The following is a 72089-nucleotide window of genomic DNA, read 5'->3' on the forward strand; positions in this document are numbered from 1 at the left end:
AGTATGTGTATATAAAAAATTAAATATTAAATTATCTATTAATCATTATATATATATATATATATATATATATATATATATATATGTATTATTTAACTTATTTTTAATGTGTATTTTATATTTTAATATATATTTTATACAAATAATTATTTTTTATGTACATATAACATGATTATTGTTATGATTATATTTTATTATTGTAAAAGATAATTAGCCTTTAAAATATCTAATATATAAATTACAATACTAAAATAGTAATTTAAATAATAATATATAATTTAAAATTCTATTGTTTTAGGTTTTCTATTTTAAAAAATTAAATAAGTTTTCTTTTAACACTACCATAAAAATTTCTCTCTTTTTATATATATCACTAAATAATTATATAAAAATTCACTTCCCAACGCAATTAGAAGTCGACTCTTATTGATATTTATAGTTAAAAAAGTTCTTTTAATTAATACAGTTACTATGCAAAAATTAAAGCTAATTTAAAAATAAGATAAATAATTTTTTTGAGTTGATTTTTAAAAAGGAACACTAATTTCGTTTAAATTTGAGAATTAATCATTCTAACGAATTTCTAATATAAAATTTTTAAATCGACGATTAAGTACCAAAAATTGAGTAAAAAATTATTGTGGAGTCAAATTTAATAATGTAATGAGGGCAAATAAATATTATTATCATATACTACTCAAAAAAATTTCAAATCGTAGTGGGGGCGCTTGCCCCCACACCATTGTACATAGAACCGTCCCTGCCCTTAGGTTCTTCAAATTTTACAAAGATAGATAAATAAAGCGAAAGAAAAAACTACGTTAGATAACACACATAATATTAAACTAAATAATTAAAAAAAATATACACCCATAAATTGGATGACATTTGCTTCTTCAAGATTGAAGAATATTTTTGTGCCATACATGAAATTCTGTAAAACAATTTTTTTTTAAAAATTTAATTTAATACAAAATGAGTAAAAACTCACATAAAAAATGAGTAAAAACTCATAAAAATTCACATAATTATTGATAAATATTACTGTTATATAACTTCACTCTAACAAATTGTAAAACGACAACAGCTCTATCTTTATTGTCGATCCCAAAAAAGCATTTAATTCATGTGCATAGTTACCAAAAAGTGTACACTCTATTATTTTTTTTATGTCAAATAGAATGTTTAATGTTAAATATATTTTTTATAGTAAAATAAACAAAAAATAATTACAACTAAAAAAGTAACTACTAATAAAATAATATCAAATTATATATATTTTATATTTTAAAATTAAAAAATTAACAATAAAATTAAAACGTCAAACACAATTTAAAAAAAGTAATAATTAGTTAATTAATTATTTTAAACTCATAAAAAATTAATTACAGAAAGAATGTTTTCTATCAAAATTCTTTTTTTTAAAAAATTAAATACTTTTTTCAAAATCAATCCGAACTGATTTTTCAAAAAATTTAAATACTATTAATAAAAAAACATTGTATTTGAATAAAAACGTTTGTTACCTATTAATAATACTAATAAAAATATTCATAATAAAATAAGTTAAAATAACAATTAAAAAGATGAGAATATCAAAATTTTTAAATTTATAAAAATAAATATATGATTACTTATCATCAATTTCTAATTCAATAATAGTGTACTTAATAGATTTGTTATTTTTTTCAAGAGTCCTCTCACTCTCAATTCGAGCAAGATATCCAACATCTGAAATGATTTAAAATAAAAAAATTATTGTCAATAAGTTTGTTAAAAAGAAAAACACAACAAAATTATCAATAAAATAAATAAATTTATAAATAAATTATACTTTTTCTAAAACAATAAATTTACCAACTAAGTAGGTGTAATAGTACCCAAGAGCATTAAGAGTGTCAAAACTCACAATACTCATGATGTGTAGTCTTGAAATTACCCTCATTGAGTCCAACACCAAAATATCTTATTTGGTAAGATATTTCTTCTTTTAGCAAATTCACGAATCGAGACACAAAAACCCTCTTAACCGAGGCGTATATTTTTCCTCCTTAGAATTGATAAACAAAAATCAAAGAACAATTAGATGGGAATAAACAAACAAATTTAAAATATAAATAATATAAATTTGAAATAAAATAAAAAAATTAGTAGAAAACTCACGTCTTCATCGAGTCAAACCTTTTCAATTGAGTATGGCAATGAAGAATTTTCATAACTTGGTAGTGTTCATAACCGTATCATTCGTATACATACACACAAATTGTTGATTATAAGATTGATTTCTCCAATCTTGTGTATAGCAGCCATTAGAATAAGTAGAGAAATTTTATATTTTTGATGTATGTAAAGAAAAGATTTGATGTACTTTGAATTGTGGTGCTATATATATCTCATAACTTATACTTTTATAGTTGACTCATAGCTAAAATTTTTTAAATTTGATTGACTTTAATTTAAATTTAAATTAAATTTGCAGATACAGTAAATAAATATATTAACAATTTTTAAAATTCTAAATTAACGTAAATATATTTAAATTTACGTATGTAGCTGTAATTTTTTTTAAAAAATCTACAAAAATTTAAAAAATAGTGCTAAAAAGAATCAACAAAATTTTAAAAAATAGTGTTAAAATTTTAAAAATAACAACCTAACTACAACAATTTAAGATTTAAAAAATAACAACCTAAATAAAATAATTTAAAATTTAAAAAATAACAACCTAAGTATAACAACCCAAACAAATAATTTAAGGGATAAGTACTTTTTTAGTCCACAAGGGGTCGAAATCAAAATCGTCCCCAACCTTTCTTTTTATTAAAATCATCCTCAACGTTACAAAACGTTATAAAATCGTCATTTTCTAAATTTTTGGACCAAAATATCATCATTATCATCATTCTCCTCTTACCACCAACATTACCACCACAACCACCACCAACACCAACACCTCACCGTCCGGTAACCCCCCACCCCTCACCCCACTTCCTCACCGTAACCCCCTCACTCCCTCAACCCCTCACCCTCTCACCGTAACCCTCCCACCCCTTATCCCACTCTCTCAGCCCCTCACCCCCTCACCCCCTCACCGAAACCCCCCACCCCTCACCCCTCACCCCTCACCGTAACCCCCTCACCCCCTCAACGTAACCCCCACCCCCTTCCTCATGCCTCTCTCTTCATGGTCATCATCATCATCAACAGAAAATTCAAACAACATGCATAACAAATTTTACAAAAAATTCAATCCACAGATTTTACCAAAATTTCAGCAACAACAATATTCCACAACAAATTTTTACCAAAAATCCAGAAATTTCACAAAAAAATCAGTTCACAGAAGAAGAAGAAGAAGAAGCAGTGGTGGGGTGGTGCGGTGCGGTGCGGTAGGACAGCAGGGCGGCAGGGCGGTGGTGCCGTGGTGCGGTGCGACAGGACGGCAAAGCGGCTGTGAAGCAGCGGCGACTGGCGCAGCTCGTGGCTCCATGGGTGACGGCGTGAGGCGCAGCTGGCGGCAAGGCGTGACGGGTTCGGTGGGTCAGTGGGGGCGGCAGTGACAGGAGGCGTGGCAAGATGTACGGCGGCGCCAAGCTTCTCTCCCTCTCTACCTCTCTGCTCTCTCGGACCTTTGTCCTTCGCGCGGATCTAGCGGCGAGGCGCGGCGGGGCACGCATCGGGCTGAGCACGGCGCGACGGCGGTGCGACTGGACGGCGTGGAGCGCGGCTCCTTCCCCTCCGGTTTCCTTCTCTCCCCTCTCCTCCCCCCTTCCCTTTTTCTCGCGGCCTCCCCCCTTTCTTTCTCTCCCCAGTCCCCACCCCCTTTTCTTCTTTTTTATTTATTTATTTATTTATTTTATATTTATTTTATTTTATAATTTTTTAATAATAAAGGGTAATTTGGTAAAAAACTAAAATCGAAATAGAAAATGACGATTTTATAACGTTTTGTAACGTTGAGGATGATTTTAATAAGAAAAAAAGGTTGGGGACGATTTTGATTTCGACCCCAGACCTTGGGGACGAAAAAAGTACTTATCCCATAATTTAAAATTTGAAAATAACAACCTAAGCAAATAAACTCTCAGACTCAACGTATGAGCGCCACGTCTTTATTGAGTCAAACCTTCTCAATTGAGTATGGCAATGAAGAATTTCCGTAATTTGGTAGTGTCCATAACCGTATCACTTGTATACGTACACACATATTATTGAAGGATTTGATGTACTTTGAATTGTGGTGCTATACATATCTCATAACTTATACTTTTATGGTTGACTCATAGCTAAAATTTTTTAAATTTGATTGACTTTAATTTAAATTTGAATTAAATTTGCAGATAAAATAAATAAATATATTAACAATTTTTAAAATTCAAAATTAACGTAAATATATTTAAATTTACGTATGTAGCTGCAATTTTTTGAAATAAATCTACAAAAATTTAAAAAATAGTGCTAAAAAGAATCAACAAAATTTAAAAAAATAGTGTTAAAATTTAAAAAATAATCACCTAAGTAAAACAATTTAAAATTAAAAAATAACAACCTAAGTATAACAACCCAAACAAATAATTTAAAATTTGAAAATAACAAACTAAGCAAATAATAATTTATAATTTATAAATATAAATCTAAAAATTTCTAGTGACGACACCTAAGCAAACATAAATCTAAAAATTTCTAGTGACGACATCTAAGTAAATAAACTCCCAGACTCCATGTATGAGCACCACGTTAACATATGAGCTCCCCATTTGTATTACTATAAAGATTAGCATCATATAAATACATCGAATTAAATTCTTTTAGAATGAAAATTTTGATATAAAATAAAAAATAATATATAATTATTTTTTAATTATGATAATAATATTTAAAGGTAAAATTATAAAATTAATTATGATTAATTATTATTTTTTTATTTTAAAAGTTTTTTTAACTTATTATGTATAAGAATAAAATCTTTTTGACTTATTTATTTGATTTTTATGTATTCATACTTAAAATGTTATTTAAAACAATAATCTCAAGCTATTTAAATTAATTATATAGAAATTAGAATCAACTTCTTCACGTCACATTACATAAAATACAGTTAAAATAAAATTAATATATTTGTAACGTCTTCTTCTCATGGTTTCAACTTTCAAATGTTTATACATAAATATTAAAACGAATACAAAGAATGTTAGCAACATCGTTTGAATTTCTGGTGTTCGATCTTAATAGATATAAGATTAAAAAAATTCCTTCGAGTCTCCGCTCCTTAAAAAAAATAGACACATTTTCAAAAGTGTAAAATGATATTGAAATGAAATGACACAATTTTAAATCATCTATTGTCAGTTGGATATTTACTCCCACCATTTATACATAGCATATCCATAAACTAGGCTGCATTATCTTTAATATATGAATATGTTACTAAGTGATGATTTTTGGGACGTAATCACTGAATGATTTGTACAATGTTTAGGATAAAAAAAAGTGTAACCAAATGTACGATGAAAACTAAAGAAATACAAGTGGTGAATTACAACCAAACATAATGAGATTGAGCGGGTACAAAAGACAACACAAGTCTAATAATCAAAGAAAAGGCAGGCTGGTAATCAAACCTCATAGTAGCATGTTAGGGATCCGGATACCCTGTAATCTGCGGTTGGGGCAGATGAGGGCGCCTTCTTTGAGGTGGAGCTCGAAAAGTGCGTGGAACCTATTCAGGAACTCGTCCACCTCAAGCATGCCGGAATCCACCTCCTCCGGGAGTTGGGCTTACTCCATTTTCCACTCTACCTTCTCGAACATCTTTCGCAGGAAATCCGCGTTCCTCTCAACGGGCTTCTCAACCACCTTCTCTGCCTCGATCCGCAGCCGAAACCCTTCTCCATTCCCTTTATATTCGACAGTAACATGTTGTGCGTTAGCAGCCTCATCTTTTTCTACCTAAAATGCTCTGTTTCCCCCCTAACAAAGAAGAACTCTTGATGCCTGCTTGTTTTTGGGTTTACATATAGAACCCTTATATAATAAAGTGGACTTTTTGTATATCCTAATTTTACAAAGCCCAATTCAAAAACAAAATTGTCCTAACAAGAGTTTAACATGTTAGAGATGGTAATTTACGTACCTCTGTATTCGGATTCAAATTTTGGTGAATGCACCGAGTATTTAAAAAGGAACCCTCTATTCTTGTGTTGTATCAGTGAGTATGCAGTGAGGAGATATTTAGAATTGGAAGTTGTTCAATCCATCTGACAAAAAAAATAATATTAATAATTATTGTTTTCCAAAAATAAAAACAATATAATTTATATTTAACAAAAGCTTGTCTATTTAATCCAAAATTATGTAAAAATATTTAGATAACTACTTAAAATGTATATAAAAAAATATGAATAAAATTTTTTATAGATTTTCCTTTTCATTTCTTATAAAAAATTTTGACAATTCACAAAAAATAATTGCAAAAAATCTACTTATTAATAAAATTAAAATCACTAGATTCTAGAAATAATTTTTTTAATCATGATTAAAAATTGTATCAAAATTTAATTTTTAAATTTTTTTATAATAAATATACAATATTTAATTTTGTATTAGTTTTTAAATCCTTTAAAATTATTTTTATTGTTTTAATCATTAGAGATATCTTTATTTTCATTTAAATATTTCAATAAAATTTCAGTGGTTTACCCATCTTATTAAAATTAAAATCTTTAATATTCAATAATTAGGCAATTATAATTGTTTAATCACCATAAAAAAAATATTTAGTTGAGAATTTAGTTTATTACTTATGTTTAAAATGAAAATGTTATGAATTTTCAATGTTGAATGTAATAAAATGATCCAACGTAACTTTATCGTTTTTGGGATAAATTTAAAAAAATAATTAAAATCAACCAATAATTAATTAAAAATAATTTTCAATAATAGATGTATAAAATTTCTTATAGTTAATTTTTGTTGTCATCGTAACAAGATTATTGTTTTCGATATTCACATTTTCAGAAAAAAAAAAAAATCTTCAATAAATTATCAAATTTCGATGACTTTAATTGGAATTCAATTTATAATATGAGTAGTATCAAATAAATATATTGATTAAATTTTTTTAGAATGAAAAAATTGATATAAAACAAATAATAAATATATAATTATTTTTTAATTATGATAATAAAATTTAAAAATAATAAAATTATAAAATTAATTATGGTTAATTATTATTTTATTATTTTTTATTTTAAAAATTTTTTCCAAACTTATTATATATAAGAATAAAGTCTTTTTGACTTATTTATTTGATTTTTATGTACTCATACTTAAGATGTTATTTAAAAAAATAATCTCAAGCTATTTAAATTAATTATATAAAAATTAGAATCAACTACTTCACATCACATTAAATAAAATAGTTAACATATAATTAGTCTAACATATTTGTACCATCTTCTTCTCTTAGTTTCAAATGTTTATACATAAATATTAAAAAAAAATACAAAGAATATTGGCAACATCATTGGAATTTCTAGTGTTCAATCTTAATAATTACAAGATTAAAAATCCCTTAAAATCTCCGCTTCTTACAAAAAATAGACACATTTTCAAAAGTGTAAAATTGTAAACAAATTAAATCAACAAAATTTGGACTAAAATTGAGATGAAATGGCACAACTTCAAATCATCTATTGTCAGTTGGATATGTACTCCCACCATTTATACATGGCATATCCATAAACTAGGCTGTAAGCAATCACCCTCATAGGAGAATATGCAAATCTGCATCATATGTATCAAAAAAATCGTTCAAATATGGTCCTATCCTAAACAGTAATAATATGTAAATTTGTCCAAAATAAGAACTCTTAAATATATATACAATTATGCAGGTTTAACTAACAGAGTAATATAGATCTGATTTACTATAAATTTCATAGAAATAAAATTTATTTTTTAGTTAAATTACATTCATAACCTATCAACTTAGTTTGAAGTCAAATTGATTGAAATTACATAAATCGTAAAGATATATAATTGAACAAAAAAAAAAAAAAGAAAACAAGTTACTACCTTTGAAATCCAGATGGTTGGGCAAGGGAAGTTCTTTCTTCAGAAGTCACAGGATAAGGCCAACGAGAAAAGTCGCGATTGAAATAATCCCAATCAGGTAAGAGCAACCCCGCAATACCCAAAATTCCCACAACATAGGTAACTAACATCTTGTTGAAGGAATGAGTAGAGAGAGCAACTATCAACATAAGGGTGGCAAGGAAGAGGAGCGAAGTTTTGAGAGGGCCGTCGTTGGCCATTGCCACAGGGTTAGTAGTTGAAAGAAGGAAAAGTTGATGATATGGATGCTAAAAAAAGAATAAATCACGGTGAAAGAGAGAAGGGCCATACCGACATCTAATACTATCACTTATGAAGAGAAGATTGTTCTTGAGTGAGAGTAACGCGCCACAAAGTTAGGAGTAGTTGCATTGGCTATAAATGCAATCTAACGATCCCTTATCCGCTCATTTAATGTACTCTGCTCTCTTGAACTAAGTGATACAGAGTAGTTGGCAGATTTTTTTTTGGATTACAGTGTTTGATTAGATAAAATAATAATTTTAAAAATTAGAATTTCTATTTAATATATAGTTATATTTTGAAAATATTATATTATTTTTTAAAAATATTTTTATAACAATTTAAGAATTAACCATTTTTACTATAATTTTAATAAAATTACTATTATAATTGAATCCAACAAATGCAAAATCATTCTAAGATGATCAAATATTATAAATAATTACTCCATCAAAATAGGATTGTGTTCTAAATTCTAATATTATAAATAGCACATGCCCATGTTAATATATATAAATCCAATTGCATAAAAATATATTAAAACAAGTTAAAATATAAGATATAAATATGTATGTAAATTGGCGAATGAGTTATAGTTTAAATGAGATCATCTCTTTGTACTCATCTAAGAGGTCGCGGGTAATATTTTTAAATTAGGCTTAAGTCTTATTTAGATTATATTGGTTATTGATACTCAAATTATACAAAATTTTAGAAATAAAATTATTATGTAAAATAATTTATAAAAAAATAGTGAATAACAAGTTTTTATTTTTTGAAAGCCATTTGAAAATAGTGAGGATCTTGATACTAGTTAGGAGATATAAATAGACCTAGTGATACTAACATAAAAAGTGGACATACTAAATTATAAAGGTAAAAACAATGACAAATTTTACTCATATCAAGATAATTATCTAAAAAAAATAAACATCATAACCACAATTGTAATTACTCAATAAAGATAAAATAAGACCTACAGAAAATCATAATTCTCTCACTTTGCATAACTATGACTAAAAACAATCACCTATCTTTCATTCTTAATATGAATTTGAAAAAGTGCTTAATATTATGTATCTATGTCGTTGATATCCCGCTTATAATCATTTTATAGTATAATAGTCTTTTTAAACTCAATCGAGTAGCGTATTACTTTGTACTGCATCGTTCTTGAAGATGGTACAAGAGAAGGGTAAGAAACAATGCAATGTTGTTCGATTATTATTTTCAAAAGTCTTTGATAGTCAACGTGGTGTGACTTTTAGATGCTTCTCATTTACTTATGTTATGACGTATGTGACTCATGACTGGATGCCTATGACATTAAACCAAACAGAATGCAAACACATGCATGAATTTTAACTTGGTTCACTACAAGAAAAATGTTAAGTACCGTCGGATTTAGTGTTGTAGAGTAACGACGGATTTACCGGCAGTAACCACGTCGAATTCGTAAGGTTAAGTAATTATTGGCGGATTCTATTGTCCGATGGTAAATTCGCCGGTAATATCTAGAGGAAAAATAAATTAAATTGGCATGTCCTTACCATTGGGCGTCTGAAAAATCCAACGATAACTCAATTTAGTGAAACGCAACAGTTTACCGTCGGAATTTTCCGATGGTAAGAGTGGCGTAAATTTAAAGCATGAACCTCTTCCCTCTCTCTCTCTCTCTCTCTCTCTCTCTCTCTCTCTCTCTCTCTCTCTCTCTCTCTCTCTCTCTCTCTCTCTCTCATTCCAGCCACCGTCACCATCATTTGTCGCCGCTGCCAAGACCATCGCCATCTCCACCCCCTCTCCGTCGCCGTCAACTCTTTATGCTGACACCTCCTTCTCCTCCTTCTTCCCCTCGCTCTCTCTCTCTCTCTCTCTCCTTCGCCGTCACCACCATCCTCTATCACCATCATTTGTCGCCACCAGAACTTTAGTAACCAAGCCTGCAACATCTACCTCTTCTCTTATTTCTTACTCTATTCTTCATTACAGGTTCTTGAGCAACTCTTTTCCAATTCCTTTAATTTTAATTTAATTTAGTTTAGATTTGAGTTGAATTTCAATTTTAATTTTGAATCAGTTTCAAAGTTAGTTCAGTTCAATTTTCTAAACTTAGTAGATTTAGGTTGATTAATTTAAGTTAGATTCAATACATTAGGTTTTGAATTGTTAAAGTGTTTGAAATTCTCTAATTTTGTTATTTCCTGTGTTGATGAATGTTTTGTTGAGAAATTATTGCTGAGATCATTTGTTGATTGTTTAATTTTAGTTTAATTTAGTTTAGGCTTGATTAAAATTTCAATTTTAATTTTGAATCAGTTTCAAAGTTAGTTCAGTTTGGTTTTCTAATCTTAGTGGATTTAGGTTGATTAAGTTAAGTTAGATTCAATACATTAGGTTTTGAATTGTTAAAGTGTTTGAAATTGTCTAATTGTGTTAATTGCAGCGTTGATGACTGTTTTGCTGAGAAATTATTGCTGAGATTTTTTATAATTGTTTAATTTTAATTTAATTTAGTTTATATTTGATTAGAAATTTTCAATTTTAATTTTGAATCAGTTTCAAAGTTAGTTCAGTTTAATTTTCTAATCTTAGTGGATTTAGATTGATTAAGTTAGGTTAGATTCAATACATTAGATTTTGAATTATTGAGGTGTTTGAAATTGTCTATTTATGTTAATTGTTGCGTTGATGACTATTTTGCTGAGAAATTGTTGCTAAAATTGTTTGATAATTTGATATTTGCAGACATGTCGACAGGTAGAATACTGCAGATTAGGTTGCTAGTTGTGGTCGTAGTCATGGTCGGGGTAGAGGGAGGTTTTCTTCCGGTACCCTCGGGATTTTTGGATCTTCTCCCTCTGCTCCGACCACCCAGGTGACGCTACAAGTTGCGGGTTTAACAGACCAACCGTTCATTATGGTCTTTAACCCCAACTACGTGCCTCTGTCTACGGAAACGATGCCGCCTCCTACCGCTCAGCAACCTGCATTCACGTCGACGCCACCTCATGACGGATGCTGTGGCCTCGGAGTCCAACCACGGAAGTGAGGCAGTAGCTGATGCCCTTCCACCACCTCCCATCGTATGGTTGAAGATTTGGCCTGATGACAGCACGGGGTAAGTATCACGTTGAGTCTCATGTATTTTCTGTTTTGATTCTAATTCAGTGGATTTAGGTTTGAATGCTAGTTAGTATTTTTAAGTTTCAATGATTACGATTAACTTTGTTACTAAAAGTTCCTAAAAATTGATTCCTGTCTAATGGATTTAGGTTGACTCTAATTGCTTGGTTAGTGTTTCATGTTTTAATGATTATGGTTATTGCTGAAAGTTCCTAAAAATTGATTTCTCTTTAGTGAATTTAGGTTGATTTGGTTGGCTGATTAGTATTTTTAACTTTCAACGATTATGATTAACTTTATTGCTGAAAGTTCCTGATAATTAATGTCTGTCTAGTGAATTTAGGTTGATTTAGTTGCCTGGTTATTGTTTCATGTTTCAATGATTATGGTTGTTGCTAAAAGTTCCTGAAAATTGATTCCTCTTTAGTGGATTTAGGTTGATTTGGTTGGCTGTTTAGTATTTTTTAAGTTTCAATGACTATGATTAACTTTATTGCTGAAAGTTCCTGATAATTAATGCCTGTCTAGTGGATTTAGGTTGATTTGGTTGTCTGGTTAGTGTTTCATATTTCAATGATTATGGTTGTTGCTAAAAGTTCCTGAAAATTGATTCTTGTTTAGTGGATTTAGGTTGATTTGGTTAGCTAGCTTGTGTTTTTAAGTTTCAATGATTATGATTAATTTTATTGCTGAAAGTTCTTAAAAATTTATTGCTGTTTAGTGGATTTAGGTTGATTTGGTTAGTTGGTTAGTGTTTTTCAGTTCCAATGATTATGATTAACTTTATTGATGAAAGTTCTTGATAATTGATTCCTGGCTAATGGATTTAGGTTGATTTGGTTATCTGGTTAGTGTTTCTTGTTTTAATTGATTATGGTTGTTGCTGAAAGTTCTTGAAAATTAATTCCTGTTAGTGAATTTAGATTGATTTGGTTGCCTGGTTAGTGTTTTCCTGTTTCAATGATTATAATTAACTTTATTGCTGAAAGTTCTTGAAAATTGTTTCTTGTTTAGTGGATTTAGGTTGATTCTTGTTTGTGGGTTGTTAGGTTTATGTCGAAAAACAACGTGTGTACTCAAGAGATGACCAATGTCATCAAGTTGATGTACGACCATCCCTGATCTAGCTAAACGAAGATCCCCGCTAAGACCAGGGAGTGATGATTTCAGAAATGGGCGGTAATTACTATTTTTTTTAGGTTGAAACCTTTTTAGCTAGTTTATATATTCTATTTTACTTAACTAATTTTAAAGTTTCTTTGTTGCAGTTGCACTTTAGGTGGGACGCTGAGCACGACCTTAACATCAGGAAGATATTCAACAATAGAATGGGTCCATGGCTCCAGCAGATGCTGGATGATGTTCATTAGGGGAGGGACCACCGAACGCAGTGGCTTCGACCGGATATAAAGAAGGCTCTATTTGTTTATTGGGAGACCGATGAGGGGTTCCGGCATCGGCGTCTCACCAACAGAGTTAACAGGGACTTGGCCAGGTTGTCCAAGTATATTGGCGGCTCAGCGACTTTCATGAAGACTAAGGCCAGGTTAGTATGTAAAGTGCCTTTAATTTTGTTAATAACTTAGTTATATTCTTCTGCATATCATTACTAGGCATCCTAATCATATTATTTCAATGCAACATATATGTAGTCAAAGTCGTTGAATCGCGAGGCGACGTTGGCAGAGACGTTCAAGTACACCTACACGTTGAAGGAGAACAAAGAGACATTTGCTGATCAGTGGTCTGAGGACCATTATGTGAGTAAACATACATCTGATTATCTTCTGCTATAAAATTATTAGAGAATAACTATATATCTGTCATACTAATCATAATAACTTGTGTTAATTATACAGGAGTCCTATACACAGATACTAGAGGCTGCGACTCAGCAGTCTCAGCAAGGTAGAGAGGATGCCATTGATGGCTCTGTAGCTTCAATCGTTGATCCCGATGCGGTTTAACGCGAGATCGCCTTAGCACCGTACAAGAACCGCGTATACGGGTTGGGGTCATTTTTCGCCAGTAGCCTCCGTACCTCCAAGTTGAGGCCGTCATCATGCTCCACCACCAGTCGAGCCGTCGAACCCGATAAAGGCATGGATTTGAGGCTGCAGATGCAGGAGCTCCAACACAGCCTTTAACAGCAGGCTCGGAGCTTAACGATTATTGGGAGAGGTATCAGGAAATTCTCACCCGCGTGATGTTTATAAATGAGCTCAGGCTGGAGTGGAGGGAGTCGCTGGAGTAGATGCAGCATATGGAGGCTTAGATGGAGGTATATCATACCCAAATGTGCACTGCTGGCATTGACTTTGCTGATGGTAGCACCGTTGCTGGTGGCAGTGGTCCTGCTGGTGGCGTACGGACATCACCGCCTTCTACGCCGCTGACTCAGGGCCACAGGACTGACGACGACAACTACCTGGATCTGTAGTAATTAGTCTTTTATTTTATTCTTTCATTGTATTTTTTTGATGTACTTGACTTTTAATTTATTTGAATATTGTATTATTTGTTTTAAATAAAAATTTTTCATTATTTATGAATAGACCGCTAATTATGTGAAAAATTTTAAATTTAAAATTAAAATTGATTATTTATTTCAAATTAAAAAAATTGACATTACTGTCGTTATTACCGTAGGAATAATCTGACGGTAATAGTGCACGAAACAATATTTTTTGGCACTAACAATATCGTCGGAAGACTCCGCCGGTAACCAATTAGTTTTTCGAGCTGATAAGCCGTCACAAAATCCGACGGTAATTACTGCCGAACAAAAAATTTCCGACGATAAACATTTACCGACGAAGTTTATACCGTTTGATTGTTTCTGACGATAAATTCGACAGTAATTAAATTACCGTGACTTTATTCATTTTTTCGACGGTAAATCTGATAGTTCTCAATATTTTTCTTATAGTGATTTCTCTTGACATTCTCCTAACTTTATGAAAAGAGAACGATCCCTTGTTGACATAAACTCTTATACAATGCATGAAATTGACTTTAACTTTTCTTACTCATTCTTTTAACATTACTTTGACTTTGGAGGGTATTGAGCTCAAACCATGTATAAAATTGATGAGAGTCATTTCCTTTACCGAATGTTATTATCCTAAAAGTTTGTCGATCACATTTCCTTACCGAACCATCACTTTGATTATCTTGTCTTTGGAGGTCATCTTACCTTACCGAAGGATAATTCTTTTAGTTCTTTAATGCACATAAAATGGTCATTATAATGCTAAATGTGTATGTAATAAAGAGATATTATATCATGACATAAAAATGCTAACATCTGTATTAAAAAATATTTAAAAAATGACACATAACAAAGTAGTATAAAATTTCTACCTCCAGTTAAATTTGTAGAAAATCTATAAATATTCCAATATAAATAGGCATGATTTGTTAGTAAAAAGAGACTTATTTCATTATTAGACTTTGTGTGTATTTTTTATGTTGGTATGAATCTTTAGCTAACAGATAGATTTTATTCTTCTAAGTACATGCATAGGATTAAGATTTGGAGCGATTAGGATTTAATTAGAAACCGATAGATCATAGACTATTAATAAAAATAATATAAGGAACAAATAAACGATAAGTTATGATGACTTAAACGTACTCGATGAACTCAATGTAAATATTGACGTTGCGGAAGATATGAATCCTATGCAAATCTCTGAGTCCATGTTGGCTTTATTATAGATAGAAAATTTCTATATTCTTGGTCTCCGTAATTGGCATAGTTCAAAAAAGATTACTTCTCAAACAATATATGAATAAAATTTGTGAATAGTTTCGCAAAGGGTTTAAAATGAGAGTAAGAAAGTGAGAAAAGATAAATAATTTTTTATCTATAATAAAGTGGAGATAGTATATGAATCACAATAATAGAAGACGGAGAAAATAGGTCATTTAGCATTTTTGAATAAAAAAGAAGAATAAAATGAGAAAGAAAGGACTCAAATGACTCTTAGATTGTATAGATTGTGTTAAGAGAATTTAACTAGCATTTAGGTAAAATATTCAATTTGAATTCTCACTTTGTAAGTCCTATAAAATTTTTTACGTTTGAAATTTAGAAATATCTATTATAAACAAATTTATAGAGAATTGAGTTAACTTTAATATGAACTTTGAACGAATTTAATTGAATATTTGTAGATTGAGATATTTACGAAATACTATTAGTATGTCCGGCTGATTGGTTACAGTACAATTTTTTACTATAAACTTATAATATATTTATATACCTAATTGAATTTGAATTTGATTTTGTACTAAACTCAAAAAATGAAGCCAGTTTTTTATCTTTTCATGTAGTTAAAAATACCTAATAAATATGGAATTAGTTATGACCATATTTTAAAATAGTGTTTATTGTCGGTTAAAAATTTATTAAAATTAATATTTTCATATTTTTAAATTTTAAATTAGATATATTAGTTTTTTAAGTGTATTATCTTCTAATATTCTATCATAAAATTTAAATTTAAATTATTATAAATTTAATTAATTAATTATTAAATAATAAAAATTATTAAAAAAATTAAGATGTTACATGAACTAATTTTCAATTCAATGGCTGATATATCAAACATATTTTTGAACAACTAAGCAAATTTGTAAATTTCAAGATAATTGTTAATTACGAAATATCTCTTATATCATATATGATAACTTATATATTGTAAACAAGTTAGTTTAATTTTTTTTCTTACTTTCTCCTCTTAATCACAATTTGTTTTTTTTTTTCTTATAGAATTTTGAATACGTACTAAGAGGCTAAATTAGATATTTTTTGTGCAAATTTTATTAAGCAAACTATTTGAAGTTTTTCAGAACCACTTGGGTGACTAGTGATTTTGGTTAATATTTAACTGAGTAATTAGATTGAAGTTGTAATAAATCTCATAAATTATATATTTTTTTTAATACTTTGTTTTTCATTGCTTCTTTATTGTTATTATGTCTGACATGTGAAAATGAAACAAGGAAGTGTCATTTATTCAAAGCATTGTGATTCATCTTTTTGGAAGCATATGTTGTTTTATATTTAAATGCTCAATTTAAAGTGATGATAAATTATATGTCAATATATAATATTACGATTATGCTATCTATATATTAAAATCATTCATTAGTATATAATATATATTAGAATATAAATATACATTGAAAGTAAATTAAATTACATATATTTATACACAAATATATTAATGACTGATTTTGGTATATGAATAATATTTTTAATAATCTTATCATATGAAATGATATAACTGATTACATTTGTTTTTTGGGTCTTAAATTCACGAAATAACCATATGGAAATGTAACTGTTAAAGAATCATTAGAATTAATTAGTATCGTTTATATTTATATAGCATATTTGTATATTAATTGTAAGATTATATACTTTGATTCATTTAGCACCTATAAATACCCCTTGTATATTGTACTTTTGAATTTTGATCAGACTGATATACACAAAATACTTTCTTTAGTTTGGTCCCTTATTTCTAAGAGTAACATCTCTCAATCCAAAGTTTTCTCATCTAAATAAATTGCTTTGTATTCACAAATGAGCCTCTATTTTACATAACAAAAAAAAAAAGTAAAAAATGAAACCCATTTAGTTTTTAACTCTTTTACTAAGTCTGCAGCTTCGTGCCAAACTACTTGCATTCAATAGCGGGATCCACATCATCTTGGTCACAACAACATTTTTTCCAAGGTGTAAGTTGTTAGTTCCTGCAATTAAATGTTATTGGTGTTCATCAGTGTCGATAGCATAGGTGCATTGAGTACTTGAATTGGTGGAGAGATGATGCGATTTATTATCTAGGCGAAGAAGTACGAATAAAAACACAATTTTATTAGGTCAAAAATGATAGCAGCATCATTAACATCAACATTGATAGATGGTCTGAAGAGATGGAGTGGTGTGAAGAAAAACAAGAAAGGTGTAGTTGAAAATCAAAGTTAAAAGTGGTAACCACATCATCAATATCAATGAAGAGATACAACGGTGCAACGAAAAAGAAGAAGAAAGGCCTAACAAAATAACCAGTGTCAAAAAATAATAACAACATAGTCAACATCAATATCGATGGCCCAAAGAAATAGAGTAGTTTGAAGAAAAAATAAGTCTGGACAAAATTGAAGAGTCGAAAATAATTTGCAAGTGAAATAAAATTAAACAATGCGGTAAAAATAATTATAATTATTAATATATCAAGCGTACATTTCTCATTAATTAACATGTAAATATCTAGAAGAAGAGCCTTGACAAAGGACAAGTCAATTGACAGCAAAGTACATGGATTTTTTTATAAATAAATAAAATAAATATTTTATTTATAGATATAGGTGTAGTATTTTTATCGATTTGCGTTACATTACTTATTTTATTTACACTATAAACAATATAGATGCATACTTATAAACGAAATAAATGAAATGTTATGACGTTTTCTCTGTAAACGAGATACAGTACGACAAATTTCGATCAGCGATAAAAGAATCTGCAACCATTTGTATCCTCCACAAATATTTCACTTTTTCTTCTCTTCCATTTTTCTTCCAAAAGTCAAGAAAAAATGTCTAGTGGTAGCAAATACGTGGTTATAAGTGTGTATCCCAATTGTCATATGAGAAACAGTGACACTAGGGTGATATTTGAGTATGATAATCCTATTATATTGCGCACTTGAAGAATAAATTCTCTGTCTGAGCTAAAGAGTCTAATAATGAGGAACATGGGAGCTAGTGAGACAAAAGATGTTGGAAGAGTTGGGTATAGGTTGCTAGCATTGATGGAAAATAAAATTTTTTGGTTTCGCTTGTTTTGGCTCCATGGCGATGAGCATGTGCGCCTCATGTTTGACATCCATAGGAGAATCATGGTGGAACAAGTGATGGAGATTTCTGCGGAGGTTGGTGATGTGGTGGCAGTGGATCTGGCCACTCGAATTTTGTCCAAGATGACCCACCTTTTGCACCACTGCCGCTGCTCTATGTTAGTCCAGCAGTAGACCTAGACGTGGATAGTGAGGAGTCTGATGAGGAGTATGTTGCCGATAGCAACGATAGTAGTTCTTCTGAGGAAGATGAGGAGGAGGAGTTTGTACCAGAGACTTCGGTCGACGCATCAGTTTGGTATCTTCTTCCTGCCCCGCAACCAATTTTGACCTTATCAGTTGTACCCAGTCACTATCATATATTGGATTTGGACGCGATGCACGAGGACACTACATTTTTCAACATGGGTGGGAACAACTACAACATAGATGGTGGTGTGGAGTTTAGGATTGACCACAGATTCAGGAGCATAGAGGCAGTAATGCAAGGTGTGAAGAATTACAATATTCACAGAAGTGTTGAGTATTGAGTCGTTGAGTTGGATCGATTAAAATACCATGTGCATTACAGGAAATTTGCATCAGGATATCCCTGGAGTCTCCGTGTTGTCCTCCGACAGAATCTCAAATATTAGTGAGATCAAGTTTTTAATTGTGGTGTATGGTCCTATTTATCATGATTATTTTGGTTATAAATGCCTACGTTATATATTTTATTTCGTTAGAGAAGTGCGTAAATTTGGAGGTGCACACACCTGTGTAGCCCACCATGTCCCAAGACCATCAATGGTTAGATGCAACCTCTTTTGTAGTGTCATCCTGCCTCTCATACAGTCCAACCCATCAGTCACTATCTCTATTCTACAAGGTGAAGTTAGGCAAAGCTATCACTTCAAACTCTCATACAGAAAGATCTGGATGGTGAAGCAAAAGACAATTGTACCGATATACAGAGATTGAAAAGAGTCATATAATAAAGTACTAAGGTTGCTCCAAGCATTACAAATTTGTTGTCCCAGAATAATATGTGATTTCAGAGCCGTACCGTACTATGATGAGCACTTGGTGGTACACGACTACAGTCAATTTGATAAGGTATTCTGGACTTTTTCTGCTTGTGTAGAGGCTTTCAAGTATTGCAAGCCTTCCGTATCCTTCGATGGCACGTATCTGTATGGCAAATATGGTGGTGTGTTTCTAATTAGAGTGGCACAAGACAATAATAGTAATATCCTTCCTGTGGCATTTACAATTGTTGAGTTTGAGACTACAGAGTCCTAGTCGTTCTTCCTTACCAACTTGAGATGACATGTGACCCCACAAGAAGGACTTTTGAATATCTGATAGATCCCAGGTGATCAAGGATGCACTTAGAATCGATGATAGTGGTTGGAAGTCTCCTAGAGCGCTTCATGCTTATTGTGTCCGGCACATGGCCGCAAACTTTATGTCTCGTTTCAAATCTGCCGAAGGAAAGAGATATCTCCTTAATGCTGCTTAATTATAGTACAAGCAAGGCTGGGTACAAGTGGAACATATATGCTTTGAGAGGTTTATCATGTGAGATGGCAGACTAGGCCAGTAGATTCAATAAGAAAATACGGTTACAACACTGTGATAGGGGTTTCAGGTTTGGACACATGACAACGAACATCTTCGAGTGCGTGAATCCAGTTCTTAAGTTATTTATGAATTTCAGCCATCGTGAGATGCACTTACGAGAGGCTGCAGCATGTGTTCATCAGGAAGCGCAGGGAGCACAGGCATAACCGGCAGCGGAAAATCAGTTTTCTCAATGGTTGATAGCTGCGGTCGAGAACATCGAGGAAGGAATCTCTAAGCTGCGTGTTACGCACTGCGATAGAAGGGCCTCAATGTTTGTGGTGGAGGAGTTAGAGCCTTTTGAAGGGTTGGTCTCAAGGTTCATTCCGTGTTCGGTTGAGTGCGGGCACGTGTGACTGTGGCCTTTTCCAGTCATTTCATTTCCCATGTCATCATGTACTTGCTACTTGTGCCGCCACAAGTGTCGAGTGGGGACATATGTTCACTGGTGTATAGGCAAGAGGATGTGTTGAAGGTATATGAGGTAGAGTTTCCGCCGATACCGAACGAGAAGCTATGGCCGGAGTGGTATGGGGCACGGTTGCATCCTAATCCCGCCAGGCATAAGAAAGCAATCGGCGCACCAGTTTCCATGAGATTTTGTAACGGGATGGATGAGAGAGAGCGCCAAGAGAAACGGTATGGGTTATGTAGGCAAAGTAGGCATACTTGGAGAGGCTATCCCAATCAACCCACCGAGGACACCTAGCAGTGTCGTATCTGTTGAAGTATATCGTTTGAACGAGTTATGTCTTGTATTTGTATGGTGTCATTATATTTGTTGTCTTGTTGATTTTGTTTATTAGCAATTGAATGCAACATCTGAATTAGTATTCAACTACTCTTAATTCATGCAAAATTCAAATTGGTTACTAAAATAATAGACAACGGTAGATAAAATTTTAAATTCCAGTAAGTTAATTAAAGTGTTGATTACAAACTAAATAATGTATACAATATAAACTACATAACATATTAATACACAACATATATGAAGTACATAATACAATCTAAATAATACAAAAAGCAAGTAAAGAAGATCATCGATGCTGGTCAGACGGGTAATGCAAGCAATGTCCAATGCCACAGAACAGAGTCTGGGTCTGCCAAGAGGGTCTCCTAGGTCGTAGAGTTGGAGGAGGCTGTGCGAACGGTAGGGGATCCTGTGAGTGCGGTGGTGGAGGCGGTGGTGGTGGTGGATGATGTAGGACCACATTATGGTCGTAGTACTGCACATAAGGATATGGCTGAGTCTGATAGTGAGGCTGTATAGGTGGATAAAGTGATGGTGGTGGAATTGACTGGGATGCAGTCATCAATCGTTCATAATCAACCAAAGGGGGTGTCACATACTGAGCATCGGGGCGGACATCTATGCCGTATGAGGTGCTAGGCCCTGGCAACAAGTAAGGAACCCACACTAAGGTAGACGCATGAGCAGATGAATGATGATGATCCTGTTCGAGACTCTACTCTCTTCCCGTGCGAAACTTCTCGGCGATGCGCTGCATGGTCTGCTGGTCAGTGGTATGAATTTGAAATGCCTCGTTGAATTGGATCTCCTCGACCATGGAGGCCTCGTGACGACTGCTCGATGCCCCAAGATCCACCCAGCCAGGTGGGGCTGCAAAAGGATTGTCCGAAACTGGCTGTGACTGTGACCCCAATGGTGGTGGTGGTGAGTCCTCGTCGTCGGCTGGTATGTCATCGTGCTCTTCCTATCGGGCATACTTTGCCTCCTCCTCAGACTCAATATCCAACCGCTCCCTGCGATGCTTGACCCTCTCCCTCTAGTAAACCACATAACAAGTAATACCGTTTTGACTATCTAACTAATACCAAAACATTGTTAGTCCTAAATCATTTTAAATAAGCTTCAAAATATTATTCTAAACCACATAACAAGTTTCATAAATAAATCACAACTTCAGACAATAAGTACTCATCCTAAAAGATAATGGATCGCACAAGAGCACTCTTCTGAGAATCTGTCAAACCCCAGAAGTGAGCACATAGATGCGGATTTTCAAAAATATTCAATACGACCTGCACCACCTCATCCTCTTCGAACCCAAGTTGTTCAAGCTTCTCACCGATCTTAAACTTTCCGTTCACACCAACGAGAGCATCAGCAATTAATTGGGCATTCTGTAATTGGGTAGCGTTGGATTGCTGGATATGCTCAGGCATCCTCTCTTGAACATCAGTTTGCCTCTTTTTCCTACTAGAATGCCTTGTGTTACCTGGACTTGCACCAGCATCAGAGTGTGAAGCTTGTCCATGCCCTCCGTTGATGGTTGGATTTGCAGACATGTCAGAGTCGTTCAATCCTTGAGTTTGGTCTTCAATTACTTCATCGACTTGTTCCTCTGCGTCAAAACCACTGACTACACCTGCCCCCGTGGCTTTGTCCTTTCTGAATATACCCTCCAGCCGATAAAACAAAAGGAATGGCGTCCCATGAGTATAGAATTTGGTCGGGTTTGCCTGCAACAAAAAAAAGTTGTACTAAATATACACTTTAGAGTGATAAATCATTCAACTTGAGTTAAATTTACACATGACCTTCATCATGCATCAAAGACATCTTTGCTGTCAACCTCGACACATTGTTTTTCAGAATTCCAGCCAAATCCACTACATGCAAGCATCTCAGAGGTGTACTTATACTTCTCTTTCAACCATAGTTGTCAGAACTGAACCGGTAGTTGAACCGGTCAGACTACTGGATCACTAGGTCATTGGTTCAACCGTTGGATCACTGGTTGAACCGATTGACTTGGTCCTATATAAATAAAAAATAGTAAAAAAATTAAAATTAAAATTTAAAATACATATTTTCACTAACATTTTAAGAATATCTAGCTATTCTAAAATAATTAGAACATGAACAATAAGTATTTTGTTAATTTTACTCTATCATAAATATTTTTATTTTGTTTTTATATTAAAATAACTATTATTTTTAAATTTTAATAATTTATTAATTAGTTTATATCTATTATACTATTATATACTACAAGTATTTATTAAAAAATAATATTAATAGATATTATATAATTATGAAAAGAAAAAATAAGTGAGTTTATTCTTATTGTTAAATAAAAATATAATTAATTTAAGAATGAGTGAGTTTAAAACTAAAATTAAAATAAATTAAATAGAAGTAAACTATTTGATGAAAGATATTTATATATATTATAATTTGCATTTGTAATATTAAGAAGCACAACAGCTTAGTGGCAAGGAAGGACACCCTTTATCCTGAATACGGTTCGAATTCCATGTCATACATTTCTTGAAATTGTAGATCTCAAGCGGTTCAGTTGAACTGGTTTTCATCAGTTCACCTTGAGTTTGACCAGTTCGTTTCGATTCCTTTTCTTGTACAATCCAAATATTGGATCGGATCGGACCGGTATTGGGTCCGGTTCACCGATTTTTTTGTCAAACCGACCAGGCCAGTCCAGTTTTAATAACTATGCTTTCAGCCGCTTATGCTTATTCTTGCAATGTTTGGCGGTTAGAGTACAATTTGGGAAGGCCTCTAGCATCTTCAAAGCTAGTTTTTCAAAAGTTCTGGGTTTGAGTTGACCACAATCCGCCTTCTGACAATCAACAACAAACTCCTCTCTGAAGCCAACGAATGCTTCAGTTTCTTCGTCACGCAATATGCGTTTGTCCACTATCACCTAAGAAGAAGTAAACATGAAGCTATTATACAATTCAATACTATCACAACAACCAACAATAACCATCATCAATAATTCTTATAAAATGTCAATTACAGTATCCATGTTTCGATTCACAACAAGTCTTACAATTCCATTAATAAGTCTTACAATAATATCACAACAAGTCTTTCAAACACAAATTAAGCTATTAAAACACAAATTCGATGCCAACATAAACAACGGGAATTTAAACTAAGCCTAGAAGTTACTTCTATCTCATGCGACTCGCTCGCCACTCTTCATACATCTCAATTGCCATGTTGTCACGTCATTGTGAACTGAACATTGTTCATTATATAAATTCAAAAGAACCTACGTGTGCAAATTTAAAAGAAGGAGGAGGAGGAGGAAACAGAGAAATAGAAGGAGAAGACGAAGAGAAAGTAGTTGCATTATTAAAACGCGCGTGTGATACACGCGGATATGATGAAAGTAATTTTTATTGAGTTTGGACCAATTTGATTAGATTTGGATACAAAGATGATTGAATGTGTAGTTAGGCTAATTAAAAAATATCAATTTGTATAATTTATGAGTTTAGACGGACCGATCTCTTCGTTTCATAGCGCTATACTTAACCAAACAAGTTCCTTTGGAATATCTTTAATTAAGATAATTACATTTTAATAACAGCTAAATTAAGTTATGATTATGTTATGTATACATTAAAATTATTTATTAAAATTAACTATTAGTATAAAATATATATTGAAATATAAATACACATTGAAAATAAATTAAATAACACATATATTTATACATAAATATATTGATGACTGATTTTAGTGGCCGTGATTTTGATGTACAAACAATATTTTTTATTAAGTTATCCATTTTTTTTGGTAGAATATATATTGTATAAGGGATCAGGCCACATCCCTCTCGCATGATGGAACCCAGAAAGGTTTTAGAAATTAGAAAAATATTCAAGGCCATAACAGTTCAAAAAGTTTTGTCAACTACTCTGTTTTTTTGTAAGATATATTCCCTCGTATATACCAAAGAAACTATTACAAAATAGTGGATTCCCTGTCGCTCTCGCAAAGAGCCAAGATTCCCTGCGTTAGCTTATATTATTTTCAATGTTGCTTTGATTTGAGCTTCAAATGTTTCAAGCAAACCACTTGGTAGTCGGGGATAACTGTTACACGGGGTAGTTCACTAGGTAGGAGGCAGAACCTGATCCAAATTAATTAAACATGACAAACTATATGAATAATTTTAAACCACCACAGGTTTGGTGTTTGTGTTGTCCATATATATACATAATAAGCATAGTGATTTCTTAATCCCTTGTTAGGTGATATTGCTTGATGATGCCATTACGACTCATTTTTTGGTTAGCACATGTTAGAATATGGATTTGGATTCGCTAAAGTTTGAATTTTACTTTAGAAAGTAAAGTGTGATCTCTCACCATTTATTTTATAGGTGGGAGCAAAAATAAATATGAGAGAGAAATCATTAAAAAATAAAAGATCACACTTTACCCACTAAAGTACAAATTTAAAATTTAGAGCATCTAAATTCGTTGAATGTGGCCGTGAAATTAGAAAGTTTGTGACTATATTAGTTAAACACTTAAACATGCTTGCAGGTCAAATGTCGACAAAACTGAAAAGGAAGTTTATTAGGAATAATTTTTACAACTAGCTTAGAGGAAATGTTAGTATAATCCCACAAACTCTCAAAGGAGAAACTAAACATTGAATTGAGAAGAAAACTTTCAAACATGAATGAATCATGGACAAACAAAAGGAAAGAAAACTAGTTGCCAGAATTCTTTTCCACATGACAGCAAAATCCCAACAAGAGCACTTGTTTAAGAAGTGTTCTTGTAGGATGAATTTTGAAGCAGAAGATCAGATCTTTTTAACTTTATTTCTATTCTCACTTTTTTATTTTAGAGTTATTAAAAGCTAAAATAATTAAGGTTCTGAAATAGAATAATTCCAAATAGATGCTGAAAGCAAACGCCTTGATTTCCAACCCAACACCAATTTATTGTTACTAAATTCCTCCACTCTATACCCGTCGTTAAATAGACTAACCAACAGCTTAGCTTGGCAATGATTAAAAAAGCTTATAGGAACTCCGGTGAACCCCGCGGCACGCAACCACTCCCCCCACGACTCTCTCTCTTCATCCCCACCCCTCCAGTATAGCCGCCCCAACGACCCCGCTATTCTCGGGCCCAAGAAAACCCTCTCCACGAGAGCCCGGGGCCGACTCTGCATCGGAAACCCCGCCTCCAGCGAATCGTACACTGCCGAGTAGTGCTGCAAAGACTCCATGAACTTCCCTACAAAGCCCGCTTCCCCTTCAACGGGCCCCACCTCTTCTTCCACCACCGTCACTAGCTTCGGACCCAGCGCCTTCGCACCGTTGAAGAACGAAGTGACAGAGTCCGGGGCCCGATAACTGAGGTGAGGTAGGTGCAGCATGCAGTTGAAAACCAAAGCCTCTCCACGAACAAGTTTCAGAGAAGAAGGTCGAAAGGTTTCGTCAGGGTCTAACCTACAGTGATGAAAAGAAAACGGTTGCCCAAGGGACACAGCGAAAGCAACTAATCGGCGACCGGTTTCTTGAACGGTGGCGATGGATCTGCGTCCGCTGTTTCCACCCCGTGATAATGCGGTGATCCTTAAGTGAGGGCCCGGTGAGCCTTCCTTATGGGACACAAAGGCCTGCATTAGGGAGGCCCATTGGGCCCCTTCTGCGACGTCATAATCAACGACGTGAACCCTCCTCTCCTGGGCTACGGCCTCCAGGATGGCCTGGTTAGCTGTGAAGTGAGCAAACTTAACGTAAGGGGACATGTCTTGGAGAAGCTGGAAGGCCGTTATTGTGTCTGTTTGCTGGTGGTCCCCACTTTGAAGTGGATGGTGCTTTGTGGCGCTATGCGCACCCCCACAGGCGCCTTCTAGCAGAGTCTGGAGGGCGTCGGTAAAGTGCGCCGCGAGCCTCTCCATGGTGCTGCCTTGGGTGGAGGACACTAACTCCTTGAGCCGAACCAATATCACTCGAGCCAGGTCACGGCTCTTGGTGGCACTGGCAAGTGCCTCGGCCGCCGCCATCAGCAGGTGGACCAGCCGCAAGTCCTTCAGATATTCGCAGCCGCCTCTTTTGTCCTCTGTTGCTGAGACGCTGCCGTCATCGAAGCTTGAGGCCTCCTCAAGGTAGCCATGGTCTTGGCTCAAGATGGCAGCGGCGCGCGCATCGTCGAATATGGAACCGACGAGGCTGTGAAAGTCGTCGTTGTCGGTGGTGAAGGACTCCCAGTTGACGAGAGGGGACAGATGATCCCAGTTGCAGTCCTCATCGGACGTGGGTGTGGTGGTGCTGTGTTCGGAGAAATCGAGGCTGTCTGGGATGCCATCCATGTCCATGTCCATAGGGACAAAGATAGTTAAAGGTAGAGAAAGAGAGAAGGAGAAAGAGAACTAGAGAACCAAGTTGTGCCGTACAACTGATGCCAGTAGTGGAAGTGTGTATGTGAGAGATTTATAGGGTGAATGAGAGAGAGAATGATGAAAGAGTTGAAACAAGAGACAGGGATGTCCAGAAACTCATTCTTTCTTTTTTTTTTTTTTTTTCAATATAATGCTACTATACGGGGGCACTATTATTAAGATGGATGCTTTTTCCCAAAGATTTTTTTATTTTTTTATTTTTTTTTGCAATAATGCTATTATATATATATATATAGGCTCTATTATTAAGATGGATGCTTTGCCAAGTGTTCTATATGTATATTTAAACCAGATCGATCAAGGACCAGTTTCGTACTATCACCTTGTTGTTTGGAATAATTTAATGTGTTCTCTGAGTCGTTTGATATTAAAAACTCACATATTCATGTACTTTGTCTTTCATAAGGATTATTAAATACCGGATTCCCTGTCTCGCTCGCAAAGAGCCAAGACTCCCTGCATCAGCGTATTATTTTCACTACTGCACTACTGCGACTTTGATTTGCGCCTCAAATGCTTCAAGCAAATCCCTTGGTTATCGGGCATAACTGTTACATTTACATTCATAGGAGTTATTAAGTACAAACTATATAATTTTGTTTTAATCTTATATGTATAGTTTACGTAATCAAATGCTGCTACATGGTCCACAGATCAGTTTAGTAATCAACATATAGAAATACAAAAATATTATTTGTAATCCAAAATCAGCCACTAAAATCGTCATTAATATATTTTTATATATATGTCAATATATATTTATATTTTAATATATATATTTTATATTAATAATTAACTTTAATGACTGATTTTAATGTATATATAATATAATCGATAAAAATATTATGTAGCCAACATACTTGCATTGATAGTACGTTAATAATGGAAGAAGAAAGATAGAATTAATGGATAAAATTATTGTTTAGAATTATGCTACATGTATATCAAAATCTGTCATTAAAATTAACTACAGTATAAAATATATGTTAAAATATAAATACACATTAAAAATAAATTAAATCACACATATATTTATATATAAATACATTTGTAGCTGATTTTAGTGTACAAATAATATTTTTGTATTATTTATATGTTAAATAAAAAATTATTGGTCGTATAGATTTTCTATCACTTAGTTTATTATTCTATTACGATTAGCTCAAATGATAACTATTTTTTATTTATTTACACAAATGATAATTAAAAAAAGTCTTCTGCTATGTGTAAAACAAGTTTTTCAAAACAAGTTTTTAAACGCCAATAAGTTATAACTCAAATGGCATAGTCTCTCCATACTCAATTAAGAGATTATGGATTCGAATCTCCTATCTTTGATTAAAAAAAAAGTTTTTAAACCTGTTATTTTCAGCAAATTGTTGTCGTTCTAATTGATCGCTTTCACTTTACATATTATATCCTACAACATATTTACTTAGAGCAATGCTAGAGGCCAGCAACTTTGGTATTTTGTAACTATCAATTGACTATTAATAGTGTTTTTAATGGTGTGAGATTATATCTAATGGTGAGACATCACTCACTTTTCTTTTAATGATTAAATGCTAGCCAGAAAACACAAAAATTACTGACCCCTAGACTTTTCCTATTTACTTATTACTTGGTTCAGTTGGGATCGGACTTAATATTCCTTATAAAATTAACGACTGCCAGTACCAGCGGTACCCTGGTCCGCTAAGTTTCATAAATAATAATACTTTACGTCATACATTTACATAATAATGTAAGCTTACTCTCAATTTATAAAATTAATTGGAAACAAAAATACAAAAAGGTTAGCTATGGGCTGATTTTATAAAACTTTAATATATTCATAACATCACAACTTTTGTTCCTTTTTTTTAAGATTTTATATGTTTATATTTGTCTGATTTTCTTAGTCCCTTTTTTTTTTTCTCAAGAATCTCTCTTTCTTCTTCTCCTTAATAATGGTGTCGTAGCTAGTGCGGTTCACTTTACCATGGTACAATCGCACGTTGAAGAGGGCTCTCTTCTATCAATGTATGTTTTCAGGTGAAAATTCAGGTTCAGTTAATTTTATCTGAAGTTGATAGTTGAAAACAATTAAATAATTTAATTAATTTGACTAAATTTTTATCTAACGGCTCTCAATTATCAACTTTACATAAAGTTATCATGGTACAATTGCATGTTGAAGAGGCTCTCTTCTATCAATGTATGGGTTCAGTCAATTTTATTTGAAGTTGATAGTTAAAAACAGTTAAATAATTTAACTAATTTGACTAAATTTTTATCTAACAACTCTCAATTATCAACTTTATGTAGTTGGCTGTACCTAAATTTCTACCTTACTCTGATATTCAAGTATGCGTGAATGGAGTGATCAGTGGGTGTAGCCTTGATGTTTCCACGAGCTAGTAATATTTTGTGATTCTAAATTTTAGAAAAGGTCCACAAACATGATAATAAACAAAAATAGTTGGATGACAATAAAAATTAGTTCAAATAATTCAATTTTTTTTATTGATGTTCATTAATTATTGTTAAAATAAATGAGTAATTTTAGATGTAAAAAAACATATAACTATAAATATTATAAATAAATATTAAGTTAAATAAAATAATTTTATATTATTATTTTTGTAGCATTACTTATTTATTATAGCAAAAATGGTACATTTATTTAAGTCAATTTCATGGTAATGAGTAGTGACAACACATACCGCAGTTACAAATTGGATATATGCAACTACACGAGTAGATTTTCACTTTGGTATACACTCGAAGTACATATTGACAATGTACATAGATACAGGGCGGAGCTACATTGTAGTAAAGGGGGCAACGGTTTCCCTAATTTTAATTTTTGAAAAAGTTTAGGGGATCAGCAACTTTATTAAATTTTGGCTAGTATGTAACTAGCAAAGAAAAGTGAGCTATTGGATGAAATCTCACACCAATCTCACATCATTGAAATCATCATTGATGGCTATTTGATGGCTACAAATCACAAAAGTTGCTGTCCCCCTAACACTCCTCTTAATTTTTTACATGTAAATTATATGTAAATTTCAGTTTAGTCCCCTTAAAATTTTATTTTAGTCTTATTTTATTATATAAATATTTTTGATCTCCTCTAATCTTTCATCTAGCTCTGCCCCTGCATAGATATAGAGAAAAAGAGTAAATGTTATATATTTGTAAGTTCTTTCTTTTTATTTTTTTTTATTTTTTATTTTTGTACTTGCTATATAGGAAAAGTCTAAAGGCAAGTACTTTTATTGAAATTTAGCCAACACTTAACCATCAAAAGAAAATTGAATAATCCTACACTATCAGATGTCATCTCACACCATTGAAAATATTGATAATGACTAATTGATTGCTACACATTACAAATTCTGCTGCTCCTAGCACTCCTCGGTGCTATATATATGCTATGTGTATTGTCAGTATGACCCTGAACGTGCATCTTTCACTTTATGATGCCTGCATGTAGAAGTAGAACTGCACTTTTTGTAATATCATGAACGGATAAAAAAAAAAGACCTAATTCCTAAAACCTTAAAATACTCATACAAGACTTGAACATAAAAAGAACGTAGATTTAAAATAAAAGAATGTTAAATGCACCACTTTATTAAGATGGTTATATAGTTCTCATGTAATTATTTCAAAAAGTTTTAACTCTGCCTATGCTAAGCTCATCGCAAATTTTTTACAGAGTCAGTCATAACTCATAAGCCACGATAAAGAGAGGACTATAAGGTTTTCAATAACCAAAGTAAAACTTTGTTAAATCTGTCTAACATGGATCAATCTTGAAATTGCATTAATACTGGGTTATTACTTTGAAGCAAGGCATCAAATACAGAGTTAAATAATGAGCAAGGACAAGCTGAGTTCATATATGAATTCATTCTCCATATATACTAAATATAATAAGTAAATTATGCTGTCAATGGGAAACTTCATACTTCATAGACTTCTATTCTTTGGCTGCAAAGCTGGAAGAAGGTTTTCAGGTTCAATGGACATTGCTGGGATCGACGAGTGCTGCTAGGTATCTCCAGTTACCAACATTTATGTGGTCTGAGCAAAGACTCAAATGTCAACACAAACAAGGGAAATTTAAGGACAACATGCAGAATGGTGGATTTGCTTCAATTTTGATATAGAATCAAGAAAATATGTTGTTGGTGTATACTTGATGAATGACAAGGAAGCAACATATTAAACTCCAATCCCTCTAGCTATATAATATATCATCCTCATTGTAGCTAGAGACTAGGATTATTGAAACTTATCAGAAAAAAAAGTAACATATATCCAACAATTTCCCGAGTTACAAGAAATAATCCAAGTATGCATATCAACGATAATGTGAACACACATTTTTTTTAACTCAAAAATAGACATTACAAATATGTTGAATAAGACAGATCATATGTGAATTGCTTGAGTACTAAATTCTCAGCATGCAAATAATCTTGGGTTCATAAAAATGCTATAGGAGAATGATAAATTTCTCTAACAAAAACTCTAACCAATATTAGTGAGACACTTGGCACAATTGATTAGGCTTTTTGTTAGGCACATTTGTTGGTCTTCTATTGTATTTATCAGTCAGGTTCTATATTTTAAAGCTTTATGCCATGCTAAATCGCCATTCAAATCAGTTAGTTATGCAAGAATAAAAAGCTTTTCAAGTACAATTTCATGACAAGAAATTTTTATGTCTGTCAAAGATACGTCTAAACCAAAGCTACTAACCGCATGATGAAAACCTGAAGAATATAGCTCAAAGATTTGGAAGATGTCAGTAATATATATGTATAAAAGTAATAATTCTTCAGATATCAACACTTAATAGCAAGAAATCCAATATGATTTTGACAAGGAAAATCAGCAAGTTTCTTGGCCAAAGAAAAGAAAGGCATACAAATTTATTGAATTCAAGGATACATATAACATCATAAACAACCAATTCAACATAATAAAAAATGAAAAATGGAACGGAAAGAAACATCTAGAAGGATATCAAAATTTGGATGATTTATCTAAAATGAATATCAAAATTTGGCTGAAATATGCACTTACTCAAGAAGTAGGGGAAAACAGGGCAAAGAGAACCTTTTGTCATGCAAATTATATTGTTGAACTCTAGAAAATTTGCTGAAAAAGAAGAAAAAGGAAAAACTATATACAGAATACTTGAAAAGCAGATAGTGAAGTTAAATGTGTAGATCCAAATTTCTACGAGCAACAATTATAAGTTTATAACCATATGGCATGGAATGGTGGTATTTCATTTCACCTTTACCTGTATAATCATCAGACATTTGATTCTAATGATGAGAATCTGCTTTATTCACAAGGTATATGTTGCATCGGACAAAAAAACAAAAAACAAAAAATTCCGAGAAAGAATACTTTTTGGATATAGATCAGATATTTCTTATTCAAATTAATTCAAAATTACATTATTTTGGGTGAAGTTTTTAACTTTTTATTCTACAATTAATTAGATATTTGTCTTAGAATGCTAAGTTTTGACTCTTTAGATGCTGGGCTTCGTGGGCGGGAGGCTGGGCGACGTTGGGACAGTGTCGGACCGGACAGCAGAGAAGTGCAGCGGCACCAGAGTGACACTGCGGACCAGAGATTTTTTTTTGGTGACTTGATATTTTTTTGGTGACTAGACTAGAGATCTTTAAAGTTATATAAAACATATTTTATTAAGTTAAAATTACCATTTAAGTTTAAAAAGTGTAAAATTTATATAAATTATATATATCACCATATCCATACTTTTTTTAAAATTTTCATATCCTAAATTCGTTTTAGTACAATATCCAAATTCATGTAACATAAATGAGAATAAAGAATATATTTGACCAACTGTTTATTTCTTTAGAAAACTATTTTTTGGTTTACTAAATAAAATGAGCTATTATTATGTGTACTGGACTACTGGGTACAATTTTTTTATTAGAAAAGTATTTTTTTGTCATAATTAGTAAAGTACTTAAAAAAAAAAAGCTCCACTGATATTTAACTCATGGATCTAATATTTTGAAACTCAGAAAGTTCTGGCCAGTGGACTCTGTTTCTTTAACTTTTGGTATAAAATGGGCTTTGTTTTTGTTATAAGTTGTTGGGTTGGGGAATCATCTTGTTTTTGGATTTCTCGTCATCTTCCTTTATTCCCATGTCCAAGCCAATGTTGTCATACTTCTCTCTCTTTATAGTTACTAAAAGACGGCCCGCGAAATAATTATAACAATAAAAAACATACATTGTTGTCGGTGAAATGAAAATGTTGGAAGTATCTCTTAACATTACAAGGAAAAGCGTTTTTTTGGACGCAAAATATCGACGGCTATCTCTCCCGTCGATATTTTTCGACGGCTTGCTGTCGATATTTTAAAAAAAAGATAATTAAAAATAAACTAATAAAATTGACAGCCTGGCTGTCGATTTTTTTATGTTGCATTAAACCTTCTTTAACTATAGTCATAGTGTCGACGAGTTGGAAGGCGAAAATACTTTTATTTTAAAATCGACGGATGTGACGTCTATTTTTATATTTAAAATATCGACAAAGCTCCCGTCGATAAATTTAAACGGCCTAGATTACTTTCTAAAATCAAATAAATGGTGTGGATTTAATGCATAAAATAGACGTAAAAACCGTTGCTTTTTTTTAAATTAAAAGCGACAACAGTACCGTCGATTTTTATTGCTAAAAACACCATTCCCGCCTCCACTTCCCGCCTCCAAGTCCAGAAACACCATTTTCCCCCAAATTCCTCACCAACCCTCATTTTATCATTTTCTTTTCTGCATTCCTCATCAATCCGCCACCAAGCTCAGAAACAACCCTCATTCTCTTCTGCCGGCGTCACGGTTGCGCCGCTGTCACTCCGTTTGCTCGCGCCGCCTGTCGCTCCGCTGCTGCCGTGCCGCCGTCGTTCCTTCTCTCTATTGCTGCCGCGCTCCTCCTACTTTGGTCCTTCTCCGTTCTCTCTCAATCGAGATCACAAGAACAGGTATCGTTTTCAAAGCCAACTTCAGTTTCATTTGGAAATCCCCTATTTCAGGTGTGAACTATAACCTAATTGTAATATCCTATCTTTTAAATCTAGAAATCCTGGTCATCATGTTTATTCTGGTTCCATTTTATTTTAAGAGCTAAGACTAAGTTTAATAATTCTTCAAAGCCGAGGGATTATTAGATGTTTCTCCACTTTCCATTTTGAATTTTCCTGGATCCTTCTTCCTTCACTCGGCACTCCTCACTACTATATTCAATCCATGTTGTGTTGATGTGAGTAGTTAGAGTTAGTAATAATGGCGGAGGCGCTTCGACGAGGTCGCTCTCTGGCTGAGACGCCAACATATTCAGTTGCTTCCGTTATTACTGTTATGGTCTTCGTCTGCTTCGTCGTTGAGCGCTCCATCTACCGCTTTGGAAAGGTACTACAACTTTAGTTGCAGATTACGTGTATGATATAAGTGATTCAGTTACAGTAATCAATGTTACTTCATATTGCATAATGTGCTGCAAAATAGATTATAGGCAGTTTCAGATCTTAGGGTTGGTGAAGTGTATAAATGGAAGGGTGATTAACACAAGTAATTTGTTGAATCTTGTGAACGTATGAAGCTTCTTTTTCTTGGCTGTGCAGTGGTTGAAGAAGACAAGAAGGAAGGCTCTCTTTGCATCACTGGAAAAGATTAAGGAAGGTAAAACAAGCACTTTAATAATAATCAATGATATGATACTACTGATTTTTTACATGGTACTTGACTTAGATTGTTCTTTTCTGCTAGAGTTGATGCTACTTGGTCTTATCTCTTTGTTGTTGGCATAAAGTGCAAGATGGATCTCTGAAATATGTGTAAATCATCATTGTTCAATAGCGAGTTTTATATTTGTTCTGAAAAAGACCTTGACACGAACCAGAATCTCATGCCCGAAGGTTCATCCTTTTCCCCTGATGAAACTGATATTCCAAAGGGACTAATTAGTGGTCCATTCAATCAATGCCCTGTGGTAAGAAGCTTTCAGTTATGAGTTAGAAATTACATTTATTAGTAAAAGATACTAATAAATGAATGAATGCAGGGGCACGAGCCATTTGTTTCATATGAGGGTCTTGAGCAGCTGCACTGGTTCTTGTTTGTTCTTGGGATCACTCATGTTCTATACAGTTGTCTGGCAGTCGGTTTGGCATTGAGCAAGGTTGGTCGGCAATAGACTTTTCCAGCTTATTATGGGATCACTTGCTTGTTTCAAGCACATGTTGTTTCTCCTTTGCTTTGGCTCATGTTTGGTTGTCTGGTCCATATGTTTCTGGTTATGTGGGGCTGACATTGTTGCCTTTCATGTACTATTGTTTGTTTTCCATTTGTTCTATGCTTCTTTAGATTTATAGTTGGCGCAGATGGGAAAATCAGACCACAGTTGCAACAGACGGAAATCTGCAAGGTGCATAGCATAATAAGGTTCGACGTATAGATTTAGCTAAACATTTTATCCGAACAAATATAAATCCGGAATGGATGGTTTTATGTCTCTTACCAGTTCTTCCCCCCGAATTGAGACCCATTATTCAAATCGATGGGGGAAAACTAATGAGCTCAGATATTAATGAACTCTATCGAAGAGTTATCTATCGGAACAATACTCTTATCGATCTATTAACAACAAGTAGATCTACGCCAAGCGAATTAGTAATGTGCCAGGAGAAATTGGTACAAGAAGCCGTGGATACGCTTCTGGATAATGGAATCCGCGGGCAACCGATGAGGGATGGTCATAATAAGGTTTACAAATCATTTTCAGATATAATTGAAGGTAAAGAGGGAAGATTTCGCGAAACCCTGCTTGGAAAAAGGGTTGATTATTCGGGGCGTTCTGTTATTGTAGTAGGACCATCACTTTCATTACATCGATGTGGATTACCTCGCGAAATAGCAATAGAACTTTTCCAGACATTTGTAATTCGTGGTCTAATTCGAAAGCATTTTGCTTCGAACATGAGAATTGCTAAGAGTAAAATTCGGGAAAAAGAACCGATTGTATGGGAAATCCTTCAAGAAATTATGCAGGGGCATCCCGTCTTGCTAAATAGAGCGCCTACTCTGCATAGATTAGGCATACAGGCATTCCAACCTATTTTAGTGGAAGGGCGCGCTATTTGTTTACACCCATTAGTTTGTAAGGGATTCAATGCAGACTTTGATGGAGACCAAATGGCTGTTCATGTGCCTTTATCTTTGGAAGCCCAAACGGAAGCTCGTTTACTTATGTTTTCTCATATGAACCTATTGTCTCCGTCGATGGGAGATCCTATTTCTGTACCGACTCAAGATATGCTTATTGGGCTTTATATATTAACGAGCGGGAATCGTCGAGGTATTAGTGCAAACAGGTATAGTCCGTGTAATCGCAGAAATTCGAAAACTGAAAGGATTTACAATAATAACAATAGATATACGAAAAAAGAAAAAGAACCCATTTTTTGTAATTCCTATGATGCAATTGGAGCTTATCGACAAAAAAAAATAAATTTCGATAGTCCTTTGTGGTTCCGCTGGCGGCTAGATCAGCGCGTTATTTCCTCAAGAGAAGCTCCTATCGAAGTTCATTATGAACCGTTGGGTATCTATCATGAGATTTATGGTCATTATATAGTAGTAAGAAGTATAAAAAAACAAATTCGTTGTATATACATTCGAACTACTGTTGGTCATATTTCTTTTTATCGAGAAATCGAGGAAGCTATACAAGGTTTTTGTCGAGCCCATTTATATAGTATCTAGTTAAGTCAATTTCTGATGCGGATTTGAATTCAAGGATCAATTAGGATCGGGTAGCATCTTAGTTTTTTAAATAAACTTCTACACGAATCAACATAAGCAAAGAACGGAAGTTTTCAAACCATTGACTAAAACCCATTGTTGAACTTAATCCCACTGAGCAGAATATGGAGGTACTTATGGGAGAACGGGCTGATCTGGTCTTTCACAATAAAGTAATCGGTGGAACTGCCATTAAGCGACTTATTAGTAGAATAATAGATCACTTCGGAATGGCATATACATCACATATACTGGATCAAGTAAAAACTTTGGGGTTCCGGCAAGCTACTGTTACATCCATTTCCTTAGGGGTCGACGATCTTTTAACCATACCGTCTAAGGGGTGGCTTGTTCAAGATGCTGAACAACAAAGTTTTATTTTGGAAAAACACCATCATTATGGAAATGTACATGCAGTAGAAAAATTACGCCAATCCATTGAGATATGGTATGCTACAAGTGAATATTTACGACAAGAAATGAGTCCCAATTTTAGGATGACCGACCCCCTAAATCCAGTTCATATAATGTCTTTCTCAGGCGCTAGAGGAAATGCATCTCAAGTACACCAATTAGTGGGTATGAGAGGATTAATGTCAGATCCACAAGGACAAATGATTGATTTACCCATTCAAAGCAATTTACGCGAGGGACTCTCTTTAACAGAATATATAATTTCTTGTTATGGAGCCCGTAAAGGGGTTGTGGATACTGCTGTACGAACATCAGATGCTGGATATCTTACTCGCAGACTTGTTGAAGTAGTTCAGCACATTGTTGTACGACGGGTGGATTGTGGTACCATTCGAGGAATTTCTATAAATACCCAGAATGAAATAATGCCAGAAAGAATTTTGATACAAACATTAATTGGTCGTGTATTAGCAGACAATATATATATAGGTTCGCGATGTATTGCCATTCGAAATCAAGATATTGGGATTGGACTAATTAATCGTTTAATAAATTTTCAAACACAATCAATATCTATTCGAACCCCTTTTACTTGTACGAATACATCTTGGATCTGTCGATTGTGTTATGGGCAGAGTCCTACTCATGGAAACTTGGTGGAATTAAGCGAAGCTGTAGGTATTATTGCGGGCCAATCGATTGGAGAACCTGGTACTCAACTAACATTAAGAACTTTTCATACAGGTGGAGTATTCACAGGAGGTACTGCAGAACACGTGCGAGCTCCGTCTAATGGAAAAATAAGATTCAATCAAGATTTGGTTTATCCCACGCGTACACGTCACGGTCATCCTGCTTTTTTATCTTATATAGACTTATATGTAACTATTGAAAGTGATGACATTCTACATAATGTTAGAATTCCACCGAAAAGCTTTTTATTAGTTCAAAATAATCAATACGTAGAATCAGAGCAAGTGATTGCCGAGATTCGCGCGGGAACATACACTTTCAATTTGAAGGAAAAAGTTAGAAGATATATTTATTCTAACTCACAGGGAGAAATGCATTGGAGTACTGATGTATATCATGCATCTGAATTTAATGGGGGTAACATACATATCTTACCAAAGACAAGTCATTTATGGATATTATCGGGAAAGTCGTATAAGTGGAGTAACTTATCTTTTTCACTCTTCAAGGATCAAGGCCAAATGCACACCCATTCTCGTTCTCTTGGAGAAAAAGCTATTTCTAACTCTTTTTTAAATAATGATTTTGTCGAAAATAACCTAAATCTAGTAAGACATAAATTGTTTAGTTCAAAACCTTACGCTAAATCAGGATTCAATTCAATTCTATATAATTCTCATTTTAGACATCCTATTATTTCCCCGATAACTTCAGATTTATTGGCAAAAAGGCGACGAAATAGATTCATCATGCCATTTCCATTCCAATCGATTGAAGACCCTAACAAACAATTAACGTCTTCTTCCGATATCTCGATTGAAATACCTGTGAATGGTATTTTTCGTAGAAATAGTATCCTTGCTCATTTCGACGATCCTCAATATAGAACAAAAAATTCGGGAATTCCGAAATATAAGACTATTGGAACCCCCCCTCTTTTTAAAAAAGAGGATTTAATTGAATATGAAGGAGTCAACGAATGTAAACCAAAATACTAAATCAAAGTAGATCGATTTTTTTTTCATTCCCGAAGAAGTGCATCTTTTATCCGAACCTTCTTCCATAATGGTAAGGAACAACAGTATTATTGAAACAAATACACCAATCACTTTTAATATAAGAAGTCGAGTAGGCGGATTGGTGCGAATGGAGAAGAAAAAAAAAAGATTGAATTACAAATATTTTCTGGGGATATCCATTTTTCTGGCGAAATGGATAAGGTATACCGACACAGTGGTATTTTGATACAACCCGAAAGGTTAAAAAAAGATTCAAAGGAATAAAAAAAATTAAAAATTGGATCTCTGTCCAATGGATCACAATTATCAAGAAAAAGTATTTTGTTTTGGTTCGACCTGTAATTCTATATGAAATTACAAACGGCATCAATTTAGTAAAACTTTTTCCACAAGATCTGTTCCGGGAAAGGGATAATTTGGAGCTTAAAGCTCTCAATTATATTCTTTATGGAAATGGAAAATCAATTCGTAAAATTTCTGATACAAGCATTCAATTAGTTCGAACTTGTTTAGTATTGAATTGGGATCGAGATAAAAAAAGTTCTTCGATAGAAGAATCTCGTGCTTCTTTTGTTGAAGTAAATATAAATGGTCTGATTGGAGATTTTCTAAGAATTGATCCAACGAAATCACGGATTTCCTATATCAGAAAAAGAAATGATCCATCCGGTTCAGAATGGATCTCGGATAATGAGTCAGATCAAATCAATATTAATCCATTTTTTCCTATTTCTTTCCAGAAAAAAATTCAACAATCACATATCCAAAATCATGAAACGATTCATGTGTTGTTGAACAGAAATACAGAATGCCAATTTTTGATAATTTTGTCATCATATGATTATTTTGAAATAGGACCTTTTAGCAATGTAAAATACTACAACGAGCTGAAAATAAAAAAGAGAATAAAAAAAATAAAAAAGGATCCTCAAATTCCAATTAAGAATTCATTAGGTCCCGTAGGAATAGCACTTCAAGTTTCCAATTTTTATTCAGTTTACCTTTTAATAACTCATAATCAGATCTCGATGAATAAAAATTGGAAACTTGACAAGTTAAAAAAAACTTGTCAAGCATTAAAAAAAATTTTAATGGACGAAACCGAGATAATTTATAAGCCCGATCCATGCAGCAACATAAAATTAAATACATTCCGTTTGAATTGGAATTTTCTCCATCATGATTATGATTCTAAATATTGTGAAAAAATGATTACAATAATTAGCCTGGGACAATTTATTTGTGAAAATGTATGTCTATCTCAAACAAAAAATGGACTAGAACTAAAATTAAAATCGGGACAAGTTTTAATTGTTAAAATGGGTTCCATATTAATAAGATCGGCTAATACCTATTTGGCGACTCCAGGAGCAACAGTTCATGGACATTTTGGAGAAATCTTTTTTGAAGGAGATATATTAGTAACATTTATATATGAAAAATAGAGATCAGGTGATATAACCCAAGGTCTTCCAAAAGTGGAACAGGTATTAGAAGTTCGTTCGATTGATTCAATATCCATTAACCTAGGGAAGAGGGTTGACGCTTGGAACGAACATATAACCAAAATTCTCGGCATTCCTTGGGGATTCTTTCTTTGTACTGAGCTAACTATTGTCCAAAGTCAAATTTCTTTGGTTAATAAAATCCAAAGGGTTTATCGATCCCAAGGAGTGCATATACATAATAGACATATTGAGATCATCGTACGCCAAATAACATCAAAAGTATTGGTTTCAGAAGATGGAATGTCTAATGTTTTTTCACTCAGCGAGCTAATTGGATTGTTTCGAGCTAAACGAGCGGGACGTGCCTTAGAAGAAGTAATTTGTTACCGAGCTCTATTATTGGGAATAACAAAAACATCTTTGAATACCCAAAGTTTCATATCCGAAGCGAGTTTTCAAGAAACTACTAGAGTTTTAGCAAAAGCTGCTCTCCGAGGTCGTATCGATTGGTTGAAAGGTCTGAAAGAGAACGTTGTTTTGGGAGGAATGATACCCGTTAGTACCGGATTCAAAAGGGTAACACAGCCTTCAAAGCAAAGACAACTTATTAAGATTGCTCCGAAAAAAAAGAATTTACTCGAGAAAAGAATAAAAGATATCCTGTTCCACCATAGAGAATTTGTTTTTTAATTTCAAGAATTTATGTGATACGTTGCAGCAATCATTTTCGAAGATTTGATAATTGCTAAAAGCCTATTTTTTCGAATTTATAATTCTTAAATTTAAATAAAGGTGTTTGATTACATTTTTGAAAGAGAATAAAGAAAAAAGTAAAAAAAATTGAATGGCCTGACCATGTATCAAGAGCCAATCTTCAATAAAAGAGAAGGTTCCATCGGAACAAAACTTTTCTTATTTCAGGATACCCTGTCTCTTTTTTTGTGGGGATCAATGACAAAAAGATACTGGAACATAACGTTGGAAGAGATGATGAAAGCGGGAGTTCATTTTGACCATGGTACTAGAAAATGGAATCCCAGAATGGCACCTTATATATCCACAAAACGTAAGGGTATTCATATTCTAAATCTTACAAGAACTGCTCGCTTTTTATCAGAAGCTTGTGATTTGTTTTTTGATGCAGCAAGTAAGTGGAAACAATTTTTAATTGTTGGCACAAAAAATAAAGCTACGGATTTAATAGCACGGGCTGCAACAAGAGCTCGGTGTCATTATGTTAATAAAAAATGGCTCGGCGGTATGTTAACCAATTGGTATACTACAGAAACGAGACTTCATAAGTTCAGGTCCTTGAGAATAGAACAAAAAACGGGCAGAATCCATAGTTTGCCAAAAAAAGATACTGCTATTTTGAAGAGACAGTTATCGCACTTGGAAACCTATCTGGGTGGCATTAAATATATGACTGGCTTACCCGATATTGTCATAATCGTTGATCAGCAAGAGGAGTATACCGCTCTTAGAGAATGTATCACTTTGGGAATTCCAACGATTTGTTTAATCGATACAAATTGTGACCCCGATCTCGCGGATATTTCGATTCCAGTTAATGATGATGCTATAGCTTCAATTCGGTTAATTCTTAACAAATTAGTATTTGCAATTTGTGAAGGTCGTTCTAGCTATATACGAAATTCTTAATTAATAATAAAATAAATTATTCCATTGATAACTTCATAGATTTATAGAATCGGTTACTATAACTAATTTACTAAATCGCGCAAAAAACAAAAAACCCAGAAATATTAAGTGATTAGTCAATATTCAAAATAAAAGATTTAACAGACAATTGAAAAAATAGATGGTTGAATCAAAATAATTCATTTCAAGTTCTATTTATTTTGAAGGCAATATGAATATTCTATTATGTTCCATCAACACATTAAAAAGATTATATGAGATATCTTCTGTGGAAGTAGGTCAACATCTCTATTGGCAATTAGGGGGGTTCCAAGTGCATGCCCAAGTACTTATAACTTCTTGGGTCGTAATTGCTATCTTATTGGTTTCAGCCATTTTAGTTGTTAGAAATCCGCAAACCATTCCCACTTTTGGTCAGAATTTCTTTGAATATGTCCTCGAATTCACTCAAGATGTAAGCAAAAACTCAGATTGGAGAAGAATATGGTCCGTGGGTTCCCTTTGTTGGAACTATGTTCTTATTTATTTTTGTTTCAAATTGGTCGGGGGCTCTTTTGCCTTGGAAAATAATACAGTTACCTCATGGGGAGTTAGCTACACCCACAAATGATATAAATACTACTGTTGCATTAGCTTTACTTACATCAGTAGCATATTTCTATGCGGGTCTTTCGAAAAAGGGATTAGCTTATTTTGGTAAATACATCCAACCAACTCCAATCCTTCTACCAATTAACATCTTAGAAGATTTCACAAAACCCCTGTCGCTTAGCTTTCGACTTTTCGAAAATATATTAGCTGATGAATTAGTAGTTGTTGTTCTTGTTTCTTTAGTACCCTTAGTAGTTCCTATACCTGTCATGTTCCTTGGATTATTTACAAGCGGTATTCAAGCCCTTATTTTTGCTACTTTAGCTGCGGCTTATATAGGTGAATCCATAGAAGGCGATCATTAACTTAACAAATTTAGGAAATAGTCTTTTTTTTTTAGTTTCTAGTTTAGTTTGACTCGCCACAATATATGTGCGGCTAAAGATAATATACTTAGGTAACGAAAATACATAAAAGAGAAACAAATAAGTTTTGAATTCTGATTCTATTAATTGAATATTCATAAATACGGGGTTAAATTAAATGCAATCAAAGTATAAATAAATATATGATTTAGTAAAAAAAAAAAATAGAAAAGATTACTTGAGAGCTGTAAAAAAAATAGGAAAAAGATTCATTATTTAAAAGATGTTTTTCCTATTTTTTTTTACTAAACTAAAAAGAATCTTTGTTTTCAATTTTTTTCAATAACTTTTTGGTATTATTTTTGTTGTATTTTATTTTGTTCATTCAATCTATAACATAAATATTTTTTTTACATTATAATATAGATCTAATTTGAATATTATTTGATTAGAGTCTATTAATGTTGTAAATGTAAATATTAAGAACTTTAACTTTGAACCTTGTAGGATATTTCCGTTTACGACATGTGATTAAAATGGATATTACATAAAACTAGAACGTATTTGTATTTCATTCATATTCAATTCAACAATAAATAAAAATTCCATTTAGATCACTCAAATTTCAATATTTCGTTGCAAAGATTCAGTTCTTCGGTCGAACGAATTTTTTTAGATTGATTATACCATATGGATATAAACGAGGATATAATCAAAAAGAAGAAAAGGGCTAGCAAAAACCTAAGACTAAGATTTGAAAGAGGAGTCAAGCCAGGGTGTATATAATAAAATTATAATATAATAGCTAAATGGCAACTCTTTCTTTTTTTTTAAAGTCTTTTGAAAGGTTTCAAAGAATGCTTCTCAAATCCAATTGAATACACGAACAATTGGTTTACGGTATAGAAGAAATACATGTATATGTGATACTAGATATTGGATGTTAACGAATTATCTAGAAACCAACTATAAATATAGAATGGTTTCACAAACCAAGACAGGAATTTTAATTTGTCAATGTAGTAACAAATGAAAATTTCTGTTGTAATAATCTAACAATAATCTCTTATTGTTGTACAGGAAAGAGAAACAAGGTGATGAGGCGGCAGATAACCTTTGTTTTTCATCATGCTTCACATCCATGGAGCAGGAATCCAATACTCATCTGGATGGTGATATATCATCAACACTTTATAGCTTCATATCCTTAATTTTTATTTGCAAGCTTGCTTTTTCATCCTCATGGCTGATAATTTGTGGTGTCAATTTGGGTTTCATAACTGTAAGTTTTTTATTTATTGAGATAATCATTCATAATAGGAGATTCTTTCATCCATTGTTGTTCCTTGATCTGTCAATTCTGTTTTTTCAAATATGTTATTCAAAGTGGATTAAGCTGCTCTCTTGCAATCACTATCATTTCTAACATTATTAACATACTGTTCACCTTCCTCACTAGCTGATTCCATATGATCCTAACATGTTTTATGAATTTGCAGGAGCACAAATTGCCACTGTCATATAATTCCATCAATATATGGTTCGAAGCATGGAAGATGAATTTCATGGCATTCTAGGCATAAGGTCTGAAATGGATTTCATATGTTCTAGGCATAATTCAGTACTACTAGCTACTTGAATTTTGTATACACTAATTATTTCAAATTTTTTTTATTAAATACTAATTATTCCTTTGGTGTTGGATTTCTTTTTTAGTGATTCCATATTGAGGAGTTACAATTTCTCTGTATTTTCGATCCTACCAATCTACACAAAACTCATCAAGGGTGGCCTTAAAATATTGATTTACAGGTAATGGTAATGGTAACAAAGATAGATTGCATATGGAATGAAACTATCGTTTGATATATTATATGATTATGTTTTAACATATATGATTAATTGAGTATCATAAATATATCAATCTAAATCCTTTTTTTTTATTTTCTTTTTTAGTGGAGACACAGATGGGAGAATACCAGTGATAGGAATACGGTATTGGGTTAAAGCTCTGGGATTATCTCTAAAGTCTAGTTGGCAAAATTGGTACCATGACAATCAGGTTCCATTTAATTTCTTAGTCTTATCTAATATAACCGTTTTTAATTTTTTTTATAATAACGGTCTTTAAATTTTAAATTGTGTATTATCATTATTTTTTAGTTAAAGAAACTGGAGATTTTTGTTTTGATTTTTTAAGGACATTTTAGTTTTTTACCATCTCTTGTGAATTTATTTCTGTCATCTTGATTGTTTCTAATTTAAAATATTGAAAGTTATTGCTCCACGTAACTTTGTTAAGACGAATCAAATGCTAAATTTTCTTTGTACAAGCATTAGAATACGTGGATAAAAGGACCTATTATTTTACTCTAGTGAAAATACCTATTATTTTGTTTAGAGTTTTTATGTTAGAGGATTATTTATTATTTTGATAAGTTTGTAAACTCATTATTTTTATATTTAGAAGTTTATTTATGTAATATTTTGTATGAATATTATTTCTATATTTAAAGGTTTATTTGTATTAATTGTCTACTAATTTTCAAATAGAAAACATATTTAAAAAAATTATAGCTATTAAAATCGACGGCAACATTGTCGCTTTTTAAATTTAAAATGGACAAAAGAAACGAAATACAGACATAGAATTTGTCGCTATCTAAGTAGTTAAATCAACGGCTATTTTGTCGATTTTATTAAATCAAATATCGACAAAAACTCTGTCAATTTTATATAATAATATCGACGGCTTTGTTGTCGATTTTATTAAGCATTTGTCGGTTTCTAAATAATTAAATCGACGGCTCTTTTGTCGATTTTATTGAATCAAATATCGACAGAAGTGGCGTCGATTTTAAATAATAATATCGACGGTAATGTTGTCAATTTTATTAAGAAGGTAAAATTTCCAAACTCATATTATAGACGGAAACGCTGTCGATTTTATTAAATTATTATCGACGGCTACACTAGCCGTCGATTTTATTAGAATTTTGAAAAATCGACAAGCTTAATAGCAACCATCTCCGCCGTCCATTTTGCCGTCCATTTTTAATATTATCGACAGCTTAGCCATCGATTTGGCCATCAATTTTAACGATGTTTCTTGTAGTGTAAATATGTTGATAGCGAAGATATTTGCGGTGCTAATATCCAACTATTTAAGTGTGTAATTATTATAATATATTTTAATTAAATTTAAATATGTGTTTTACTATGCGTGCGTTTGGTTAGTATTCTTGGACACTAAAGATATGAACACGGTGACATATATTCACTGTTTGTTTGTTAAGGCACATATGTTTTATGGGCACGGTGGTACATAAGTATACGTAAAATATATGTTTTTAGTGTCTCTCCTTTGAGTTGAGACATTGAGACACAAAATTTTATATTTTTATCCCTTTTTTTTTGAAATTCCAACTATGACTCTAATTTATCTAACCCTAATCCCTTTTTTTCTTTTATTATCTTTTCTATTCTGTGTTTCTAACCCGAAAATCCTTCCTCAACGTCCTTTCCTCCATCTTCTCTCTTCCATGGCCATGTTCCTCCTTCACACCACCGCCATAGCCATTGCCTCTCTTCTCCCTCTGCCAGATTCACCACCACTATCTCTCTCAAATTTAAAGAACGGTCACTGCTGTCTTTGCTAGATCTGTCACCACTACCACTACTGCCTCTTGGAATCACAGAACCACCGGTGCCATCACTTTTGCCAGAATCGCTGGTGCTGCCTCTACAGAAACGCCTCTACCGTTGCATTCTGCCTCTACTTCTACCTATATTCCTAACTGCATCTCCTCTCTTGGTTTTTTATTTTTTTTTTTCCTTTAAGAAAACGAAAAATGTATATTTCATTTTTTTATTTAGTTGAATCTTGATTAAGGCTTGTAGATCTTGTCTTGTTTTGTTTTGATTAATTTTTTTATTAATGTAAGAGTTGTTAATGGTAATAGAGAACTAGTAGTGGTAGTGATTGTTTAAACGGTGGTAGAGAAGAAATAAGATGGTGGTGGTATTTTGTGATAAGGGTGATATTGATATTTTCATATGATTGTTTTGTCTTTGTACTTAGTTACCAAACAACTTAAAAATTTTGTGTCCTACTGTGTCTATGTCTTCAATGTCCATGTATTTGTGTCTATGTCTGTGTATATTCATGAACCAAACATAGCCTATGTGATGAATAAGTTATGGATGAATATTATTTATCTATGTTTGTGAAAGTTGTGTTTGAATAAAATAGTTCTGCATCTGCTTTAAAAGACAAAACGAAGATTGTTATGCTAATTAATATTACAAACCATAACTGTATAAGCACATATAGGTATCATCTCATTGTTTTTTAAAGAGAACATGTAATGATTCACTTCAATAATATTAGTAGTTGGAGCCAATACTGTCCGACTTTAAAGATGATTGACATTAGTAAATCTTTTAAGTGAACACTATAAATAGCTTAAGCAAGTGCCTCATTTGAAAAATATTGTTTATAAACATTAGAAAAGGAAATATATAGATGGCGAAATAATCCTTTATGATTGACTTTGGTTTTTAAATAAAACAAACTCCGATTTTATAATACCCATGTATAAAAGCGTTAAATTATTGTTAATTAAATAATATGCATTAATATCAAACATAATTAATCTTAATTTTATTATCACCTTACCTAAATTTTTGCTTGAAAAAAGGTTTCTATTTAATCTTTTCATATTTATTTGTCGCAAATATTTAATTAAATAAAAATGTTTTAAACCCGCCTGAAGATCAAATAGGCATTTTGGTTAGAATAATTAATTCTCTATTATATTACACCTTTAATAATTTCAATACGATGCATAAATATTACATTTTACATACTAAAATGGTTAAGATTAAAGTAAAAACTAAAGTCGTTATATATGCAAGCTTAACTCACAATTTACTAAATTCATTTCTACTATTATATTCTTATTTTGTAAGGAAGCTTTAAAAATTAAAGATGATGGATTTTTGGTGTAGTATCAACTTATTAATATATCTTTTTAATATGACATCTAACTTATAACAATTTCAGAAATAAAAATGAGACACACTTCTTGGTATGATAGATATTAATGAAACATGAAATCAATAAATATTATGAAATTTAACAATGATAACGTAAAATTTGTTTTTTTAGATAATTCTATCAATCACATGATTTTATTAGAGATGAAGTTTCGGACTTAACATAGTTAGGTTACATAACTAACACTTCAAAACAAACTAAAAAAAGAAAGCTACTCTACTTGCACTACATCAACTATATAATTGTAGAACTAAAGATCATTACATGCCAACCATCTTTTCTACCGCTCTTTGATATTGTTATTGCTAGGAAAATAGAATTAGAGAAAAAAAAAAGGGTAATGGATGATAGCACTTTGGATGAAGACAAAAGTGTAACCGTCAAGATACAATTGCATGAAATAGATTAGTTTTTTAATATACCAATTTAGTAAGTGAAATAATAGTAGTAAGTACCTCCAATGTAGAAATCTCAATAGTTGCAGCAGTTGATACAATCTAGAGAGTGAATTCTAAAACAACACCATCTTCATAAGAGAAATTAAAAATGTCTTATTTTCCTCTTGAAATCACTACATTCTGAGATCTCAATTGAAAAGTATCTATTTGACATAAATTAAACAATTAATCAAAATTATTTATGAGGTGCTCTTTAAAAAAAAAAAAAAGAAATGATACAAAGTTTTTTCATTGTTCTAATGATTCTATATTTCTATTCATAGTGAATCCAATACAAAAAAAAAAGTACTTTCTTGTGACACTAAAATAGTAAAGCCTAAATTTTGAAATAGTTAAGGAATAAGGATAATTAGTAATGCATTTCAAGGACTAAGAATGTCAAACCATGTCCCCTAAACCAAGCATTATAAAATCTGTTGCACTAGCCAATAAATTTGTAGGAAATACAATATTTACAAAAAACTCTAATTTCTTTGTTATCGATTGCAACCCACGAAAATTTAAACTATTGAATACCATGACATTTGCCCAAACAACCTTCTAAAGAAAACAAACCTAAAAAATATCATAGACGAAGAAGTAGCATTGCTCAAATCATATTGTGTTAACAACAACATACAACATATATAAAGCCAAAATGGTTTAGTTTTGGTAGTATACCAAGCAATACAATACCTTCTCTTTTTTCTTTTTTACAATAATGTCATAATTTGTTTAATTAAATCTCGAATATGTCATTATTTCTAAAATGCAGATTGAGACCTGCAATGAAATTTAAGACAAATTTATACACGCAATCAATTGGCGACATTCATGGTTAAAGAAACAAAAGAGTTTAGTAACAAAGCTAAACTTGTCATACCTGGAAGATATTATGCCAGAAAGTAGTGATGAGTAAACAATTTCTATGGCTTAATGACGTAAAAATACTATTCTTAACAGATTAGCAATAGTTCTTAAAAAAAAGTCCAATAATTTGTTTAATAAAACCAAATACATAACAGTCTCCTATAAGGCCAGAATACAAAGTAATGTATGTAGCTTAACACATAAATAGTATTAATTCAAATAAAAAAATTTTAAAAGTATACAACTTTTAATAACTCAAATATTTCTAACTGTCAACCCAATCCTCTCTTTTTTATCTTATTTTAAAAGCAAGAAACTTTTTCTTTGCCAATCAAATAAGTAATGGATATTGAGTAGCAGTAACCTAAATTCTAAGTAAATAAAATAAAAAGTAGAGGTAACTTATATCTAAATATATTAAAAAGAAATCATACATTCTTTTCTCCTGAATCATTTCTCAAAAAATATATTGCTCAGAAAAAGTAGAGGTAACTTATATCTAAACATTGTATTGTTCATTTATATCTCAAAAAGAATGTTACAACAAAACCTCATATATTTTCATAAATAGCTATATCAAAATACTTAAACCTAGAAACACCTAATTCACTCAATTTCAAAGCACAAATAGTAATTGAAGCAAAACTTTACCATATCAAAAACTAAACATACGATAATTCCCAACTTATGCAAATTAATAAAAATAATAAATTCAACTCTAATTCACATTATTTCAAGTTTATGTGAATCATGTAATAGAAAATACACTAATAAGAGCATTTTTATATGGTGAAAATAAAAGGATTAAAAATACAAAAACAAACAAAACTTTACAGAAGACCAATTTACAAAATCAAAGAAAAAGATAACTAAGCTTTTTGTATAACATCACTTTGACTCCAACCTAAAATAATGAAAACCAAGCCTTTGATTTTTTGTGTGACGGAGGATGTTACTATTAGTACTATAATACTAATGTAATATTATGTGCATATGATGATAGCTTTGTCAACAGTTTATATTAGAAATTGCATTTAATTTAGAAGAAGTGGTGGTGCAGATATATCAGTATGAGAACATAGTATAAATATTCATTTCTAAGGATAAGTATAGAACCTCAAGTTGAGGAAAAAGCATAGAGCTGCCTAAAAGACTGAAATCAACTAAAATCCAAATCCATCTCAAACCAAAAGTATCAAGCTCAAGCTAAATAATTTAGACTTATTTTATGAACAGTTCAGATCAGAAAATGGTGGTAAAGTCATTTCAGTAAATCTTATTGATCTTTTTTTTTAGATCTAGATAGTGACTACAGTCTCTATAGCAATATTTAAAAGATTAATTGTAGTAAGCATTGCAAGAAAGCACTCACTCACCTCAGTTCTCACAATTCTCACCATTGTATGCTTATCTAAAGGTGAGGATGTAACCATGAACTAAAATTAATATATCATTTCAACTCAAAACACAATCTATAGATACAAACATAATTCATCTTTATATACATTAACTATAGGGTATATCAATTTCAAAATAAATGTATCAATTAGTTATGTACAGGAACTAATCAAATTATTAAAAACATCTTAATTTAAATGAATTAGATCCTTGAAAAAAAATTATCAGGATTACTTCTTCTTATTTGACATTTTTATTCTCTCTTTTCACTCATTTTCTGTTATGTATTTTATTATAAGATAATAACGTTAGTGTTTTTTAATATTTTTGAATATACAATCATTTTGAACATAATACCATTTTAAAAAGAAACCTATTTTGAAGAAAATTGTAGTACACAAACATGACAACAAACTTTATTGACCTTTTTTTCTCTCTATTGTCCCCATCTCTGCTAGTTTCCTCTACGTCATCAATATAGGCAATGTGTAATGAAGAATATCTACAATCAAGATATTAAAGAAATATATAGTGAATATGCCACTTATAAGAAGGGACATAGTTATAGGCTTATAGCCTTCCCTGATCTTTATGCTCAAATTTTAGTGCCACTTGAAAAATAAAAAGTAAAATCAACTAAAACCAAAATTAATCTCAAATTAAAAGTATCGAATAACTTTGAAAACCCAGAGGCTGCAATAGATGCTCACCTTCACCCAATTTAATGTCAACTTTGTACAAAGGTTATCCTCCAACTTGAACCTTTAGAAGTCAGAACACAAATAAATTACCAAATATATAAATAAAGGACAATTGAAGATTTGATGAAAGAGATTTATTAGAATGGATGAAGTTATTTACCATGTTCCCACCTATCCTCCTAAATATAGAGGTTTGAAAGAGTTAACGGACCTCTTGCAATGAACAAAATTAAATAAATAAAAGACCTGAAAATAAAGCATACACAATATCAGTTAAAACAAAGAATCCAAAATCATAGAATTTAAATAAATAAATAGACAAACTTGATGAAACGATGAGAACCTTTTATATATGACAATGGAATGTATCACAAAGCAATACAAAACATATAAAATTCAAGTATGCGAAACAATAATCAGCTCAGCAAAACCAATTAAAAATTAAATTGGGGTTTATCAAAATACTAAAAGGAGTGGTTCGAAATAGATACATATTTGATTTACAATTTTCATTGGAAACATATCTTTACCAAATATGAATGACTTTAAATGAACAAATGAATAATAGGTATCATAGAAAATAAAAAAATACATACAATATCAAAATGCTGTGATGCATTGTTTGAAAAATCCTACAAATATTTGAAGAGATGTTCTACACCTTGTTCCTCCAAAAGGAAGATAAGAAAAATAGTCATAGTCAAGAATAGAGAGAGAGAGAGAGAGAGAGAGAGATATGTTAATGAAAGAATCACAGAAAGTCAGAAAAAGAAAAGCAAGGAACCAATACTATGTTTGAGATTCCATAGGAGCTAGCCATTTCAAATGATTTCCCGCCATTTTATTGTTTGAATTTGATTAGCAGCACTTTCCTCGAGTCAAATCATTTTATTTTTTTATCATCCGTTAAACAAATCTTAGCCTAATCTTACATTCTAAACAATTCAATTGATATTATAAAACCTGCAAATAATAATAATAATAATAATAATAATAATAATAATAATAATAATTATTATTATTATTATTATTATTATTATAAAATATTTTTTCCAAGCCATTATTTTGCACATACCAACCCAAAAATTTAGCAGGCATAACGACAGAAATAGTTGGCAAAGTGAATGTATTCAAACAATTTTAACAAAAATATCTTACTCGAAAGTATGCTCAAATAGAGCTTTCTCTTTTTTTTTTTTTGCTTTAATCTTCTTACAAAAACACAATAGAGGAACAAAGCTCTTAGTTATCACTTACCAGTACTCAAGGTATGCTCAAAATAACTCAACTCGTACTGCATCTGACTGATAAGCTTCCCTTGAACCAAAGAAATACACAACACCCCAACACAGTTTCACATTTCAACACACAACTAGCTTCACAATCCAAAAAAAAAAAATATGAAAAAGACCAACAAAACAAAAGGGGTACTACAAAATTGTTCAAAAATGGCTAAAAAACTTTCACTTACCCGCATAAGTTTTCTCTAGAACTTCCAAGTTCCAGCTGTGAAGCACTCCTCATTTTGTGCTTCATCTTGTTCTCACCCTCCACTGACTTCTCTTTCGCCTTTTCTTCTTTTGAACCAACACCCTTCATATCCAAAGATCAAAACTTTCACTTGCACGAAATACAGAGATATCTTCTACCTGCGTGTCGTTGGACATGCAACCTTGCCGAGCAAGCCAAGACAGATTTTCTTGTGCTTTGATAAGAGGAGAGAGAAGGGGAAGGGTTTTGAAATTAGAGAGAAGAGGAAGGGGGAAGGATTTTCAAAGAAATGAGCGATTTAAGAGAGTAAATGAGAGAAAAATTTAGGGGGAGATAAATGAGGGTTAAAATTTGATTTGTTACTCAAATTTGGTGGAAAATTTTCCGCTCTTTTTGTTCTTCTCCATTTTGGGAGCTGGGATTCTTTATTAATCCCCTTTGAGTTTAAATTCGTGTACTAATTTTAAATGGTAAAATTGAACTCAAATTTTAAAATTCAAAAGGAAAAAGGCGCTAAAATTGGAGTGGGTTTCACTAATAGTGAAATTACATGCTTAAACCAAGGACAATAAACTCTAAAACCAAGTTAACCTTACCCAGTTTAAAACTTTCACAAGTACACGTGCAATATGAAACTTGTAACCACGTGTTAATGTGTTAGCCAATATGGGTTTTTATTACTATTTTGCTATTCTAATTTTACTTATATAAAGATTTTATTTTTCCGTGTTGAAAGTCCTTAATTTATTGGAAATTTGACAATGTACAACTAATAAACATGGGGCAAGAGGATCAAAGTTTACTTGGTGTGGAGCAATAAGAGATGGGAGAGAAAGGGTTTTTGAGCGATTGGATAGGGGGATTTGTAATGGTGAATGGCGTATTCTTTTTTTAGAAGCATGCATCACTTTCCTTCCTAGAATTCAATCCAACCACTACTTGTTGTTTGTCTGTTTGGAAGGAGGCCGGATTGCTAATATAAATAACCCATACAGTTTTGAAGCTTTTTAGATGCAGCTAACGATTTTGGTCGGGTTCTAAAAGAGAATTAAAAAGGTAATGGGACCTATTTTTACTAAGATAAATAATCTAAAACACAATCTCAACACATGGAGGAGGGATATATTTAAGGATATATTAAAAAAGAAAACACAACTTTTGGCAATTGGAGGGATACAAAAATGTACCTCTTATGAAAGAAATAGAAGATTAGATGATTTGGAGAGAAATTTACAAAAATAGTTAGACTACATTATGGACCAAAAAGAAAGACTCTGGCTCCAAAAATCTAGAGTTGAATGGATTAGGGATGGCAACAAAAACACTAAATACTACCAGGTTAAGACCCTTATTAGAAGAAGGAGGAACAAGGTTATTTAATTTGTTTAGGAAATAAAGATGGACAATGGGAGGAGAACAAGACCAATTGAAAAATATGGCTATCAACTTCTACATAAATATATTTACTAAAGAGAAGGCTTGTAAACCCCAAAAAATTAATAAAATCAATTTTTATAATTTAGAGGAATAGAAATATTAAAAATATGAATTTTGACACTAATTTTAAAGATTTTGGCCTAAAATCGGGCCAACGGGCCGAACCGGTTGGACTAGGCCCAAATCGGCCCAAGGCCCAACCTATATAAGCTTCCAAACGAAGCTTTCTACTTAATTTTCACTTCGATATGCTGAAAGAAGAGAGGAGAAAGAGCGTAACCAAAACCCTAACATCTCTGAAATTTAATCGTCCGTAACTTTCAATCCAGAGTTCCAATTAACGAGCCGTGAGCGACCATGTGTTCGACTCGGAATTCTCTACAAAACCCACAGATTAATTTGGTAAGAATCTGGAACTTTTTTACTCAGAATTTTTTTACTCAGTCACTCTTCCCTAATTTCGAAATTTAAGGTTTTGATTTTAAGAGATTATGTAATTTTGATGTTCTAGAGTCGAATTAGCTCGTGGATAGTGTTGGGCTTTGTCCATTTCATCCATGGGCAAGGTAAGGAACTGTTGAACCCTTGTGAATTATTGAATTAGTGAACTATATGATAATTATTGTGATATTGTGTGAAATTAGATTGTGTTCTAATTGATTTGGAGTTCAATTGAGCGGTTTGGAATGAAATCCGGGTGATTAAGCTTGAGAAATTGATGTTTGAAAGTTTGGAGCTTGTGAAATAAGAGATTTTTGAGGTGTTCCGAGCTTAGGGAGGAATCGACCAAGGTATGGTTTTAGTTTCTCGTAGATAATATATAATGTTTTGTGAAAACATAGACTAGATGACCATAGGTTAGGTTGAAAATGTGGGAATATGTTAATGCTAGTAACCTTGATGGAAATGTGGAATTATATTGTGAATGGGTTGATGAATGATGATTTTGTTGAGTTGGTTATAGGGTGTTAATTAATGTTGTTGATGGGGTTGATGAATGATTATTGATGAATGTGAGTATTGATGATGAAAGATTGAGGATTGGTTGAGTTATGTATGTGTATATATATGTGTGTGTGTGTGTGTGTGTGTGTGTGTGTGTGTGTGTGTGTGTATTTGTTGAATAATAAATAAATTGAGAGTTGGAAATAATTTGAAAAGGGTTTGAAAGGTGGTTTGGTTGGGACCCGAGAAGGGTGGCAAAGTCCAAATTTTAAAGGAGATGATGTCAAAATTTTTATAAAAATTGGAGATTTGGTTGGGACCCGAGAAGGGTGGCAAAGTCCAAATTTTAAAGGAGATGATGTCAAAATTTTTTTAAAAATTGGAGATTTAGTTTGAAGTGTTATTTAGACAAGTATGAATAAAAGAATAATATTATTTGACTTTGATTTATAAAGAAAAGAAATGCATTATGTTTTAGAACTTGATTTACTAAGAATAGTATTATGTTGGAGTTTGAATTTATCAAGAAAAGTATTAGGTTTTAAGTTTTACTTAATTAAGAAGAGAATTCTGTTTTGAGTGTGAATTATTGATGAACGGAATGGGAGGTGTGATGATGATAATTATTGAATGAATTGAATGATGATGAGTATGAATTTGATATGGAATTATTTTGTGAGGATCGTGGTTATTTACCGCCCACCAGTTTTTAAATGAATATGTTTTATGGAGATCGTGGTTATTTACTGCCCATGTGTGTACTGTTTTCCAATTGAAAATGTCTGTGGGGATCGAGGTGGTTTACCGCCTGCAGATGGTGGGGATCGACATGGTTTACCGCTCACCAGGTGAGGATCGTGGTACTGTGCCGCTCACTAGTTTTCAAGAAGACGATGCCCAGGTTAGCTACCAAACATGTTGGCTTGGCTGTATAACCGACAGATGGGACTCATCTGCCATAGGGTAGATATACATCATATGCATATGTGTGTTTTCTTTGATTGTGCATTAATTGGGCTTGCCTATGTGGTTATTATGCTTACCTGCTATATTTGCTATCTGCTGTATCTGTATCCTACTTGTGTTTACTTTGTTTGTATTGCTTGTCTGTGCACCGGAGTTTTAGAGGATTGGAGGAAGGCAGAAATTAGGGCTTATGTTAGAAAGGAATTAGAAATAAGAACCTTAGATAACCTACCCTGTTTATGATTTTCCATTTATAAAATTTAAGATTTAAATCTAAGTGTCGAAGTTCTAGGATCGCCTCTGGCTTTCCCGGGACATTATATGTTATGTATGTGGGCACTATTACCATACCGAGAACCTCCGGTTCTCATTCTATATCTATGTTGTTGTTTTCAAATACAGATCAAGATATGACTCGGTGAGCATCTGGAGGCTTCTCTGGCAAGCGAAGTTGGGAAGTTATATTTTGGGGTTTTCTGTTATATATTTTCTGTTCATAGATTCTCCTATGTATATATATAGATAAATGATGTTTAATTCTCTTAGAGGCTTTTTGGAGAACTAGGTGCTTTCTTTATGCATGTTGGGTTATTTTGGGATATATACTTATGCTCATATATGTATTTATACTCTGGCCAGCCTTAGCTTTGTAGGCTGCATCTGGAGCCTGATATTCTGTATTTTGGTACTCGACTATTTGTATATACTCATGTCTTACCCTTATCTTTTCTTTGGTTTTACGTCTTCGAGTGTAATACGCTTTTCTTTTCGCGATTTTTTGCTTAACCACCCTTCAAGGCTCCTCGAATATTATATTCCTTCAATTCTATTATCTATGTATATTTTATTTTAGAGGTCGTAATATCTCACCGCCTCTATTTTATGACTTAAGCGAAAAGCTCTGTGTGGTAGGGTGTTATATTATGGTATCAGAGCAGTTCATTCCTGTAGAGCCTGAGGGACGGACTAACTATGCTTCTGGGTATACTTTGGTTGTCTGTACATGCTAAACTAGGTTATCTAACTGATAAATGTGGCATGAATGTTCATGAGCATGCATTTGGGACTTTGAAGCACTAGACTTGCGATATTGAGACTGATCACCTTGATATCACTTGTTTGATGTGAACAGGAACCAGACGGTGACTGGTGGACGCGATCGCGGGCGAGACAGAGGTAGAATAGGTACTGCAGACCCTGAAACGACGGGAAATGACCTTGTGAATTTTATGGCTACCTTGGAAAATATGGTTGCGGCTATGCAGGTGACAGCCGAAGCGCTAGGGAATCAAGCTGAAAGTGGGAACGATGCTAATGGGGATAACGGACCAATGACGGTTGTAATGTTTCTGAAGATACATCCACCAATCTTTGGAGGAACCACGAACCCCACTAAGGCCGACAACTGGTTTCAAGCGATTGAGCGGGCTTTACAAGCACAGCAAGTCCCTGAAGATAAATGTGTTGAGTTTGCAACTTATCTGTTAGCGGGTGAAGCCCAGTATTGGTGGCAAGGGACGTGACGCCTTCTACAGAATGGTGATGTTGCTATACCCTGGGATACATTCTAAACTGAGATTTACAAGAAATACTTCCCTAACTCAATCAGAACAGCTAAGAAGCTTGAACTGCTGCAATTGAAACAGGATCAGATGTCGGTCGCTAAATACATGAACAAGTTAGAGGAACTGTGCCGATTCTCTAGGATTCGTCAGGGAACTCCAGGAGACTTTGAGGAGTGGAAGTGCATCAAATATGAAGGAGGACTTCGGAGTGATATATTGAGTTCTGTGGGCTTGATGAAAATCAGAATTTTCTCAGACTTGGTAAACAAGAGTAGACTCGTGGAAGAATGTTTAAAGAAGGCTGCTGTGGCAAGGAGTGAAAGCCGGGAGTTCTGCCGAAGGGTTCACAACCAGAATTTTGCACCGAGGGGCCAAGAGTTCAAGAGGAGTGGCAGTCGCCAGGCGAGTGATAAAGAGAAGCAAGTGACGCCTTACCTAGAGGATGTGAGGTGCCAAAGATGCAAAAGTTTTCATCCGAATAGGCCGTACCGAAAGGGTTTAGGTCTGTGTTATAGGTGCGAGGCACCGGGTTATATCTCCAGAAATTGCTCCCGTAGAAAGGTTCAGGACGCTGATCAATCGTGACCACAAGGTGGAGGTAATCCTGAAAAATGTTAATAGAATTCTAATTGCATTATATGATATTGGGAATGCCGCGTTTAAACATAGTGTATGACAAAGGTGAGGATTTAGAGCTGAAAGTGTTAAGACTTAGTTGTGACTCTAGTGTGCATAGACCAACTTCTCAACTTATAATACTTAGACTTAAGGTTCCTTCTTGTTTACCACTGATAGGATTGGAATGGTTATCAACGCACCGCGTGTTGCTGGATTTCTTTGAATATGTAATTCGATTTATGTCCGAAGGGTCTAAAAAAGCTGATAGTCGCAAGGGGTAGTGTTTGAATTCTATGACGGTGAGCTACAATGGAGATTGATTGTACGATAGGCTTAGTATCCATGGACCTTCGTGACCCGATCGATTCTTTTTCCCTTATAACTTGCTCGAGATTTTGTCTCGGATTCTTTGTTTTCAAAAGATTTAATTGTCTTCCCAATTCTATTTCTTACTTGCATGTAATTGTGCATGAACTTTGTACTCTCCGAGGCAAGCCTAATTTTGTTTTGATACAACCAAGCGATTCTTGAATTTTTGAAAACTAGCAGTCGAATTGCATTTCTCTGTGAACTTGTGTTTCTTCAAAAATCAACGGAGACTTACTTAATTCAATATGCCTTGCTTCTTTCTAATCAGAGTGTTTGATTTGGCTTCCCTCCATGAGATACATCTTAATTCTTATCCTATGTATTTTGTGAAATTTTCTACAACTTTATTTAATCAGAATATAAGACATCCTTCTGATTTCTTGTGAACACCGTTTGGGTTGTTCGTTCGTCCTTTGAGCTTATAATCTTTTTGGAAATCAACTCGAGCTTGATTTTGTATCGCGCACAATTCTTAAATATAACCTTCGGAGCATTAGTTCCTTAGAACGCAATTAAAGGACGCAGAAGATGAAGCTTGGGCGTGTGCAGGATCATGGGGAGTTGTGAAGTTTAATTTCCACAGATTGAACCGTAAGGATACACCGTTTGTATGGATGCCTGAATGCGAATGAAGCTTTCAAACCTTGAGAGAAAGGAATTAACTACAACACTAGTACTCGCGATTACCTGAACTTGACAAACCGTTTAAGGCTTACTATGATACATTACCAAAGGGCTTAGGAGATGTGCTGATGCAATGTTATGATCTATTGGTGGATGCCCTGAGCAGGAAGTCTCTGAGTATTATTTGGAGGACAATTAAAGAGAATGAACCATTAAGCAAGTTTGGAATATTAGGTTAGAAGATGATAAAGTGGATGGAGGTGTCAGACTGGATCAACTGCAAATGTTAGACAATTGTGAGGCTGGGATTCGGAGAGCGCAGTAAAAAGATAAGGAGCTACCAAGAATATCGAAGCTTGTTAGGCAAGGGAATCAAGAAGAGATCAATAGAAAACAGGAATGGAATTTAAATATATAAAAAAAGACTTAGTGTGCCAAATGTCAAAAGTAGACACGTAAATTATTGTCCGAAGCACACATGAGCGAACCTTTGATTCACCTTAAAGTTACTAAGATATATCACAAAAGATGAAGTAGTATAACTCAGCGTTTGACAGGTTATAAGGAAGACTATTTCTTGGAAGCTCAGGCATCCTAGGTCCCAAATTGAAAGCCAAGACAACGGAAAAAAAAAAACTAAGCGAATTCAAGTTGAGGTTTTGACTGAGCAAAGCCGATAGGAAAGTTATGCGGACTGGGAGAGAAAACCTAGATAGTTTAAGGAAAGAAGTTACGCATTCTTCGAGGTTGCTTCAATAGGCTGGAATTGAGGGACAATCAAAACTAAGGGGATGAAACCGAGGTGTATCGAGCCGTTTGAAGTATTAAGACGAATTGGTGGCCAGTGATGTATCAAATAGTTTTACTACCGTATCAGTTGAATTAGAAAAAGATTTAACATTTCAAGTACTTCTGGTTAGAATGAACGATACCAGTGTTGAACGACTATGCGGAAGAGTAGTACCATTAGTAAAGGTTTCTTGGAGTCGAGCTGGAATTGAAGAACACATTTGAGAGCTTGAAATCCAGAATGGGAAGTGACTCCCACACCTATTATCAGGTAACTGAATCTGAATTTTGGGGACAAAATTGTTAATTAGGTGGTAGGATGTAAACCCCTTGCTACTTCATCAATTTTATTGATTAGTGTACCAGTTGTATTTGCTTTTCTTGATGGTTGGTCAAGTAACAAAAATGTTCCATTTTCTGGTATCTCATTATGGATTGTATTAGTTTTTTTTAGTGGGTATTCTTAATTCTATCATCTCTTGAAGCTATTTGTTATAGATCAAAAAATAAACTGAAATTACCACTCCCCACGAATTTTGAATCGATTTTTCTTTTAGTTGTTGAATCTCTCTTTGATTAATCAATGTGTGATATTCCGAATTCTCATTCCTAATACAATCCTGTAAGACTTAAACTCTTTTGATTTGCCATAAGATCTAGATTGAGTTTCCTCTTTGAACAGAGCTAACTAATAAATACTTATCCAATAAATTAATTATTATTCAAAGAAAATATAAGAATTAATTTTTATAATTTAGAGGAGTAGAAATACTAAAAATACGAATTTTGACACTAATTTTAAATATTTTGACCCAAAACCAGGCCAACGGGCCGAACCGGTTGGACCAGGCCCAAACCAGACCAAGGCCAACCTATATAAGCTTCCAAATGAAGATTTCTCCCTCATTTTTCACTTCGATTACGCTGAAAGAAGAGAGGAGAAAGAGCGTAACCAAAACCCTAACGTCTTCGAAATTCAATCGTCCGTAACTTTCAATCCGAAGCTCTGATTGACGAGCGTCAGCGACCACGTGTTCGTCTTAGAATTCTCTAGAAAAATCATAAATCAATTTGGTAAGAATATAGCAATTTCTTACTCAACCACTCTTTTCTAATTTCGAAATTTAAGGTTTTGATTTTAAGAGATTATGTGGTTTTGTTGTTCTAGAGTCGAATTAGCTCGTGGATAGTGTTGGGCTTTGTCCATTTCATCCATGGATAAGGTAAGAAACTATTGAACCCTTGTGAATTATTGAATTAGTGAACCCTATGATAATTATAGTAATATTGTGTTGGCTACCCGGGTTAGCTACCAGACATATCGGATTGGTTGTATAACCAACAGATGAGACTTATCAGCCATAAGGCAGACATACATCAGATGCATATGTGTGTTTTGTTTGAGTGTGCATTAATTGGGCTTGCCTATGTGGTTATTATGCTTACCTGCTATATTTCCTATCTGCTGTATTTGTATCCTACTTGTGTTTGCTTTGTCTGTATTGCTTGTCTGTGCACCGGAGTTTTGGAGGATTGGAGGAAGGCAGAAATTAAGGCTTAAGTTAGAAAGGAATTAGAAATAAGAACCTTAGATAACCTATCCTGTTTATGGTTTTCCATTTATAAACTTTAAGATTTAAATATGAGTGTCGAAGTTTTAGGATCGCCTCTGTCTTTCCCGGGACCTTATATATTATGTATGTGGGCACCATTGCCATGCTGAGAACCTCCGGCTCTCATTCCATATCTATGATGTTGTTTTCATATGCAAGTCGAGATGTGCCTCGGTGAGCATCTGAAGGCTTCTCTGGCAAGCAAAGTTAGGAAGTTATATTTTGGGATTGTCTGTTATGTATTTTTTGTTCATAGATTCTCCTATGTATATATAAAGATAAATAATGTTTAATCATCTTAGACGCTTTTTGGAGAACTAGGTGCTTTCTTCATGCATGTTGGGTTATTTTGGGATATATACTTATGCTCATGTATGTATTTATACTCCGGCCAGCCTTAGCTGTGCAAGCTGTGTCTGGAGCCTGACATTCTATATTTTGGTACTCGACTCTTTGTATATACTCATGTTTTACCCTTATCTTTTCTCTGGTTTTACATCTTCGAGGGTAATGCGCTTTTCTTTTCGTGATTTTTTGCTTAACCACCCTTCATGGCTCCTCGAATATTATATTTCTTCAATTATATTATGTACGCATATTTTATTTTAGAGGTTGTAATACCTCACCACCTTTATTTTACGACTTAAGCGTAAAGTTTTGTGTGGTATGCAACATGAATGACTAAGCCAACAAATTTCTAGATGAAGAAAAAATAAAAAAAGCCATTTATAATATTGGAAGTCTTAAAGTCTTAGGTGAAGACTGAATTCTCAGTATATTTTACCACCACAATTGAAAAATAATTCACAAAGAAGTAGAGTATGTGATCTCTAATGTTTGGGTAAAGCATGAGAAGTGCAAATGTTATATGAAATTTTGTTGGTATTAATTCCAAAAATAGATAAACCAGAATTCATAAACCAATTCAAGCCCATCACAAAAATTTTGGTTGAAAAATTGAAGCCTTTTCTCACTGATCGAATCTGTTCCTTTCAATCTAACTTTGTATTAGGAAGGAACATACATGATAACATAGTGATTGTAAAAGAGATGGTCCATTCTATGAAGAAGTTAAAAGGTAAAAAGGGTTTCATGTCAATAAAAATTGATCTTATTAAAGCGTATGACAGATTAAGCTGGAAGTTCATCCAAGACACCCTTAAGGAATCTGGAATTCCCTATCACATGAGTAACATAATCACACATTGCATCTCATCCCCAAACTTGTTCATAATTTGGAATGGCTAGTAGACTAAAAGCTTTTTTCTCTCCAGAGGGATCAAACAAAGAGACCTCTCCCCTTATGTCTTTGTTATCTATATGGGAAAGTTGTCCCACCTCATCTCTGACGTTGTGAAAAATCATATTTAAAAACCAATGAAAGCAAGAAAAAATGGGCCCGATATTTTTCACCTAATATTCAGAGATGATCTCATTCTTTTCATGGAAGCAACCCATGATCAGATGAAAAAAGCCTTAGATGTTTTAAACAAATTCTATAAAGCTTCTGGACACATAATAAATAACTCTGAAATGAATATCTACTTCCCAAAGAATATTCCAATTAGTAGAAGATAGAGCATTGCTTTAATTAGTGAATTTTCTAAAACAAGGGAAATTGGAAAATATTTGGGAGCAATTGTTTAGGAGAAGAAATTAAGAAAATGAGATTTTAGCTTTATTTTGGAAAGGTCAACAATAAACTTCAAGGTTGGAAGTCCAAGTGCTTGTCTATGGTAGGAAGAATAACGCTAGCACACTCGATTATTAGCACCATGGCTCTATACCCCAAGCAACACTCTCAAATTCCCAAAAGTGTGTGCAATGATATTGAAATAGCCCATAGAGACTTCATTTAGAGACATACTGATCAGAAGCGCAAGGCCCATTTGATTAGTTGGAAGAAGATTCTTTCTCCAAAGGAATATGTGGGTCTTAATATGAGAAACCTCAAATTGGTTAATGAAGCTTTTACTCTCAAAAGAGGATGTCAACTGCTAATCCAACCTACTATTTTATGATTCAGGTATTGATTGCTAAATATGGTAGAGATTCAAATTTCTTCCAATGTCTGAATGTTAAGAAAGATGACTATTTTCTCTGAAAAAATCTCGCAGAAGTTTGGAGCTGCTTAACCAAAAATGTTGGCCAAATTATGGGAAATGGTAACAATATCAATTTTTGGGAAGATGACTAGTTAAAAACAGGTTTGAGGCTTGAAAATATAACATCTCTCATGCTGAGCTTGGAGGAGAAGACCTGAAATCTCAGTAACTATGTTAAAGAAGATGGGGCTTGGGATTTTAAAAAACTCAACTATATATCTTCTGTCGAACTCAATTGTAAACAAGCTTAGCAAGGTCATGTCTCCTTGTAGAGGATGGAGAGGATAAGTTGTATTGGAAGCCCAATCCAAAAGGTGACTTTACAATAAAGGACACTTATGAGAACCTTCTAAATCCGAATAGTGAGGAAGAACAGTCTGAAAAAGAAATCTAAAACTAAAAAGGCATACAACAAATCAATGTTTTTTTGTGGTCTGTGACTCATAATGGTCTCCTAACGACATCCACAATGGCCTCTTAGGGACAAGGTAACAACCCTCTCTGCACTGCTTGTGATGGGAGATAAACCCCTCCCCCCCCCATGCTATTCAGGATTGTCCTAGAGCCTCTTAACTACGGATACGAGCTCTGAACCTTCAAGTAATTAACCTCTTCTTCAGCTTGGAGATTAAAACATTGATACAGACAATCTAGAGCAAGATTTGGAGAAAAAACAAGATAAGAAGTGGAAAGATGTCTTCATGACTATGGATGGAGCATTTGGAATTATAAAAACGAGTATGTCCATTCGAACATTAACCCCCCCCCCCCGAATTGAAGTCAAAGAAACCAAAATAAGAAGAATTATGAGGGAAATCGATGAAGCCAGGAATCCTACTTCACAAAATAGACCTAACAACTATAGGGAGATCTCTTGGAAAGTCCTATCAAATGGTTGGACTAAACTCAATGCTGATGGTGCCTTAAGGGGAAATTATGGACCAGCCAATAGAGTGAGAGTGCTCATAAATGATATTGATGGTTGGATTTATGGATTTACGAATAAGATGAACCACACAACAACTCCGGAGGTTGAGGTGCAAACGATCATGGATGGCATGAAGTTGGCATGGGGAAGAGGGATCTCAAAGTTGATAATGGAGTCTGATTCTAAAGTAGTCAGTGAACTAATCCAAAACCCTCGTCTAAATCAAATTTCCTCATTAGGGTGTTAAGAAGAATTACAACTCTGATCAAGAAAAACTAGGAAGTGAAAGTAAAACACGTATTCACTACAAGAAAAACATTACATACTGTCAGATTTAGCGTCGGACGTTAGCGGCGGGTTTATCGGCGGATATGGCAATAAATTCGTCGGGTAAAAAAGTTACTGTCATATTAGATTTTTCAACGGTAAATTCGCTGGTAATATTTGGAGGAAAAAAAGGAAAAATTGGCACAAGCATTACTGTCGGAATTACCAGCGGATAAATCCGACGGTAAACCTGATCTTAAATTTAAAATGTGTGACATTATCCCCTCACTTTCGAGAATACCCTTCTCTCTCCCCTATTCTCCTCTCTCTTCTCTCTCCCCTGCAACTACCTCCGGTAGTCCTCCGCCAGCACCACCCACCTCCATTCTCCTCCAAAGTCTGCGTTAAGTCACATGTATCGTGTTTTATTGTCTCAAACGGAGTTGCTCCCTCTGTCTCTGCCATCGTTGGAAGAGCTACCGCTGCCACTCCCTCTGTCGCCGGAGTTGTGTCTCTCCTCTGTCGTCTAGGTAGGTTGCCCTCATCCCTCTTCTTATTCCATCCTGTTTTTATTTTTTTAATAAAAAACCTACCCCTTTTTTGAACCACCATTCAGGTTCACCTCTGCCTCTGGTTTCTTTGCCCTTTGGCCGCTTCAATTACCGCCTACATCCCCTTCTATTTTTGCCACTTCTAGTTGTCTTGCTTGGCTCCTCTACCCGTGTTTCTGCCAAAGACAAGTGTCTCAGGGTGAAGGGACCCGTGAGGAAAATTCTTCATCACTACCAAGAAATCTCTTTGTGGTGAAGGTAAATTCTTCATTGCTCCTTCCACAATTTTTATCATCCTGCGACTGTTTTGTAATTTGTGTTTTTTTTTTGAAATTCAATCTACCTCTCATATTTGAATATCATTCATTGTAGAATATTAAAGGATTTTGGATTGAAAATGTTATCTATTTTAGTACTTGGGTATTTAGATAATAATTATTCTAAAATTTATACAAATGATAGTATATACTATTACTGTTGCTTGAGTATTTGATGCAAGTTATTTGTTAGAATTTTAAGTTTCAGTGGCCTTAATGTTAGTTTTATGTTATGGTTAGTTCACACTATACTTGTGGTTTGCTATGGTGTTTCTTTAGTTTATCTATGGAACATATTCTAGTATTGCAATTGATCTTGGATGCATTGCAGATTATATATCCGATAAAATACATACATGGCATGGCAAGATCTAATAGTTAAAGAACTACTTAAAGGAGCACATACAAATACCAACAATTCAAGCTAACAAGATAATAGAAGGGGATAAAGAAAAGAAAGCACCTCCACATGCTTCAAATAATCTAGAACATCTGATTGCTGCATGTATTTCATACCTTGAGCAGCATAAAATTCAGATGTGCATTCAAGAAATGGCTTCTCGAAGCTTTCTGCATATATTCCCAGTGCTGTGAACATCTTCAAAAGATAGTTTAGAAGCGTTCTATCCATTGCTTCACCTAATCTGAAATACCAGACGAACAACAGAAAAATGAAAGCTCCATCACAAAAGGACATTTATGCCCCCGTCCCCCCCCCCCAAACATGATAATTTAGCTAATCCTTTTTTATGGTAAGAGAGATAAATTAATTCACATAACCACAAATAATTGTCATATATAATAAAGATGTATTCTTTTGGACCAAATTCATTAAAAAATAATTAACAAACTACTCAAGCCAAAACTATTCACAAAATTATCCTTTGTATGTCAACCAGTTACAATGGTTACTGATATATTTTGAAACAGAAAATTAGAAATATTACAAGTATTTTGACAGCACATGCTCCCTCATGGTCTCATCAGTGTCATATCAACTCAGCCCATGCAAGGTAATGGCAAGAAGAAACATAAAATGTATGATGACAGCAAATAGAAAAACCAAAAAAAATACATTCCCTGCCACCATCATATATAAAGAGGTCTGACATTCATTTATAAGATTAGGATTGTAACATAAGGATTTACCTTTCACTTTCAATCATTCTTAGAAGACCGGTAACAGTTTTGTGTTCAACTTCAGGAGATAATGAAAGATGTTAGTGGAAAAGTTGTAAGCCCATGTCCCATAAGGACCGTACATTTGCTGTTTGCTTCACATATGTCCTATCCAGATACAAGGATATACCCTGAATCATCAATATTTGGTCACAAAGATCCTGCCAACATCTCTCAACTAGAGATAAAAAAACAACCAAATAAGGGCTTTGTCCAACCAAAGATTGCAAAGCTGTAGATATATGTGCTTCGCATTCCATTTCAATTCGTTGATAAAGATTTCCAGCCATTTTATATATGCAAAGATCACTGACAGCCTACAGAAGAGTTCACCATAAAATACTAATGAGCTATTTCACCATAAAATTCACAGGGCAAACCCAAGCCAACCCAACTGTGACTAATAAATAATAACAGAATATCTAGGAATACCTGATAAAGCTTTTCCAAATCACAAGAGTCGGGTTGCTTCAAGAATATAGCACAAATAGCAGACTTCAATTTTGCCCATGTAACCTCCTCAAAATTTGTGGACAGTGTTGGCTTACCTTTGAAAGAAAAACAGGGACGTATGAATAATAAATTTAGAAGTTGTCCCTTTGTAAAGCTAAATATTCAAACTTATTTACAATACTACTGTGCCAATTTGTTTTCCAAAGAAAAACAAGAAACTACAAATATGTTCCGCTTCCACATAAAGAAAACAAGCTTACAGTACCACCATGTGTTACATATACATTCACTATAATTATAACCAAGGTTGCGAGAACCGGATCGGTTAATAAACCGGTAAAATAACTGGTTCACTAGTTTTATGGTTCGACCGGAGTTCAACCGAGATTTAACCGGTTCAAATAAATTTTAAACAAAATTATTAAAAATTAAGTATATAATTTCAAATATTTAAATTCAATAATTTCTAACCTAATAAAATTTAAAATTTCACCTTTTTAACTAAACAAAACTCTAATCATCAAAAATCATAATCATCATTGTTAGTTTCAAGATTTCCATCATAGATAGGATTTTCAAAGCACAGCCACAGAAAAAATTCCATTCGTGCACTACATACTTAATGACATCTCATATTATAATAATATTGTGTTCTTACTTACCACTACTACATGATTTATATTTCTAGGACATGAACATCATAGATATTAGGTAATCACAATTCACAACAAAACGCAAACACAGGCTTGAAAACCAGAATGGGGGATTAAGAAAAATTATCTTGTTTAACCAGTGATTTGAATGGGTTTAACATCAGGTTTCTTAACTTCAACCTTGGGAACAGTGACAGTAAGAACACCATTCTCTATGGATGTCTTCACCTGATCCATCTTGGCGTTCTCACGGAACCTGAACCTCCGCATGAACTTGCCACTCACTCACAATATCAGCCATACCCAAATCAGAAAACCAGAAAACCAGCAACAGTATTATTCTAGAAAATTAGCAACATCATTTCAAAAAATCAACAACTCAACAACTCAGGATAATAAAAAATGATCAAAATCAGTAATGCAGTACTATTAACTTAGCAAATCAAGATCACTAAAATAGTAAAATCAGCAACCCAATCAATACCTATTAACAAAAGTACAAAAACAAGTAAAAATAATTCAAGCAGCATTATTTACCAGAGAAGGGTCGTTAGCTCGACGACAACACAGAGAGATCGAGAGTTCAACGGCGACACACAGAGATCGAGGGCTCAATGGCGACACAGAGAGAGGGCTCGACGGTGATAGAGAGGGCTCGACTGCGACAGAGAGAGACGACGGCGACAGAGAGGGCTCGACTGCGATAGAGAGAGACGACGACGAGGGGAAGAGAAATGATGACAGGCGACGAGTATACCTTCACCTTCCACAGGCGATGATTCCTGATGCCACCACGGTCAGTTCCACCCGGCGGCGGCGATGAGACCTAGCAACACGAGGAGATGGGATCTAGGATAAGAGGATCGGCGACGATGAGGCTGGACGCTGGCTGAAGAGACAAGTTTGTCGGCGATGACGACGCTGGGAACTGGGCAGTGGCTTCTGGCTTCCTGCTGCTGTTGGCTGGGAGAGAGAAAGAAAAAGGGCTAGGGTTTCATGGAGTGCAGAGAGAGAAGGGGGGCTGGGTTCTGCGTGAGTGAAAGAGAGAGAAAATGGAAAATTATTATGAGATTATGGGATTTTCAATTTTTAATTTAGTGTACTATAAAGAGTGCTTATACACAATTTTTTATTTGAAGTAATGGAAAGGGCGCTCATTTGTACGTTTTTAATTTTGAAATTAAATGTTTTTAAATTAATATAATTTATTTTATTTTTTGAGTTATTAACCTTTTTTCTTTTGTTTTTAAATTTTTATTTTGATTTTTTACAAAAAAAAATTAAAAAATTTATAAGATATATAAAAATTTTTTTAATAAACATGAAAAACCTTAATTCACTATTTTTTATGGTTAATCGAACTAAGTCTATAACTATCAAAACCGAACCAACAATCAATCTAGTCAAATTACTGGATTATTGGGTCAGCGGTTCAACCGGTGGGTTATTGGTCAAATCGTTTAATCCGATAATAATTTAATAAATATATAAAATTATAATAAAATTAAATTTTAAATATTAAAAATAAGAATTAAATGATAATAACATTTTATATTATTTAAATTTAATTTAATTAAATTATATGTAAATTATGATATAATTCATACTTTTATATAATAGATAAAATAATGAGTAAATATAATAAAAAATCTACTAGTGGCACATATAAAATAATATGGTATATATACAATTATAAGCATTACATCTATTGAAGATTCACTTATCACAGCGAGATGGAGGCTAACCTTAGAGAGCCACTTTTTGAAAGGGATTCAAATAGATGCTTCTATAGCGATCCACACCCTGCTAGTCTACATGTGGAGCGCGTGGGTCAAGGAGAAAGTGTGGGACAACTGCCTAAACCGAGTTCGGTTTGTGATAAAACCGTTCGGTTTTTAACTATTTGACTGCTATTGACCGAGTTAATTGCAAGTCCGGTCTTAATAATGAACCGAATCGGAAAGGACATCGGTTCACTGGTTTTTCAATCGAACCAGCCAGTCCGGTCCGATTCTGATAGCTATGGCTATGTCGTTTAGACTTGCATTTTTATGAGTTTGATTTTAGAGTCAAATATTCATCTTTTACTCACTCTCAGGTTTAAGGATCGAACGTTAGAGATGCCACTTTTTGAAGGGGATTCAAATAGATGCTCCTACAGTGATCCACACCCTGCTGGTCTACGTGTTGAGCGCGCGGGCCAAGGAGGAAGTGCGGGTCAACCGACTAAACCGACTTCGATTCGCGACAAAATCACCCAGTTTTCAAGGGTTTGACCATTGTTGACCGAGTTAATTGCAAGTCCGATGTTAATAATGAACCAAACCGAATAGGACATCGGTTTGCTGGTTTTTTAGTTGAACCGGCCGACCGGTTCGGTTCTGATAACTATGGCTAAGTCGTTTAGACTTTTATTTTTACGAGTTTGATTTTAGAGTCAAATATCCATCTATTTAACTCAAGTAAACGAGCTAGTCCGACAGATTTGGCTCATTTTGACGATCCTAATTAATTCAAGAGCTAGCTCAAATTAATCTTTATTGAATGAATTCTAAAATGATTCTAATTAATAATAATCATATATAAATAAATTCTTATATATAACAATTTAATTATCTTATCTATTATATATTTTCTAGTATATTTTGTGATTGAAAATATCAACATTATGCTCCTATTTTTTAAAAATATTGAATTTTTAAACTTGTCTTTAAAATATATTAATTTAAAACTTCGATTCAAATTAACAGCAAACTTTCCATTAAAAATAATGACTAATTTGTGATCTAATAAGGGAAAAATCTTTTTAAAGAAAAACCTTTTGATTTTAGTTGTTTGTAACATTTTTTAGAATTGACATCTTGCTAGAATATTGTAAATTATTAGTTATTAAAAATTAGCTAGCTAATTATTAGTCACAACTTTGGGACTTTAATTATTCTCTCATTTAAAATAACTTTAGATTAGTGACAAAATTATGACAAATTACATTAGCGTGCTTGGCAATTCCATGAATTTTCCATGGATTTATATAAAGGTTAGCGATTAATATTAACATGAAATAAGGATAGAATAAGGACTAACATTTTTTCTCACAAATTAGTAGCAACATAAAATAAGCGAAGAAAGTCTAACAGTTGTTAATCGGTCGCTAATTCCTCACTAAATAAGCTTTTGATTAGTGACTTTATTGCAACCAGTTACTTCTAAAATTTTCTCGTTTAGCTTTGGAGTTGTTAAAACTATGCGACGAATTTCCAACGAGATTAGCGAGTAATTTGCTACAAAATAGGTAGGATATAGCTTTTGCTTTGTGACAAAATTGCAGTTGCCAAATCGCTCGCTAAATTAAAATTGCGACAACTTAGCGACAAATGTATTTCGCCCGCTAATCAGGGACTTGAAATCAGCAAACGAAGGGTGTCCGTTGTTAAACGGTCGCAAATTTCTTGCTACTTAGGTACTAGGCACTCAATATCCGTATTTCCACTTTAGCGACTAATTAGCAAGGAACACTTCCCTAGCTGAATGATTTATCTGTTGCG

General features: G+C 33.3%; 3 protein-coding genes, 1 long non-coding RNA gene and 1 pseudogene across 5 annotated transcripts; 1 reads left to right on the forward strand and 4 right to left on the reverse strand.

Annotated features, from left to right (window-relative positions):
- Window positions 1–7432: 7432 nt before the first annotated feature.
- LOC112765331 (signal peptidase complex-like protein DTM1) lies at window positions 7433–8456 on the reverse strand. Its single transcript, XM_025811239.3, has 2 exons — window positions 8077–8456; window positions 7433–7785 (listed from the first exon to the last, which is right to left on the reverse strand). Exons 1-2 carry the CDS (start codon window positions 8313–8315, stop codon window positions 7698–7700), a joined length of 327 nt encoding a protein of 108 aa, XP_025667024.1. The 5' UTR covers window positions 8316–8456; the 3' UTR covers window positions 7433–7697.
- Window positions 8457–25295: 16839 nt separating this feature from the next.
- On the reverse strand, window positions 25296–27411 carry LOC112766998 (protein NODULATION SIGNALING PATHWAY 2). The gene has a single exon (XM_025812884.2). The coding sequence runs from the start codon at window positions 27085–27087 to the stop codon at window positions 25621–25623; it is 1467 nt and encodes a 488-aa protein (XP_025668669.1). The 5' UTR covers window positions 27088–27411; the 3' UTR covers window positions 25296–25620.
- A 3017-nt stretch (window positions 27412–30428) lies between these two features.
- On the reverse strand, window positions 30429–32464 carry LOC112765908 (uncharacterized). Its single transcript, XR_003183963.3, has 3 exons — window positions 32248–32464; window positions 31125–31239; window positions 30429–30654 (listed from the first exon to the last, which is right to left on the reverse strand). It is a non-coding gene; the product is annotated as an uncharacterized lncRNA (long non-coding RNA).
- Window positions 32465–34461: 1997 nt separating this feature from the next.
- On the forward strand, window positions 34462–45408 carry LOC140180764 (MLO-like protein 4; annotated as a pseudogene).
- Window positions 45409–51379: 5971 nt separating this feature from the next.
- LOC140181067 (cullin-4-like) lies at window positions 51380–69628 on the reverse strand. 2 transcript variants are annotated; one of them, XM_072223598.1, is made up of 9 exons: window positions 69082–69628; window positions 67871–67986; window positions 67409–67755; window positions 66723–66903; window positions 53146–53267; window positions 52932–52991; window positions 51835–51920; window positions 51684–51735; window positions 51380–51475 (listed from the first exon to the last, which is right to left on the reverse strand). In XM_072223598.1, exons 3-6 carry the CDS (start codon window positions 67423–67425, stop codon window positions 52949–52951), a joined length of 363 nt encoding a protein of 120 aa, XP_072079699.1. In that variant the 5' UTR covers window positions 67426–67755; window positions 67871–67986; window positions 69082–69628; the 3' UTR covers window positions 51380–51475; window positions 51684–51735; window positions 51835–51920; window positions 52932–52948. The 2 variants fall into 2 exon arrangements, with proteins under 2 accessions (XP_072079699.1, XP_072079700.1); XM_072223599.1 differs by having other exon boundaries at window positions 51380–51735; window positions 52932–53050.
- Window positions 69629–72089: the final 2461 nt, after the last annotated feature.

Source organism: Arachis hypogaea, chromosome 17 (assembly GCF_003086295.3).
Source record: "Arachis hypogaea cultivar Tifrunner chromosome 17, arahy.Tifrunner.gnm2.J5K5, whole genome shotgun sequence".
NCBI lineage: Eukaryota > Viridiplantae > Streptophyta > Magnoliopsida > Fabales > Fabaceae > Arachis > Arachis hypogaea.

Bases quoted from the DNA above. Each gene is read 5' to 3' on its own strand.
- LOC112766998 (XM_025812884.2), bottom strand. From the start codon at position 27,087: ATGGACATGGACATGGATGGCATCCCAGACAGCCTCGATTTCTCCGAA.
- LOC112765331 (XM_025811239.3), bottom strand. From the start codon at position 8,315: ATGGCCAACGACGGCCCTCTCAAAACTTCGCTCCTCTTCCTTGCCACC. The intron at 7,786-8,076 runs GTAGTAACTTGT...CATATGATGCAG, and splicing joins CAACCATCTGGATTTCAAAG to ATTTGCATATTCTCCTATGA.
- LOC140181067 (XM_072223598.1), bottom strand. The intron at 53,268-66,722 runs GTGCTTTCTTTT...TTGGATATGAAG, and splicing joins ATTATTTGAAGCATGTGGAG to GGTGTTGGTTCAAAAGAAGA. The intron at 52,992-53,145 runs GTAAGTGAAAGT...CTTTGGTTCAAG, and splicing joins TCTAGAGAAAACTTATGCGG to GGAAGCTTATCAGTCAGATG.